This window comes from Orbicella faveolata, unplaced genomic scaffold (assembly GCF_042242905.1).
Source record: "Orbicella faveolata isolate gen_17 unplaced genomic scaffold, um_ofav_v1 contig_25, whole genome shotgun sequence".
Lineage (NCBI taxonomy): Eukaryota > Metazoa > Cnidaria > Anthozoa > Scleractinia > Merulinidae > Orbicella > Orbicella faveolata.
In genome coordinates, this window is record NW_028301553.1 from 29,885,023 (window position 1) to 29,945,970 (window position 60,948).

The following is a 60,948-nucleotide window of genomic DNA, read 5'->3' on the forward strand; positions in this document are numbered from 1 at the left end:
CTCGTGAAAAAAAATTTTGTGAGGAGGCACAACGACTTCAGCAGCTGCATGGTGTGTGCTGATTGGCTTGAGGTACATCCTCTTAGGAGAGTCGGGGCCATCTTCTCTCGGATAAATTTGGAAAACAAGAAGCACTGCAACACTATTGGACGCATTTTGGAACACTTTTGAAATACGATTTGTTGTCATTTTCAGTCCGTTTTTCAACACGATTATTGCATTGAGGTGCAAAGAACATTAAGCTACTCGCGATCACGTGCGCCATCTTATGCCCAAGCGTTAGACTACGTCTGTTTAAACAACTGTACTGAATGAGAGTAACTGAGTAACATACAAGACAATGTCTCTTTCAAGCGAGAGTACATCATCTCACCAGAGATCCTGGGATTGCAAAGGGACATGACCATAGTAGCCGTTCTGTGACACTCTTCCATACTGTTAAGATAAACAGTTAGCTAACTATTCAAGGTAGATCCGACTCTGAAAGGTGTCCGACGTAGTTTTCCCTTCCCTTTATCTCCCCCCAACTCCTACGGCTCTGCCACGTTTCGTCCTTTGGAGAGCACGTTATACCCAAGGATAATTCCCTGATAAAAGGTAATAAACATACAACCCCACTTCGTTGCTTTTAATTTTGTCGTTTTTGTCATATTTTTATGCCACAATGTTTTTTGTTTTTTTTCACGTTGCCTTAAAATTGGTATTAGGAATATAAGAATGTTTGTTAGTCTTAGCTTGGCATTTTTTCTGGCTGGTCTCACGTTCCTTAAAATTTCCTCAGTGGTTGTCTTCGAATGTCAATTCCTAACGGTTTGTCGAGCGATAATTTCAAAGCATTAATTTGAAATCAATTTGTTTCAGGTAATTATCATGTTCGCCTGAAATGTCATTGTAATTTCACAATATTTCTGAACGTTTTACGTTTTGTCGTTTTTGAAAGTCATGTTTCGTCCTTTTGGAACTCAAGTTTGATTTGGTGGCTATTTCTGAAGACCAATTTCTTAACGCTTTCCGATTTATTTCAGAAAAACAAGCCGTCAGCTCGTGAGAAAGTTGTTAAATCACGTGACAGTTATGATACCTTATTGCCACATACAAGTAATGTGTAATGGCTTAAAACAATGAACGATTATTAAGCAAATTGAGCTCTTAGTTTCGATACCGCCAATTTGAACGTATGCATTAACGTGTTTGCTTGAAATTCATTATAATGTGACAATAGCTTTTTCGTTGTTTGTGAAGTTGCTGTTAATTGTCAGTTTTGCTCTTTTGGAGCTCAAGTTCAGTAATCAACAACATTCCTGAGCTGAAAAGGTAATTCCCCTGGTGGCAGATGACAAACTTGCTAGGTCCATGCGACTTTGTCGCCTTTGGTCGCCTTTTGTTTACAACTGTAATCTCTGATAGAAATTTTCGTGCACAACTTTAATCTGAAACATGACATTAGAAATGCAAGAATGGTTGTTTGTCTCGACTCTCTTTCTGGATGGTCTTGCTTCTCTTAGGGTCTCTATAAAAAGGATAAATTACTAGAATATTTCGCTAGACGCTAGACGCTAGAAAATTTTTCGTTAAGCAAATATTAGGAACGCTACTTTAGACAAATGTAGCTGGGTACGCGCAGTTTTTTCAGGTTCTACAACTTCCCGCAAGTCTTGGCAGATGTAACTTGAGCTTCAATAATGTGACTCTTCAAGATAAGAGCTGTCAATATCGCATGCAATTGTTTTAGAGTTAGGTCTTCTTTAGAAAAGAGACAAAGCAAAACACAAAATTCAGTTTTTCACAGGCAACGACCCTGTTGAGAAGGATTAGTCTACCTCTGAAGAGAATTTGAAGGGAAGACATCCAATTGAGAGGACTCTAGCGCAGTAAGTTTTCTTGTTAGCAGATTTTGCCTTGTTATCAGCTGAGTGTTATCATCATATTTGCCCTTGCGTCCATCCACCAGCTGCTCTAGGCAAACAAAACAATTTTTTTTTCCTGAAACTCACTCCTTTTAGTTCGCTGAGTACAACATGTTCGCATGAAATATTTTAAACTGAGGGCCCATTCAGAATCAAATGTTTACTGCTGATCTCAGTATCTAAAACTTTAAAGAAGCTAAACTTTTGTGTTATTATTTTCTAGAAAGAAAAAGCATTTTAATGTTATTAGGATTCCTTTCTACTTTTCGTTTCTCACGTTGAAAACTAGACTTTCTTTCATTTCACAGAAAAAGGAACTGATCAAGAAAATGACTGTATATTGCTGTAAGTCATTTATGTAACTAGATTAAGCAGTTACATGATGTTAGTTGTAACGGGCAGCACTCGATTTTTTCCCTGAAAGCAATTTTCTATAGCACTGGTGAGAGAGGAGAAGAAAACATGTAAGTTTCTTTACTTCGTATGAGAAGGTTCCAGAAAGGCTGCACAATATATTTCACAACATATAATACACAGAATACCTGACTAAAGATCTCTTAGGAGCGGTTCTTCGGATATTGTCTGTACGCGATAAGATAAATTGGTTGATTTTAAGAACCTTTGTCTTTCGTTCGGTATATTCGTTCTTTGATTTAATTTGAAAAAGATCATTCTCGGTTTCGTTCGTTTCTTGATTTCATAGATCCTACTTCTATCGACAGTCTGATTGAACATTATAAGACCAAGGTGCGATCCCAATACCAGACTTGGATGGTGAACGGTCCGTTCACTTACACTCCGTCGGGGAAGAAGCGTGCGCCGAGCAAAGAACTGGTTTTGCAGTGGATCCAAAAGGCATGGCAAGAGATACCCGCTGATTTGATCGCGAACTCATTCATGTGCTGTGGAATATCAAATGCTCTGGACGGCACCGAGGACGAAGCTGTGTGGGACGAAGAAGAAGCTGGAGAGGAGGAAGCAGATGATGAACTGGAGAACGAGTTTGACACGGATAGCGAGGAGGAAGACTAGACATCACAAATTTCAAAACAACAACAACGGCTCTTTTCAGAGCCACCCGGTTCTTTTCAGAACCACCAAATCTTAAAAAAGTCAATGACCAATGTTTAGTGTCTTTTATTTGTCTAGTTTTACCTGTAAGTTCTGGTAAAATTGCTGTCGTTAGATTTTTTTGCACGAAAATATTCGGCTATAAGGCGCACCCCAATTTTGGCAAAAACTTCCCACGAAAAAACAGATTTTCCTCGAAAAAACCGTGCGCCTTATAACCGAGAAACTACGGTATGTTGGGTTTATTTCTGTTGTTGATACCAAAATCCTGTCATCGAGAGAGGGTTGCTGTGAGAAGAGGCGGCAATGACCCAGACCTTTTTTATCGGTACTTAACGTAAATGGAAAGTTTACAAAGCACAATGTTCCTGAAAGAAATATTCTATTCTAGGGTTGCTGCGTTGTTCTAATACAGCCAATCCAGGCAGTGAAAATCAGCTATGATGTAATCAAACTGAAGAGAGTGACGCTTCAAAATATTCACGAGTAATAACGGTCAACGTCCGAGTTCTATTCTAAGCACTTGTTTGTAACCTTTCTCCTGAGTCCTTCGAACTTTCAATGAAATGCCCTTGTAACGTTAACGAGCTTATTAATATTGGTACCCAGGGATTTTTCCTTAAAATTTGTTTCCTGTTCTTCTGTGGCTTAATGTGTCTTGTATTTTACCTCGACGAATTATAAAGTAAGCACAAATGTAATTCTAAGTGCAGTCTGATCTAAGCTTCCCGAAAACACAGTTTTTGACAACTCTGTGTTAAATAATGTAAAGTAACATGAAAACCTTACGAAGCCGTTTTGCTTATAGGACACATTGCTTCTCTATACAATGGCGAACAGGGTCTGCAAGTAAAAAAAAAAAGTATTTCATGTTCTGTTTCACAGAGCCGGAAAAAGAAACAAAAACAGAGAAGATGCGTGTTGCACTCGCCTTGATTTTGCTCATTTCCCTTGCAACGGCGTTTAAATTAGAGAAAGAGCGTCCTGTATTTGAAGATGACGTAGAAAAACAAGATGAAGCAAATGGGCGAGACGAGCAAACCGACGACGAAGGGGATAATGAGGTAATAGTTCGGTTTACAATCGGCTCCTGCGATATTTAACACGTGCGATACGCTTTAACCAATAAGAAAAAACCTGCTGTTTTTCCAACCAATCGGAAGCGTCACCACAACCAGTAGCAACTTGCTTTTCCCGCGCTTAACATCTGCTACATGTTTTTCCGTGTTTTTCGCCAGTTTTATTCTTACCCACGCTTGGTGCCGTTCGCAGAATAATTTTACTTGAAGTCCTCTCACTGGCTCATTTCATTGCTTTCCACATTAGTTGTGACTGGAAAGGTGTAATTTTCACGTAAGATTTGTTTTTACGATAACCTTCAAACATCAGCACAAATAATAGGAGCTAAAAGCTTGCTCATGTTACGTGTGTAGTAATGTGATTATCCATGAGTATAATATGAAAAAGCTTGAAGTGAAAAGGTCTACTTTGGTGAGTTTTATAATACAAAAATGTCTAAAGGTCGTAAATTTTGGCATAATCGTGCTACTTTTCTTTTTGTCCATTTCTTTAGCTCGAAAGCATCGAGGCAAGAATTTTTGAACGTCGAGATTTTTGCTGCACCCATATTTTACGCCCCCAGATTGCTACGGGATCGGGAAGTAAATTATCCTGGGTAAGAAGACCAATGTATTTATTAATGTGGACCAATGTGATGTTTATTGTCATGTTTTTCATTCAATAACGTCCTAGTATGAACTCTCTTTGCTTGTACTTTCACAAGTCAGTTTCCTGGAGCCTCTTTGCTGGTGCTTAGAAAAAAGGAACGTCACTAGCTGACTTCAGGGACTTGAGGAACGAATGCTCATGATATATCTGCAAGTTGGTCATTTGACTTAGTTAGCACACTGACGAACCAGTCTCTGTAAAACATGAACAACGTACAAACCAGCCCCCGTGTCTCCCCCTCCCTGGTAAATTGTTGTCACAAGGGTGTCCCTATTAAAAGGCAAGATCGATGGAATTTGATTACTGATTATATTTTATTTCTTTGTCATTTTACAGACATGAAAGCAATATTCATCAGGTTTGCCAAAGCATCTACCGAAGCGTAACTTGGGGCAAGCATAAATTAATTATCATCACTTGGTATTCTAGTTAGTTTATGAGACGGGTAACACATCGATGAAAAGACTGTAAACTAAATTTAAAATAAGGTGCCTGGTGTAATAAAACATCTTGAGTCCTATTATTTGGTCGTTTGTTTTCTTCACTATCGTCGGAAAATCTGAATTAGACACGTAAATGGCCAACTATGAAAGTTGTTTTCATATGTTCGGCAGGGGCGAGGTTCACCAATTAAAATCAAATACTGTTTTTGTACGTGCGCATTAAAATGACTCCAATTGATGATTCGTTTTACAAGTAAAGGTAATCGTATGAACGCGAGTGCAATAAAGTATTTACACTACGAGTGATATTTGAAAATTCGCTCAAAATTGCACGAGGCTTTAGGCTAGTGTAATATAGAAGAATTTTCAAATACCACGGGTAGTGTGAATACTTAATTGCTTAAGCTTTCATACGATTACTCATTTATCATATCACTGAGAAAATTGCGAACGCGTGCGCGGTAATTTGCACCGCAGTGTAGACTTTCTAGAAGTCCTTTCCAATAATAGTTTCGCCGTTGGAAAGGACTTTTCCCACTTGCAGCGCGCCAAATTTTACCGGTGGATTTTTCCACCGGTGACGTAAATACACATCAACAAATGATCAAACAAGTACTGACTATAAGTCATGACTTTGCGCGCGATCAACGACAAAAAATCTTTTTCATTTAGCTTTTGTTATCGGATATACTTAAGAATATGGATTTTATGGTAGCAATTGAATATGGTTTGTGCAACTTAATTTTAAGTCTTTGAAAGAAGGACAGGGAAAAGCAGTGGAAGGCTACATATCCGGCCAATACGTGTTTGTTTAATTACGGCCGCGGTCTGAGCTCCTGGATGATGTGGATCATTTCCGAGAATTAAGTTTGGACCTTTCAAAGAGGAACAGAACCGTTCCTGCAGTTTGTGTAATTGTTGCACTTTTAGTTGATTTAAATGAATGACCAAGTAACTTCTCTACAAAGAAGGGGAATCTCAGCAAATTTGCATCGGCCGTTTTATCGACTTTACCGTGTTGAAAGCAGTGGTCGATCGATGAAGGACTTTTGGGAACAGCGATTTTATACTCTGCCGCTGGTTGCGACTTCGATTCTCAACGTTATTTAATCAAGAGAGCTTTACAGAATTAACTGAAGTTTTCCCAGACTAATTCCGTCATCTTTAGTTAATTCGGATTCTTGTCGGTACAAGCTAGATCTACATAAGTTTATAGCGTTTGTCAGGCACCTCTCTGGTCGATCACTGGTTATTCTCTAATCTAGACGACCAATCTAGACTAAAACAAACAATTCCCGATCGGTTTAAACACAGTTTTGACTTTTCAGGAGGCGTTACTCAATGGAACAGCTTCTAACGTTTGTCTATATTGCTGACTACATACTGCACTGTATATATTTACACAAATAAATTCATTTGAGTTAGGGAACAGTACTCGTAAACGTTTTGATGGAAATCATTTTCTGCTTTCGCGACGATCGCGCGTGGAGCACATGAAAAGTGAGAAATGTCAATCGCGTTTTTCGCGCCAAAAATTTACACATTAATTCACATTCCTGCAGGTGAAACAAATAGACCTCTCGCGAACTAAGTCGCTCGCGCTCGCCCTCGATCCTGACTTAATCGCGAAGATTACCCTCTCTCTTCGCTCGAGGGAGATAAGTAAGTCAAGGATTAAGAAAAGGTCGACTTGTGGCAAGTCTAGTTGAAAACGCTCCGGCAGTGTTGGTTGTCTTTGAGACGTTTTCTTAGGGAAAGAGTTTCGTACTAAAGAAGGGAAATCATTTTTACATTATATTTTTAAACTTGATTAAAACCTACGAGGTTATTCTGTGTGAATCACATTGAGAAATACACGAGAAATACCGAGAGTATATCCGTGAATATTCCATCGGCCTTTTCAAGTGGTTGCGAAAAATTTTAGCATAAGTCTAAGACGCCCTGCCAGGTCATTGATGTGCCATCACACTCTACTTCGTCGTCTTTTTCCCTATTTTGTTTCTAACTTTAGCCTTCACATTGACTTTCGGAATTAGTCGTTGTTAGTCCGTAGTCAATAAGCGTTCTTTTCTTAGATTGGAACTCTTCTGGCTGGTCTTCCGTTCTTAAAATTTCCTCGCGGGCACAGATTTTCAGTTGTTCTCGATCGAAGAATTTTGGTCGATCGGTAAATGTTACGAATCCTACGCTAGACAAATGTAGCTGGGCATGCGCTGTTTTCAAGTCCAATGCTTTCAAAGTCTTGGCAATTGTAGACTGAGCTTCAGTAAAATGTTTTCAATTAACTGCTGTCAACAGTTAAACATTTATTTAGAACGGCTCTTAAAACACGCAAGGTATAAGATCAATTTCAGATCTTCTAAAGTTTAAACTTGATGAATCATTAATGAGTTTGAGAAATATAATTGGAAATAAACACGTACCACACATGTCGTTTTTATCCCACCTGTATTTGTTGATGTAAATTCCATTCTAATAACACATACAATAATACTCTCATGTCTACTAAATGTACTGGTTATTATGTCTTCTATACTGGCCTGTGTCATTTGGCGGAGGACAGGCGAAATGTTTCTGTGTGACACAGTGCGGTAACTGACCACAAAATTAAACTGTACTATAATTGCTCAAAAAATTGTGATTATTGTCTTGTCACAGTTACATTTCCTAATTTTAACCACAGTTGTACATGATACGGGAAAATGCCCCTTCCCTTTCCAAGATTTGGAAAAAAATCTAATAAATTATCAAAATGTGGGCTTACCAATTTTCCCAGTGCTAGGAAACAACGTCCCATACTCATAAATTTGAGAAAAAGCGGAACTTGTTTAAGAATTCCCAACGTTTTTCCCAAAACAATAACTCCCAAATTTCCTTCCCTAAACCCATAATTTTCCAAATTAGGTTACCAATAATTTCCCAGTGTCAGAAAATCATTTCCCAATCACAAATAAATTTGTGAAGATTGGAATAAAGTTTAAACATTTCCCAATATTTTCCCAAAGTAACAATTTTGAATTGTTTGAAGGACAAAATTAAACGGTCTTGCTTTTTGCCCAACATTTTCACAGAACGGGAAAATAATTTCCCATTTCTTCCCAGATTTGAGTAAAATCCAAATTAATTTAAAATCCAAAGTGATTTATCCAAAGTCTAGCCGCGAAAATATATATATTTTTCCCAAAGAAATCCCTTTTTGGGATCTGAACAATGGTATACGTTTCCAATGATTTTCGGAATCGCCTGTGAGTAAACGCCATTCTGTTAAGGAGCTAAATTAACCAAAGCTTTTTTAATTGAATTTTAGGGTTGAAAATTATCCATAAGGAAGAGTTATTTTGAACTTTCAGGGTATTTGCTTTATTTTTGTCCAGTTTGGGAGTTCTGTAAGAGTTAAAATAACTCCAAAGGCGCGCCAATTTAAACCTAAAATGTTTGAAGTTAAAAACCTCCGTGGATATTACTTTGTAGTATTTTGATAAGAATGAGTATGTAGTATGTATTGCAATGCCTTTTAATCGAGAACACTACAGCAAATGTCCATACACAAGGTTATAGACTCAACGACCAAGTGACAATGAACTTAATGACCAAAAATTACAGATCGTTTTAACCATTCTTATCAAAATACTATACTTACTGAGTAACTGGAATAACTAGGTGTAGTCTAAAATGCTTAATCTAAATCGAATAGAAACCTACTGCTTCGTTAGTATGTTTAGGATTGTGGTTTTACCGTTTAGAGCGGTTTTCACTTGCGTGTCGAAAATAATTCCCATTTGTCTTAGTTTTGCATTACTACGTTTAGCGATTGGTGCCAAAAACCTCGCACCACTTTGCCATCCAAGCAAAAGTAGAACCAAAACGAATTGTGACCCTCTAGCACGGCTACATGAATTTGGTTAGAGGTTTGATTTGCTCACTGGACTGTACAATCACCATATAGAAATCCCTAACCCATAATCTAATTGTTAAATAAAAGTACCGGACAGCTTTCTCACGGGATGTTTTCTAGTTAATAGTTTTGCTGGATTCCAAAAGCTGCTAAAAATAGTAATACCTTCTCTTTTTTAGTTAATACTTCACCCTCGAGGTGTACGAGCGAAATCTTTTGAGACTTATCTCAAAGTCTCCACACTTGTTCATCCCTATGGGTGGTCGAAGCGGCTTATCAGAAATCTCATTGACAATCATTGCCATTCCCTGGAGCTGATGTATTTCAATGTGGCAGTGGAGCAACCACCAACCAGGATTATCAGATATTAAATTGATGACCACGTACCCACCAGCAGGAACCATAACTGTGTCCTTTCTGACCGTTTTCTCATCAATATAAAATTCCATTGGTTCTGCCCAACTTGGTCTGGTACATCTCCCTGGAACGCAGCCTTCTGTAGTACAGTCGACATCATCGCAGTAGATATCACTGTTGTGGTTTCCAACAAAACCAGTCGTGTTGTCATATTCTGGATATCCAACATGAACAACATGGAATGTGTGGCCATGGAGATGAATTGGATGGGCGCTGCCGACTAGACCAATTGATGAAAACACCATTTGAACAGTTTCGTCATGTGGAATGTCTATGACATGAACACATGTGCACGCGGTTGTATATGGATTACAGTCAGCCGTAAGGTCACACTTTGTGTCCTTTCTTTCAAACTCATAATATTGGGTTTGGGGAGGAAAGGAAGGAAAGATGAAATTGCGCCCGTTCAGTGAACTAGTTGAAGATTCACCCTCAAAATTGAAGTTGATGAAATGTCTGCAACCTGGACACTCCTCAGGGTCTTTAGGGTTTGCATTTGGAAGCTCATCAGGTGGAGTTGGCTCAAGTAAGCGTAGGTCCTGGACATTAACACAGGTGATGCTATATGATGAATGAAAGTCCAGAAACGGGCAGTTCACTGCTTTGCATGGGTTGGCTTCGGTGCACTCTATGGGAGGAGAGTTTTCTTTGATCTCTTCATATTTTGATGACGGTACATTAACATCCGGATCATCCGAGTCTTCCGGCTGCTTGTAGTGCAAAACAGCCTCTGCCACATTTCCTAATGACTGGTAGGGTGGTCGAGACCCACGTGTATTAACCTCCAGAGTCTCGGCACGCATCCAGTAGTCACTCAATCCATCTGTATTGGTTGCACTAAGTAGAAAGTCATACCTTTCTCCTGTATGAATGATGATGTAATCGACGTCTTTTACAGGCTCAAGCCAATAGCCGTCAGTACCCACAACGGTAAGTTTATGGCCATCAATGGAGAATCTGTAAGCAAAATCTCCTTGGGCTCCAACCAGCCGAAAGCGATATGTCTTTCCCTCTTCAACAGTAAATATACTCAGTCTTGTTTTGATATATGGAACATCAGCATGCCTGCCTTTCCCATTTATAATTCCAGAAAAGTACGGGAATGGCCCAACCCCTGCTCCTTCAAAACCACGTGTGATAGTATACGCATCATCTTCAGCAGTAGGCACCTCACCAAGCGGTTTGTCTGGATAAAAGCCCAAGCCAGCGTGGATCTGTGAGAACAGGTCCAAAGATGCCTCCTGTTGCCAGTCTAGAAACGATAACGTGTGCTGATCTGGAAGGTCTTCAAATTCATCATCGACACCATGCGCTTCGAGTTCAATTTGGATTTTATCCATTCTTTCAGGTGTTTCTTTAACTATTAGTGCACCATAGAAGCCATCTGTTCTTTGTGCGCCACTGTGAGAATGGTACCAAAACGTTCCTGAAGGACTAGCAATATACCTGTATGAAAAGCTCGATTGAGGTCCTATCGGACATTGAGTGACGTGCCCTACACCATCCATCCAAGGTGTTCCTTTCTGGTGCATCCCATGCCAGTGTATTGAAATACCCTCGGAGGTAAGATTGTTGTGAACATGAATTTCAACCTCTTGCCCTTCGTGAACTATCAAGGTAGGTCCCGGAATCTGTCCATTGACAGCTATCGCCAAACGGTACGTTTTGCCATCTACAAACTGGGGATTGGTGCAGTTAACGTTGGACAGACTCGAACATTCCCTATTAGTCTGCAGTGGAGTAGGTGTCCCATCTTCACCGAAATAGTAGATGACTCCCAGGGCTCCTCGCATAGCAATTCCTGTAGGTTCATCCAGCGATAACTTTTGATAGCTGGTGAAGGTTCGAATTTCGTCAATTTCAAGGTTAAATCTGCAAACATCTGCATCTGCAGCGCATTCACAACTTGGTTTACCGTATTCACAGTTGAGGGTTTCTTCCAGCAGGTCTATGGAAAAAAAGATATGAAATTGACAAAAATGAATTTATTCCATAGGAATCGAGTTCCCAGCTCCCAGTTCCTACTATGATACGCGCCTACAGTGAATTCTGGCTGGTGCATTGATCAAAAAGAATTTTCAGGGAAAAATGATTAATACAACTACCATGAGTCCCAGCCAATTTACGAACTCTATCAAAAATTCTCTTTTGGCTGAAAGGTTAGTGACCCTATTTTTATTTAGCAACCAAATTCCTAATTCATTCAGGTAGGGGAAAAGGGGGCTCCGAAGCGGATATTACTTTTATTATCTCATTGATAGAGAAACTGGTTTTATAGTTTTCGACCCGTCTTGCAACTTCCTTATAGCAAAATCAAAACAAAGGTAAATCACTTATATTGAGTCATACGAAAAACCGCATACAAAAAAGTCGAAGCCAACGGGCGTCCATTGGGCTTCTCAAAATAAAAAGATGGAAAAAGTTTTTGTTTGCGAATTTATAATCTGCTGTTGCCTTTCTCTGAACCTGGGTCTCCTTTTATTACAGTGATATTAAAAACAATATATCAAAGAAGGCGCTAGCTTTTCCATGTTCTTAATATTCCAGGGTCTTACTGAAAAAAAAGACTTAATTCGATTAAAGACAGTCGAGAATTTAAGTAGTTTAGGGAGAGTTGAAGAAATCGCAGCGAAACTTAAAGAGAGAAAGATAAGATAACATTCGTTTTCTAATAAATCTATTGCTTAATAATCTACTCACTTTCCTCAAGAAACTGGAAACTCTTTATGGCAAAGTCCCCTGAACTTTCAAAATCTTCTTTGGGTATGTCCAAGCCGGGGAGGAGAAAAGATAAATTTTGATTAACAATTTTTTTGATGATCATGACTTTATTTAGTCATTTGACTCCACACAAAAAATGTAATTAACAAATACAAACAGCAGGGACGCTACAATTGCAACAACATAGCCGATAGCATATAAGCCAACCCTAGTATAAAGAGGCTAAAACTAAGCTACCATAGAAAAGTTACTTTTTGACTTGGCAGCCGCACGCGCGTTCCCCCAGCAACGTTTAAACTAATAGCAGTTAGACCGGTTGACCCTGGTTCAACTCCTCTGCTTACATACATATATAGATATATAAACCTTATTTTTTCTAGCCAGCTCCTCTGCCTCCCGCCAGTTATATCTGTTTCTTTCAGTTTAAGTTGCAGCCTGTAAATTAGCCAGGTGTGCTAAGCGCATGAAATACTACAAACAACAAAATTCAGCTGCATGTTTTTTATTATTATTATTTTTAATTTGCAAAAGAGCGACGGGCGAGATCGTCGCCTGTTCATCTATGGGATATGGTCTCTTGGTTTGAGCAACAATCTTGTTTTTAGCTTTGCACCTCAAACCATCCCACAGATCCGTGCGCGCCCGCTCTCGTCCCAAGTTATCAATCTTTTCCATGGTAAGTTATTACAAAAACTCCAGTTGAATGGTGATAAGGAACAAAGTGTTAGCTACAATCTTGGACAGAATAAAAAGGAACAATTAACCCCCTTCCCCCCCCCCCAAAGCAATGATGAAGGCGCGAAGGAGCAAAAATGCGCCATTTTGGCATCATTGAAATGGGGGGGGGAGGGGTGGTCCAGGTGTTCCATTTATTTTGTCCAAGATTGTAGTTCTCCTTTTGAAATCTAGACCCTCCACTCATGGCCATACTGTCCTAGTCAAAAAATAAATGATCTACACGGCAAGCTGAGTTGAGAGTAATGTTAGACTTCTGACAGAACTCAGACTTGCATTAACTGGATGATGTTAACAATTTACTTTTTTTTTAGCAAATTCGAAGTGCAAATGCCGTCCTCTGAAGCGTGAAGAAATATAGCCTTGGTATGTTTGTTTGTGTGCTCTTAGGTGGTTTCTGAAAATATGTTTCCACAAGCGCAAGGCCTCCTATCGATCTGAGGGTTAGAGGCACTAAATTTCTTGCCTGCAAAATTAGTGCTCGAATATGCAAACGTTGAAAGCGGAACAGAAACGCCCTTAAATTGCATGGTTAATCGCTTTTAAAAAAGACAAAATGTTATAAAGCCAAAAATACTCGGTTTGGATTCTTGCAGGATTATAGTTTCGTGCCAAAGCGCTTGGCTTTTTACTAATTTGCATTCGGGGTGTGTTTAGTTTGAAATGCTGGCCACTCGGGACGACCAATTTTTTCATAATCTCCACCCGTGTTTTTGCCCAAATTATAAGCATTGAAATGTTTATGAGTCTAAATAAAGATAAATTTGTTAAATTCATCGTTGCTTTTTTTTAAACCGCGATGCAAAACGAAATGCGATTTTGCGACAGCATTATATTACTGCATTATATTGGCGGTGTTAAGAGAAAATATATTCTCGTGCTGGGCTCCGTCGCAACGCGACTCCACCCAATACAAGAATAATGATATTTTCTCCCAACTAGCCGCCAATACAATGCAGTAATGCCGTCTGAAAATTGCATTTAATTTATATAATTGCGGTTCTCAGTTTCTCCAAAGTCTAGTCTTGGGAACTGACGACATGTTAGAGTTCATCTCTTTTGGTAGAGTAGTTTTGAACTTTACCTTTACATCGATGGGAATGAATTCAGGGCGTATAATTTGATCAAGATTTTTCCTATCCGAGTCTGAAATTTATTACGCTTATAAATTTCGGTAACAATATTGTAGCAATTTACAAGATTAAAAATAAAAAAAAAATGAAACAACGATTAATTAATTGACTTACCAGGGTCTTTTTCTTGGTTTCCTTCCTGTGAAAGAAGTAAATTTTAACATCACTGGACACTTAAAACGATTTCAAAAAAAAAAAATAGTTTGTCCTTAAAAATCTAACAAAGTACGGAGGAATGGAGGTCACATGCTTACCTGAGCTTCATTGTGACGAGGGACTGATGCCGCCAACGCCCAAGTTATCATGAAGAAAACAAAACGCCTCATTGTCTTTGATAAAAGAATATAAAACTGACTAAGTTATATGAAGTTACGTTACGTTAAGTTGATCATGAGTAATAAAATGTCATATGAATGCGTTTCAAGGCTAATTTAAATTCCCGCGCCGCTCTGAAGCGCTTTGGCAAAGCTACTTCACATGCTAGGTAAAAAAAAAAAAAAGAAAAAAATGGTTATGTTACTACTAATAATTATATTAATACCACTTGCTTTGTTTGAGGAATTGAAATTTATGGCCCCCACTTATGTTGACAATTTATCAGGTGACCCTATTTAAAGCGGGGGCTTTATTAAATTCCCCCCTCCACTCCGAAGCGTCAAGAATATTTCAGCAAATCATGATAATTAAAAATTAGATTATGACCTCGAGATTTCTATGAGGCGATAGTTGATGAGGACGAAGGCTGATTCAACTACCGCCTCATGGAAATCGAGCGAATAACCGAATTGTTTTGGGAGAATTCTGCAATAAATACTCTATTTTAAGGGATGAATTTTAAAGAAAAATAGAGCATATCGTTCAGACTTTTAAACAGTTATCTTCAATACAAGCCATCGTCAAACTTACGACTCATACACGTCATTATATTAGTATTCAATTAGCAAAATCATTTCATCTTCCTTTGATCTACGCCATATCCTATTTTCAAATCAAACCGATGTAACTTGAGTGCTATATCATAACCTTATTAATCTTCACGATAATCATTACTGTTTTAGTTTTAGTTTACAAAAGCATTTGCAACACTCTGTGTATTTATGGTCATGCAAATAAAGCTAGTTGTTGCTGTCGGGCGAGCAATTACTAGTGCGTCGAATATTTTTTTCACACTTATTTTTGAGACAAAAATGACTAAGAACTGTACTTTTATACCAATTTTGTCATAGCTCCTATCTGCGAACAGAAGTCTCTATCCTAAGATATGCATTGGGGATTCTCGAAATCAAACGCTGAACTCTCACTCCTAACTGAAAAAAGCTGCAAAAATGAAGCGAAAAAAAAATTATGTAGATAACTCTATTAAAGACTGGTGAAGGCTAGAGTCAGAAAACGGGAGAGAAATGGTAAAGTTAAAAGCCAGAAAAAACTACAGATGGATTGGTTGGTGGGTACTCTCAAAATTGTGATGGTAAACTAATGGTGTCATGGTTCTTAAATCCTTCCCTCTTTTTCTTCAACTCCTACAACTAGTTTTCTGGTGGGAGTCCTTGTCCCATCCAATCCCACATGCGTCACGGACAACGAAACGAACTCAAAATTCCAAAAGAAGAGCAAACCAACTGAAGGTGAAATGGCATATCCATGACGTGGCATGGCATCCTAGACTTGTGCTATACTTTCTCACAACCACTCTAAGGTTTGCTGGATCATTCTCCGATATAAAATAGGAATTTCTCAATTTTATTCACACAGAATGGCCTCGTATAGGTTTCAATTAAATTTACAAAAATAAATTGTAAAAATTGTTGTTCCACCTTAGAAACCATTTTAGAAACAAAAACACTGCCGGAGTATTAAACAACACCTTGATAAACCAAAGAGTAAGAAAGGAATCTTTAGAACATAAAAATACTATCATTTTTTAAGTTACTTCTAGATATTGACGCTAGCAGTAAGCAATTTGAATCTGGTCGGGCTCTCAGTTTAAAATACTTCATGCGAACTTGTTGTATTCAGCGGAGGTTAAAGGAGGGAGTTTACTGAAAGAAAATAAATTGGTTCGTTTGCCTAGAGCCGCTGGTGAATTGAATTGAAAGAAGATATCATGATAGCTCCTAGCTGCTAACAACGTAAAATCTGGTGACAAGAAAACTTACTGTTTAGGGTCTTCTAACTGAATGTCTTCTCGTCAAATTCTCTTCTGAGGTAGACCAAAACCTTCTCAACAGGGTCGTTCCCGGTGGAAACTGAATTTTGTCTTTTGCTTTGTCTCTTTTTAAAGAAGACCTAACACTAAAACAATTGCATGCCATATTGACAGCTGTTAGTTTGAAGAAAAGGCACATTATTGAAGCTCCAGCTACATCTGCCATGACTTCCTGACACTTGAAGAACCTAAAAAACTGCGCATGTCCAGCTACACTTGTCTAGGGTAGCCTTCCTAATATTTGCTTGACGAAAAATTTTCGTCCAGCGAATTTATCCTTGTTTTAGAGACCTTGAGAAAAGCAAGACCATTCAGAAAGAGAGTAAAGAAAAACAACCATTCTTGCATTCCAAATGCCATGTTTCAGGCTAATGTGCGCGAAAATTACGTTCAAACATTACAGTTGCGAACAAAAGACGAAGTCGGGTTGACCTGGCAAGTTTGTCATCTGCTACTAGGGGAATTACCTTTGCAGTTCAGAAATGTTCTTGATTAAACCTGAGCTCCAAAAGAACAAAATGTGACAATTAAATACAACTTAACAAATAACAAAAACAGCTTTTGTCACGTTATAGGGAATTTCAAGCAAACACGTTAATGGATAGGTACAAATTGGTGGTATCGAAACTAAGAGCTTAAGAGTGAGTCCATGAGCAAACCAGGTAGAACCAGGCAATAGGTAATTTAGCTCAAATCACCAATTTTGATCAAATTTGACACAAATGTTGGGTTTGGCGAGTGAGTAATTACGGCAAAAAAGTAGGTCAAATATCTTACTCCCTTCAGGTTATAAGGACCCACTGCAAAAATGGTCATTTGACACTAATTTATGCATATGTTTAACAGGTAACTGCAAATACACATTCTTCTAGCATAGATAGTGAGAGCAATCACTAGAGTTCTCAAAAAAGTCATAAAATGTTAGGGGACTTCGATATTTGTTCTGCGCTGGCGTACTGTTTACATAGTACTTTACGATTTATCACTATTTCATGAACATCCACTGAAACGCCAAAGCCATTTTTCTGTCTTCACCCAACTCTAAATCACTAAGAAATAACCAGTTGAAAATTTTCCTATCGATTAAAAGTAAAAATTCGGTAAAAAGAACCTCTTTACGCACTTCTTTCAAATATTTTCGGAGCTATATATTTTGTGGCATTATCACGATATCGAGATATAAATTGGGCAGCAGGAAATTCAACTCAGAAGCTCCCTCAACTTACGCTTTCAGGTTTAAAATTCAATGGAAGGAAAAATAAATACTACATACATGTCACTTAGACGCGATTCTGTGCCACAAAATATAACTCCAAAAAGATTTGAAAGCAATTTTTACTCGTAATCGATAGAAAATGCTAAGGTAGTTATTTCTTGGTGATTTAGAGTTGGGTTAAGACCGAAAAATGGCCAGAACAAAAAAATTTAGATGTCTCCAATCATTTTATGGCTTTGGTAGAATAATGGTTCGGCTTGGTAGAATATCTATTTGCTGTTGGCCGTTGCAGATATTTGCCATCAATTAAAGGCTAATGGCCATTTTTGCAGGGGTCCCCATAACTCGAAGGGAATAAAATATTTTGACCTACTGTTTTGCCACAATCACTCCCTCACCGAACGCAACATTTGGCCTAAGTTTGAGCGAAATCAGTGATTTGAGCTGTATTACCTACTGCCTTGATTTCTCAATAAAATTGGACACACTCGTTCATTGTTTTAAGCGATTACACATTTACTCATATGAAGCAAATAAGGTCTCGCAACTGGTCACCTTTAATAACCACTTAACGGCTTTTTTATGAAATAAATTGGAAACTTTCAAGAAATTGGTCTTCGGAAATAACCACCAAATCAAATTCGAGTCCCAAAAGGACGACACGTGACTTTCAAAAACGACAAAAAATAAAACGTTCAAGGATGTTGCCAAATTACAGTGCCATTTCAGGAAAACAGGATAATTTCTTTACACAATTTCGTGTCGAAATAAATACATTTTGTAATGTTTTGCTAATTACACTGAAGTATGGTCATAATGTATGATTCGTGTTAACTGTAGAAGTATTTTAGATTTGCTAGCAGCTACAAATCCCTAGGGGACTAGCATGCTGTTTAAGATTTTGTAAGTTATGCAAGAGCCACAAGAAGGCAACTCTTTCAACTTTGGTTTTTAATTTTCCTGTTTATTCACTGATGTATTTTCTTAATGATGCTGATGAGGCTCGCTGTATCCTGCATCAATAAACGAGATGCTCGCTCCTGATGCTGTGTTTGTGTTTATTAAGATTAGTTACAAACACCTTATCATCGTTTCAGGGTGATTAGAATATAATGCTTTAAAAATATCACTCGGTAAACTGTTAAGAAATCGATCTTCGAAGATAATCACCAAGGCAATGAGTTGCTTGAAAAAACTTGATCAGGAATAACAACGAATCGTCTAGCAAGGAATGTAATATGTTTTATTTGCAGAAGTTTAAAAGACCCAAAATTGATCTGAAACCTTGTGTGTTCTAAGAGCCGCTAAACTTTTGTAATTATTGAACATGAAAATGACAGCTGTCAATTGAAAAAAAGTGTTATTGGAGCAGCTTAGTTCACGATGGACCTTTTCGGAAACACAGCAGCCCTAATTTACATTCTATTGTTTTAAATAGCTATTATGAGATGCTCTGGGGAGGGTGGGGGGCAAATCAGGATGTATTTGCCCCCTAAACATTCTGAAACATTTTGTACATCTGGACGGTGATTAAACATGTTTGTTATCGTTATGCTACTCAGTACAACAGCAACATGTTTGGTCACGAAACAATATTGGATCGTGTTTGGTCGCCAAGCGTTTCTCGTTTGGACAGGACTTTGGAGCGTATCTTTCCAAAATTTCTCACACACCAGGCAGCTGTTCTAGTCTTTGTGCCCCCTCACAAAACTTGTCCTCCCGAACATTAAAAGAAAACGGTTACTGTCACATTGTAGTAAAATTTTAGGCAAACGAGTGAAGGTTTCTGTATACCTGTAGAGGTGTCTCGCGTCCAAGCGATGTAGCGCGTCCGGTTTTAACTGCAGATACCTAAACCCCTGTCTTAAATCAAAGTTTCTTCAGCTGGCTATCACACCATACCAAGAAGTTTGAATTAAAAGGATTGTAGAAGTTTTTACGACCTGTTAATGCATGCGTCTGAATCACCTTTTGAAAGAAACAAGTCAAAGCGAATTTTTTTTTTTTTGCTTATTTAAGATGATTTACGTAGAATATTCGAGCAGTTAATTTAATATTTTTAATACACTTAAGAAGAACTTATCTCAAGCTGACCCCATGAGAGAAAATTGAACTTGAATCTCCATATTTCACTTAAAACAAACGTTTCGCGTTAGTTAAAAACACAATAACACACGCTTTAAGGATTCTTACGAGGTCGGACATTAACTTTCTCGAGAATGCTGGACAATTTCATCGCGGGGTCACTTATAGAAATGAACTAAAGTGAGTTGTTTTCAATCCAAACGTTACCGCGCTATGAGTAGATTTTTAGTAAATAATTTTTGCACTCTTTGCTCGAACTTTGAGCTGAATCCGTCTTAATTTGTTCCTCAGATTTCGGACCCAAAGACCTAAATAAAACGTGTCCCCGGTTTGCCATATTCAGTAACCTAAAAATGACATCAAATTGTAACTCTTAAGGGTTCGAAAATGCGTCAAACGGCATTAGAACGTGTCTCTTCAATGTTTAAAAAATTTTGTTTACTTCCACACTTACAGACAAAACTACTTACAATGCAAACTAGTTACAAACAAGATAGTTACAAGATTACACCGCTTACATTACAGTACTTTTTTTCCATCCCCCTCCCACTTTTGAATATAACATTACTTAGACGAGATTAACTCTTTTTATAATGATTACAGTGACGGCTCTCTATTTCTAGTTTACTTTGAAAATGCTTTTAATGTTACACATTGCTTATATTTCTTCTAAACGATAATATCATTCACAATTTTTTTTCTACTAGTCACCACACGGTATTGCATATTACTGGTGTCTTTTCAAAATTTAGCGCCCATCCCTTGCAGCTGTCCTAGTCGTTGTGCCCTCTCGCAAAATTTGTTCTCCCTGGCCTTTCACGAAAACGCTTATTGTCACATTAATTATGATGAAACGTCAGGCAGATATGCACAAAAGTGCTTTTATATTATTTATTGTTTTTAGCCATTACATTTTACTTAACGGTGTAGCAGTAAGGTATCACTACGTACTAACTACATGAAATAACTATTTTCGAACTAACGTTTGGAAACTGTCAACTAATTGGCCTTCGGAGAAAACCAGATAAGTTGTCTGAAAAAACCGTGTCAGCTGTGATAACAACGACTCCAAGGCGTATAACATGTTTTATTTGCAGAAGTTTAGAAGACCTAAAATTGATCTGATGCCTTGTGTTTTCTGAGGGCTGCCCTAATGTTTAAACTGCTGACAGCAGTTAGTTAAAAAAAAAGAAAAGTTTTATTACAGGTCGGTTGCCAAGACTTACTTGCACGCATTAGACATAAAAACAGTGCATCTCTGTAGCGACTAGAACTTTCTTCACTTTTGGGTGTTACGTTTCTCCGTGACCCCAGGGAATTATGCAACCCATTCTTCATTATGCGTATTTTTTTCTTTTTTTTCTTTTTTTTTTTTTTTTTTTTCATTTTCGCCAGTGCTTGTTAGCACTGAAAGTTCGATCAGCTGTTTTCTACCGCGTTTTCCTTAGCTCCCAAACTGTTGTGTGCCCTGAAGTACAAATTCTAGAATTCGAGTCGCCACAGTTTTTTGAATGAATGTAGGTCTCGTAAGCGCCACACACACACACACCCACGATCACTTTTGTTTCTCTCGTGCTTACGCCCAGCATGATTGAACTTGTGCATTCAAACTGTGACCTCTGTAGCGCTTACTAGACCTATCCACCTACATTTGTCCAGGCTTCGTATTGTTTACTGAGTGAGAAATATTTTTCGATCGAGAACACCTGCCAAAACTTGTGTTACTGTGAAAAGCACAACGTTCCTCGAGGGATTCCTGCACTCGTCATGAGAATCAAGCGAACCGTTTCTAGCGTATGTTAGTTTTATACTAAAGCAAGAGAAGATCAAGGTAAGAGAGCGAATTCCCCGAGGCCTTTCCTCCAAGGTAATCTCTCTTAAGTTATTTTTAGACATGGTACCCAGTTCTTCCGCGATTGTTGCTCGTGCGATGCGTGAATGTTTTCGTGGATGATTTGTTCATGTTTCGTTTCGTTTAAAAGCGAAAGAAAATCTCCAACGCTGTGAGGATCTGATTGCGTGCTCTAATAGCGGCCCTATTATGTTCTAAGAGCTAAACGGCTTTTGCTATGTTTTAATACGTGTCGAAACTTTAATAGAAGATGAAATAAAAGGGAAATGTCCCCTGCAAAGACATTAAAACTAAATGAACGTCAGAGAAATGAGCAGCCAATTGTTTTCAGAATAAACGAACGCCTGAACACAACGCAACCGAACAAACAGATGGTTGAAAGTGCAGACAGACACTCGCCGCCCAAACAACAAAAGGGAGTTTAAGGAACAACTACCACTACGCCGAAGACAACGCCGATTAAAGAACGAATTTATATCCAACCTACGAATCTCGCAAGAATTTAGATTCATTCAGTCTGTCTATCACTGGCAGAGAAACCCAAAACAGAATATGTAAAACAGCGTAAAATTTCCAAAAGAAATAGTTCACGTTCTCTTGAACTAATACCCAGATCAAATGGGGCCTTTCACGTTGTTCTTTTGTGAGGAGCTAAGGAACAGCAAAGAAATGAACAAGGAATTATAACATACGCGGACACAGTCATTGTACTTGTTGCCGTTGCTTATGTGGTTTACTTATTATATTTGACTTCCTAACACCGAATGAACGACAAAAGAATAAACAGCCACACAAGCACAAAGCAAACGAAAGCCAATGAAAGCCCGGCCGAACAAAAAGACAGCTGAGAGTGCCGAAAACATACATGTGTTATGAAAGGTCTTTTGAAAATCAAAACGTTCAGATTAAAAGACTTTTCACCCTATTTCCTGCCATTTCGTTTCAGGTAGTTGCGAGAATGTCCACGCATCGCTCGAGTATCATCCTCGAAAGAAATATAAGGCCTCTATGGGGGATTCACTCTCTCACCTTGATCTTCCCCTGACTTAGGCCAGTTATTTTCCAAACCTTAAGTTCGGGTGATTTGTTTCAAAACCAATCAGAGAAAGTCATGTTATGTTGAAAACTCGAGAAAAAGTTTATTTAATTTAGCATACTTGCTTGACATAAATAATCATTTGGTCATGTGTTGCATGGCAAACAGGGATCAGCTTTGTGAATTATTTTTGCTAGAAAAAATAATAATAATTTTTGGATAGAACGTTAGTTGGGTGCTTTTCTTTTAGAAAGGGCGCCCAAATGCAAACAGGCCCCGCGGATTTACCGTCGATTAAACACCGCGGATTTAACCCCGCGGATTGAACTCTAAGATTGGGCATTTTCGTGATTTGTCATGTTTTCTCTACCATTTCAAGCGGAATTTCGCGGAAGTTAATGGAAAGATTGCTAGACGCGTTCCATCATGAAAACTTGTGGCTCGCATTTGTTATTTTTATATTCTAATTCTGTAATGTTCAGTCAACTGCTATGATCAATCTGTGCGCCAAGAAATCGATAACGATAACGATTTTTTAAAAAGTTTTTTAAATCGCGAGTAACATTAAGCGGTTTTTTCAATTGATGAAGGCTTAAGAGTTAGCCGAAACGTCTTGTTCTAAAATATACAAGTCAGTGACAAAAAAACGGCACTTTCATCGGCTAAATCGATAACGAATCTGTATGAACTGCAGAAGAGCAAGTTTTCTTAATGAAGCTTCGTAACCAGTTTTCAGTGAGATGATCATGAAAAAGCGATAAATTAAAGCTGGAAAATACCAACCGGATTGCGCATATGATAACCACTACAGAATACTACGACGAACGTTAGCTGCGAATAATAATCGTAAGAAAATAAATTAGCTCGATTATATTATCTCCAATTCTACTTGAAATTTAATTTTTTTTTTTTTTAAATATTTTAATCATTTAATCTTTGATCTTCTTTATTTTACTACCAATATACAAACATTGGTTTAAATACATTGATTAAAACTACTTTCGTCACAATGTATTACTTAACCTTCGACTACAAGGCATTCTTGGCTGAAAGGAGACTGAATTCAATCTTAAGTAGTGACATAACCGAATAACCCTTACTCAGGCTTCGCGCGGTTTTCCAAACGTCACTCTCTTCACCCTTTCTTTACGTTAGGACAAGTCAGTGTTAAGTGGTATTTTATCTTCATGCCTGTCGTACTCTTCTGCGCGTGTACGGCGATTTGATATTTGGACTGACGTTAAACCAATTTTCAAAGTTGGCTTCCGTAAAGAAAATCCTTTTCCAACAACCTTGTGGGAAATGTAAAATTCATCGTAACAATGTGCAAGGAATTATATGTCATATAAGAGAGTTTTCACAGCATTCTTTTGTATTTTTCGTTTGAAGAAGGTATGCAAAGCGGTTTGTTTTAAAGGGTCAAAGGTGGGACGATGAGGTTTTCAAAGACAACCTGTTTTTGTTTTTAATTCGCTCGACAAAATCACAAATTATCCTAGCCGACCCGAGGCATTTACTGTCCTGTGATTAGTCGAGTTGTATTTTCTACTGTCAGTTTAAGTCATACATTCCCATTAACACGTGACACAGGCCCTTGAATCTTGTCTGCTGCTGTTTAGCCTAACGACTTCACTGGTTGGAAATTACTCGCGATCGATAAATTTTATCTTTATTGGTCTGTCGGGCATCAGATGAAATTTGACCGTCTCCTTGACTGGTTGCTCGTGGTATTCCAGAACAAACCGCTGGACCAACTGCAATCATCAATCAAATAACGTTTAGAACAGAGTGATGAAAAACTTTACAAGATCTGAAGAGGCCTTTCCTAAAACTACCATAGTGATCTTTCATGTGCAGGTTCAGCCTCGTGACGTCAGAGTAATCATTTCTTTCTCCTTATGTTCGAGTGGTACAGCTGAATTTAAAGTAGATGAAGCCAGCTTAGGTTTTAATGCCGCATAACCTGAAATCTTAGTTCTGAGTCTGATGGCAACTGCACTGTAGGTTACAGATTAACTACAAACAAAGGAAAAACCAATGTGTACTAGTTCTTTCTCCTGAATGTAGTCTAATTTTTCAAATTATAGTTTTAAGTGTTGTTTGCATGGTACATGCAGGTGATGCCAAGAAATAAGGGTGTGGCAAATGCATACACTTTAATAGTAGGCTGTGTTGTTTTTAACAACTACGAAACAGCCAATCTGGTCTTCCTAAAAATAACGATTTGCTTCGCTAAATGACTTAAATTACCTTTGCCGTTAACAGGTAAATCTCTGCTTCAGCTATACGGCGACCTGAAGAAAATAAGGCACAAGTTCAGTATCAAAGAGAATTTGTGCAAAAATTATTAAACTCTCCAGAGCTCTTACGCAACTTGTTTTAGTGTTCTCTGATTTAGTGGATGTACATGTTGCGCTTGTAGTTTCTGGCTAGAGAGCAGTGAAATATCTATTTATAAATATTTTATCTTTTAACTCCTTTTGTCTAATAGTTGCCCTTTTAACGAGCCACCTCCAAGTATATATGAATCAAGCCCTTTGCACTAATTAAGACGTTCTGGATAGAGGTTCCTGGAATCTCAGGGCGCTCTTCATATGATGCAAATTCTAAATTTTGGCAAATAAATACAAATTTTAAATTTTTCGGAAGTTCGAGTGATGAATGGAGCAGCACTTTCCAGAATTTCTGGAAAAGGGGGCAACCTGGAATTTTCAGAAAATTCCATTCCATTTGACTCTCTTTTTGAATTTCCGGAATTTCCGGTTTAATGGTTCGCTTTTCAGAAATTCAACAACTTTCAGATTTACTGGAAAATTTCCCACGAAATGTTTATTCTATTAGTCCCCGCCTTAGCTACAATTGTGCTCCAACCCCCCCCCCCCCCCCCCCCCGCAACCCGCTCCCCACCACGCCTAAAAAAACCAACAGAAACAAAACGTAATAAAAGATAAGAATTTCCCCATATCAATCTGTCAACCACTTTCAGATTTCAACAGGGGAACAGCTCGCTCACCGATGCACATGCGTGTTCCGACTCCGAATGGAATACTGGCAAATGGATGGATCTTTCCCAAGTCATCATTAAGCCAACGTTCAGGTCTAAACTCCAAAGGGAATTTAAATAACTTCTCTGAGCGTCCTGACAGGTAATTGGAATACATTACAATCGTCTGCAGTAAAAGATAATTGAGATCATGATGAGTTGTTGACTGATTGAAAGATTAATTGATTGAAGTCGATAGATGCTAGTAAGTTATTCAATGGTTTGTGGAAGCATTCCATGTAACATCCCGCGAGCAACTATGATTTTCTTTTTTATCAGCGGGGAATCTCTGCTTACAACATTTGTTTCATTAACATGAACGCATACAGTTGGTGATGGGGCTCCAAAAATATCAACCCTGAACACATTGCAAGGCATGGTACGATTAGCAAGCCATGAAACTCCTCTGGGCTCTGGAAGCTGCAAGTCCTTTTCAGTTGTCATATGAAAGAAACCTTCCAAACGCTTAGCAGATTTGCGTATGCATTGAATGGAATAGCCGACGTACTTGGCAAGGTGTGTCAAAGCTTACCAAGGCTTCATATTGATTAAGGGCACATGTTTTAGCGTTAAATTTGAAGGACCCGAGCAATGCTCACAAGCAAGCTATTGACTCACTGAGGCAGTTATCAATGGAATGGTTTCTTAACAGGCAAAATTATCACCAAAAATGGCAGATCTGTCAAAGTAACTGTTTACCATATTTTGCTGTGACAATTTCCCTAATCGGGGGCCAAGCTAATCGGAGTTCGCATAATCTTGTTCCTGGAGTTGGACGAATTCGTCCAGTTTGTCTACGATAATTTTTAGGCGAATCATGCCCAATTGAGCAAACCATCGGCTGGAGCACTCACCCCTGACGGAACCTTGTAACCGGACAGCACGACATCTTGGGTCAGGCGGCGTTCCCAATGGATTGCTGGATGCAACCTGGTTGGAGAAAACAAACACGTGATTACCACGTAGCATCCGTAAGCTACTGATTGTGTAAGCAGTGGGATTTACTAGCACTCAAATGCAGAAGGTCGAGTACAGTAAACTCATCATTACACCAACGGCTCAATTGATAATTTCACTTATTACCTCATACTTTCCTTGACACAAGCCTTTAGATAATCCAATTTTGCAAAGGTGTCCGGGGTGAAGTCTCCATGGGGCCCAATCAGGGAGGTAACTTCTTCATACACTTTCTCTTGCACCGCAGGATAACGCGCCAAATCGTAAAGAAGAAATAGCAAACTTGTGGATGTCTTTGAAAGCAAAAATCATTACAAACGTTGTTAAAACAAAGAAAGTTTGGGCACAAAGAACGTTGCAGGTTACAGGTCGTTATTTTGATTGTTTATTAGTATGCCTATCGTTCGAGCTAAATAAGTAATGAAAAACGAAATTCGGAAAATTAAAAATTAGCCGTCGTTGTCCACGTTCTCCAAACTACGTAGAACTCTGTAATTTCACGTTGTTGTTTTGTAGAGGACGTCTAAAAAAGGTACCAAGATTTATAACAGCATGTGCACAGCCATTGCTCTGCTCATTTAAAAGATCTTTATTTTTTGGCGACGTGCATAGTCATTATTCTACTTATTTAAAAACACTTTGGGTAGGCGACGTTCTCGTTGCCGTGTCCGTGTCCGTTTGCGACGTTAAGTGTGTAATGACTGGGATGGGATAACCACCAGGATAGGATAAGGGCAAAGGAAGTCTATCCTCCTTGTAGGCAATTTTCCCAGAGTTATCACAGCTCAAGTTTCTTTAAGATATGTTACCGAGTTCTTTCACGGGTAATGTTACCACGCGCGTAACGCGTGGATGTTCTCGTGGAGGGTGAAAATGCGTGTAAAGCCGCTTAGATTCTGCATGTGAGCAAAATCCGCGTCAGAGAAATGGCTTGTTTCCAGACCCTTCTGGGATTTCCGACACTTGACAGGGATTACCTTGACAGTGAAGTACAAGTTATGAACGAACAAGTACAAATATTTTGACGGTATTTACCGTTTCCACTCCTGCTCTAAACATAAAAATGGAATTGACGTTAATCTCCTGTGGTGTGAGTTCTCCTTTTAGGATGAGGTACGTCAACAGAGGTACAGCTGCAGTGCAAGAAGATATAAACGATCCTAAGATCAAAGCTAGGGAGATATTCGAGTACTCCGTAGTCTGAAATTCGTCTCCTAAACCTTTGCTTTATAATCAGTTCATGGGCAGGGTCAGGTTCCCTGCTTTCTTGCATTTTTGTTTCGTTCTCTTGGAACACCCCTTTCCATAAGATATCGCATTACTTATTATTATGTGAATTTTTGCATTTGAGTATTGTGTTGCATCGACCTCACTGATGATAAGACAAGATAGGGTTAGTTCGATCCCTTAAAGCATGAACAGTCAACTGGAATACATTTGGTGGATTAAATTAAAGAAAGCGATTTCCGTTAACATTGGAGAAGCGGATCAGGGCTGGGTTGTTCAAAAGCCGGTTAATGCTAACCCAGGATTAAAAGTTAACCAAAGTATAACTTTTTCTTGTAGAAAAATGTTTTTTTCTGCTTATGTTTTGTGTAGTCTGAGATTGTTAAACTCAAAACTGAAGGACAAACAGCATAAACAGAAAACCTCACCGCAAAGTTACAAAAGTCAAATCAAAATTCTCGCTAATCCTGGGTTACCTTAATCGTCCTTTGAACAACCCGGCTATGAGTTATTTAATCCTTTAACATTCTTGTCATTCTGATCTGTTGCGCTTTATTTCGTCCTTGTTCACACTAACGCATCTCCACTCTAACGTGCCATGATTTTGATACGATGAGACCTGCCATCCTCACGCTCGCTACAATGAATACAAAAGCTATTTTTCTGTTTTAGTGTGGACGGCAAACACGATGCTGACGTCAAGATGATCACGTGATCTTAGACCAGTCACTCACAGCCATTGATCAAGTAGAACACTGCGCATCGTTTTCCTCGTTTTAGCGTAGAAAACATGAAAAACGGTACTGAGGATGGAAAACGTTTGAGGCGTCTTTGATTCGAAGAATCTGATTTCGAATATAAATGGCGGATTGATATGGTCAAGTCTTTAGCAACTATATGCATACATTAGATAAAATAGATAAACTCAACTAAAATGTCAAGAGAAAAGGGTATACCTATACTACTTTACAACAAACATAATTACATTTAAAGACTTTCCAAAAATAATATGCAAGGGATTAAAAGCAAAAAATATTATTGTAAGACACTTCTCTTGATAATTTACCTTGATTCTCAACAAATTCGTCACCCTCTTCTGTGAATTTTTTCAAATCAGCAACCTTCTTGTCCACAATCTTTTGACCAATGCTAAACAAGGTGTCTTGCGTTTTACAGAATTTTCTGTAGGACGGCGTTGTCACGAATCTGTAAAGTTGGCTTTCCCATCCTCTATTCAAATATCCAAGGTATTTGAAACCGTCAAAAGTAGCTTGAATGACCTTGATTATATCCTGGTTGGGTGGATCCTCATACAATCCAACCCTTAGATCAAACGCCATTGTTCCCACAGCTAAGACACGAAAAAATAAGAATTGACAAAAGTAGTAAGGAATCAGACAATTAAGACTCGTCACCTTTCTTTCCCAACGCAGCAAATAGCTTGGAGTATTAGCTCAGTGCATGGGTCGATCAGTCAATGATCTATTTAATTTAGAAATTCAACTTCGTGGTTTAAAAAAATACTCTTAACTTATATTCGACCACTGAGTTACACATGACCTTCGGAAACCAGGGCGCGCGGTTTATTGACGCTGGGACAATGGTGGGGTCATTAACCGAAGAAAAGAGTTTGATTATAATTTGAGACCAGCTTGAAATGAAACGAAAGGAAGGCTGACGGGTGTGCTGTTAGCCTTCTGGTCCGTAGGCTTGGGCCTACAAATCTGATCACTACACCCGTATTTTCACAATATGCAATTGAAAAACAATTTGTTGAAGCACAGTGTTCAAGTCCGTCAGATGAATCAGGTCGCAATTTTGAACGTGTCCCGGGATTGACCTGGCAATTACAACTACCCTGTCGTGGTGATAATATCAAGGCTCCTCCAGTGAGGTAAAAACTCTGGGTGCGAGTGCGTCTAGATAAAGAAATGATCGGAACATTGATTGGCCCATCCTGTGTTAATGACAATTTGGATGCTTGCTAAACAAAATACACTTAGAGTTACCAAAAGGTTTAGGACAGAAAAAGAAGCATTTTCGAGGGTGTTTATCCGAAAAAATTCAACAAGAGTATATGCCAAGCCTCTCCGCCCGGATACAGGTGCGCAATTGAATTTAATTACTCCTGCTTACATTCGGTAGCATACTTCGCTAGTTCTCCTTCAAGATTTGGAATGACGTCATCCTCTCCTCGGATTGCCACCATGCGCTCTATAGCATCTCTTGCAACGCTATTAAAGTTGTCCAGATTCTCGCGTATGTCCTTAGGTCGTAGCATCTTGGACGCTAAAGCCTTTCGTAATCGGCTCCACTTCTCGCCACCCGTTCTGCATGACAACAATAAAGAACAAAATCCGAGCTAGTGCTGCCAACTCAACAGCGTTCCTTAAGGAGACATTTGTGACGTCCCTCCCTCAGTGCAGTAGCCGAAGTGAGAATGCGTCAAGACTAAAAGTCTCTCGCAAACTAATCACAAAAAATGTTCAAAACGGATTGAACATTTATAATCAGACTATCCTCGATGCAGATGAATAGCGAATTGAATAGCGATTTCGAAAAGAAAAAGTTGTTCCAAAATTTTGTTCTCCAAAAAAAAAACATTTTTTTTCCGAAACATGAAAATTCAACATTTCTGACCATTTGCAAAACGGATTTTGAAACAATTTTGCTCTAATTACTCCTTGATTTACGTTTAAATCATGAAGAAATATGCACATTGGTAGCTATATTTTAACATAGCAACGCCTATAGGAACAGCTGCTTACAGTCCAAAAGTACTTACAAAATGGATTCAATTCAGTATATTTTAATTACACTTTGCAGGAAAGCCATAGAGATATGAACTTATAAGAATTTTGCATCATGGTCCTGAACTTTTTTTCCTGTACCACCTTACACGCCCCTTATACTTGATTAACATATCTATGACCGGTGCCTATTCGGTTATTCAATGGAACATTTATGTCAAAGAAACCTTTCTAGGTATCCCTCTCCCTTCACAAAGCTGCTTTTTTTTTTTTTCTAAAAAAAATAGTTTTGACTCGAGTATAAGACCACCTTAAAAAGACCAATTTTGATATATTAAAATTCCACAAACTCTGTAGTCATTCACCAGAGCCTCGTACTGAGGTCTATTGTTTTAGGCTGGATTTTAATATATCGAAATTGGTCTATTGCCTTAGCTTGCAAAGTTTTCGGAAAATTTGAAACTTGTTCCATAGCTATCGCGAGCGAACCCGTCAACTAAGAATTCCCGAAGTTCTGCGAGGGAAATATGTGGGAACAGAAATGTTCGGTAAAAAATTTTCCAAAATGTGGAAAAACCTAACGAGAACCACGAGGTTGTCTTCTTCCCCGGATATTCCGGAATAAAAGATGTTCCGATCCACTCCTCACTGGACAAATTTCCGGACATTCAAACAGTTAATTTATTCGTCGTGAAGAGTCATGAAATGTTGGCGGACGCTTTGCCAAGCGACGAATGGCCTTACAAAGACATTTTACAGTATATCTTTGATTAATATAAATAAAGCAAAGCGAACCCAACTAACTACATGTTGGGAAGTTTCTTTTTTATTCTAATTTACTTACAAGCTCGCCAAACCCTCCGGTAGTTTCCTGCTGTTCATGTATTCCCTCTGGGGTTTAAAAAGATCATCAGATCGTACGGGAAATCTTCCATCTCCCTTGAAGACGGCCTCTACATCGCTTGGGTTCCCAAAGAAGACTATCGTTCTTCCCATAACTGTCTTCTTGAATATTGGCCCGTATTTCGCAAAAGCGTCTCGAAGAGCGGCCATTTGCTCATCGAATTTGACTGTTTTCGCAAAGCTGAATGCATCATCGCCAAAATATGGTAAACCCCATGGTCCGGGAATCTCGTCGAAGGAACGAACACCTTCCGGAAGGTCTGTATTGCTTTTTATGAGATACCTGAGAAAGTTCTGCAGTTTTTCAAAAGGATTCAGCAACCAAATCACGACTGAAATGAACAGGGCCGAGCAGACCATATACAGCTGAGTTACATCAGGGGCACCCAACGACCGTTTTCTCTCGAATGCTGTTAGACGCTGTTTTAGGCTATCTGGAGTACTTTTAAAGCTCTGTAGGTTAATTTTAGGTTGCACTAAAAAAATTTTATCTGTTCGGATATTCTAGGGGAAATTGAGTATCCTCGAATTTATTAGGGCTTTTTTGTCCATTTCCCGAAAACCTTAGGTCTTATCGCCTTTCCGAAAATGATAGCTGGCCTTTTTTCGGTACCCAAAACGACATTTTCAACAGTCCGAAAACAACAGACATTAAATTTCTCATATGACGAAAGTTCGAGGTGCCAATTCTCTCAAGAAAATCAGAGGGGATTAAAGGCCTTCCGAACAGATAATTTACCGAAACGATCCGTTGGGTGCCCCTGTTACATCCATATGGTGTCTGTGATTTTAAAATTGTCTCGTAAGTTTGCGTTACCTGAATAGCATTATAATAACAATGCAAATCATCCTTAGACCGGAAACGATTCTCAAAATGGCTGTCAAAACAAATTCAACAGTGATGAGTAATATCAGGAATGGACTGGAGTTTTTGCACGTAACAGCCGGAAGGCGTTCGCGGATTCGTTAATACGCTGAGATCCTTAAAGCCAAAAGTTTTGTTGTTCAGGGCCGGTTTGTTCGAAAGCATTAAACGTTAACCGAAGTATTATTTTTTCTTGTTTAAAAATGTTTTTCACTTTTCACGTTTGGTGTAGTTTGAGATTACTACAGTTCAAAACCGAAGGGCAAACAATATAAACTGAAGACCTCACCAAAAAGTTACAAAACGGAAATCAAAATTCTCGCTAACCCCGGGTTAGCTTAATCGGGCTTTGTACAACCCGGCCCTGGCGCCATTTTCGCATTACCGAACACCTGGATAAGGCTAATCTCGTCTTAAATTAGAATCGTTCTACTGTCTACTAGAGATTGTTGTGTAAAGCAAGAATATGGTTTCAAAGGCATTTTTCTTGAATGTTATTTTAGACAGACATGTACAATATCTACGCATATCGATTGTAGAGCGGCTAGCCACGCAATATCTCACAATGAGGACAATCAATTACCGTACCCAGTAATATGCACCATATATATTACAATAGCTTCAAAAATTCTCGAACCGCTCATTGGCTAATTTTCATTGTCGACAAGCGGACAGACATATGAATTTATTATTATAAACAACAACAACAGCACCAACAAATTGACGTCAGTTTTTCATGCTTCTGGCCTGTTATTGACAATGGATTTCGTCATAACAATGTCAATCCACTCGTGGATCCACAGCTACCTGGACAGTTTTTATGACGAAATTCACGATCAAAAACAACAATAATAATTTCTTAGCAAAAATTGTGTGCGCAATTTTAAGATCAGAGCAAAACAGAACTCGACGTATGTCTTGTCGCAATATTCCTTCATGTATGGAACGTCTCGCCTTATAGAGTAGCCTATTGGCGTCGCCCGCGCTAACGGTGTATTGCTTGTTTGCCTGCGAACAGGCTCCCGGAGAGGGCGAAAAAAACATTCATTGTGTGCCAACTAAGGGTCCGGACGCACTGGACTGACAAAATTTGTTTGGCCCTTCCAAAAATCTCGACAAAATTTGTCTCTGCCAAATTTTTAATTTGTCAAGTGTGGGCGAACTGAATCACAGCAAAATATTTGTAAACCACAAGAGTTAATCACATGGAAATTAACACCATCGCTTGCGCGCTTTCAATTTGATTACATGTAGTCGTGAAACTTGCTCTTGTACTTGTACGCGGCTGACTCGGGCGGACCTGGAGATGCAGCTGGAACGTTAACGTAGACTTGGGAACCGTAACAGTTGTACTGTGCGAACGGATCGTCATGGAGCATACCGAAGTACGAATCTTCCATGTTTATTGTTGATTGCCGCACAAATATAAATTTAATTTTGGCGGACTTCGGACTGAAATACTCCGACTAAAAGTAGAGATCAAATTTTCTTGATTGACATTTTCCTTCAAATCATGGCCTGTAAATTGACAAATCTGTCAGATTTCACGCCTGACAAAAATTTGTCCTGCTCCGAGGTAGGACGACGGTGTCTCTGAAGTTTGGTAAGCCTTGGCAAAATTTGGTAGGTCTAAAAATCACCGGACGCACTTGTCTCAGGGAATTGATGACAGATTTTTTCGTAAAATAAACAAAAATTTGCCCAGTGCGTCCGGGCCCTAAGATATAGCTATATGAGGCCTCCCGGTCGAGACGGTTTTGTTTTGTCTGGTAGCTTCAGTTCCGTTCATCACGCAATCGTTGCTGCATGCCAAACGAAGCTATATAGCGTCACTAATCATTTTAGCATCCAGCCTCAAAACGTTTTTACAGGGTCGCAATTTCAAAAAAGATGGTATCTTCAAATTGATGAGACGTTAGCTGACAAAATATGGCAAAATATACTGAAAACTGTCATGTTACTAAAACAATGTTGACACTTGATGCCGTGCACTAGTTGATTTGCCCTTCAGTGTCAATCTCAGTGGTCACTCGAGCCGTTCGCACCTGGATTCATTGAAGGGAATTTGACGGAATTCTTTCTCTTCCCACAAAATGAACGACGCGCTAACCCTGGTCTGTTCAGCGCTACTGATCTCAATCGTAGTTTGGTTGTTAAATCCTCTTGCAAAACTACACACCTTACTGAGCTATCTCTTGCGTGGAGACACAGGCTCGCATATTGCAAATCATTCGGAAGAAGTTCGCTCGTTCGAGGAGATGCCTGGTCCGAAGGGATTGCCATTTTTCGGCGACTTGATTAACTACGTAAGGAAAACCAAGTTTAAACCACAGATGGCAATGCTCCAAACGTCCTTCGAGAAATACGGGTCGATATTCAAGACGACAATTATGGGAACAACGATTGTTTCTATTCAAGATCCCAGGAATGTAGAAATCGTCTTTAAGGCCGACGGCAAGTATCCCGTGCGACCTGGGGAAGTCGTCAAAATAGGCGAATGGTGGAGGAAAAGCAGAAACCTTCCGAAAAATGTGGCGGCACTGTAAGTACAAACAAAATGAGCTGGCGTTGTATTTTCATCGAGGTATAGATGACATCAAGAAAGTTTAAGAATTGTTTAGGATGATCTTAAACTGTACCGAGCTCAGGAAAAGGATGAGAAATCACGCACTAGTTAATGAAGGATTAACAGGGAAAACGATGTCTTTTTGTCGTTCTTTTCCTCACTTAACTTAATTTTAACACTTTCATTTAATTATATAAAACGTCACAAACCCCTCTCTGAAGGCAAGAACAAGAAGTCGACGTAGCAACGTAGGAATTCATGGCTTAATATCTGTTTTGAACGAGGCCTGTCAGATCTCTGTTACAGGCAATTAAAACGAAAGAAAGTGTTACAACGGAGAGAAGAAAATGAACAAGACATTTTTGCAAATGTTACCTCTATTACATCTACATAAACTTTATGTCAAGAGAATATTTCTGAATATATTGAGGTGTATGTGCCCATTTGGGTTGTCACGCGATTCTTATCCTTGATAGTTGCGTGAGGAATGGATTAAGAAGAAGTCGCAGGTTAATATTTACAACTTTTTCTCTTAGAAGAGAAAAGTTCAGAACTCTATTGCCACATTTGGGCTATCGACTGGTCATGAGATTAGGCGTAAGACAACTCTCTGATTTCTGACATCATTCGTTAAGTTTGTAGTCTCCTCCGCAGCCGTTATTAGGGTCGTCACGCAACGCTTCTCCCCCACCAATGAGATGCACTTTGTTTCGCTTCACTTTGCTTCACTTTACTTCACGTAATAGGCACAGTTCTCGAACTGTAATTTATCAAATGTATTTCAATATAAAGGGTCTCCAACAAGATCTCCATACAACTGTACAATAATATAATACGGATGGACATTAATATCGCGGAATTGCTTAATCTTGTTTACTTGGTGGGGGAGAAGCGTTGCGTGCGTTGCGTGGCGACCCTAATAACGGTTGCGGAGAAGACTATTAAGCTTGGGATGACTACAATCCTCGTCAAACACTCTGTTTACTTTATTGTATTTTATTTCATCTCATTTCATTTCACTTCATTTCACTTCATTTCACTTCATTTCGCTTCATTTCGCTTCATTTCGCTTCATTTCACTTCATTTCATTTTATTTTATTTCATTTTATGACAGACAGGGGGAAGACTGGAGCCGAGTACGCCGAGCCTTGGCGTCCAAGATGCTTCGACCCAAAGAAATCCGTGAAAACCTCGACAACTTTAATGGGGTCACCAGGGATACTATAGAGCATTTGCTGGCAATAAGGGGAGACGATGGTGTGATTCCAGATCTCGAGAATGAACTTGCAAAGTATGCTTTCGAATGTAAGTTTGATAGCAAGGGTGATTTTGTGACTTTCTTTTACTTCTTGATCTAGCTTCTTTAATTACATCCTTTTTTATAATAAGAATATTGTTTTGCGGCCCAGACTAAATATTCTTACTTTTCCTGCCGATTTTAGGCTGAGGATACTCTTGTGAATATTCCTAGATTATAGAGTATGACATTTCCATGTTGTTGACTTTGATGACGTTGAAGCAATTTTGGAGCCAGACTACAGACAATAAAGCATGATGTGAGAAGTATCACTTTTTTGCAGAAATGTTATTAGGATCGAACGTACGGCTAGTGCTCTTTTTGTTGTCTTCTGGCTTGTTTTGCTCTTCGAATTTATAGTATGATTTAGTTAAAAACATATAATTGTATTGTATTTACAAATCTCAACACTCAAAATTACATTCATTTCAAAATCTCAGCCTCATGTTTATTCTTAAAATAATCTTAAAATTCCGCAATTTTCAGCCTCGATATTCTTTTACGATATACTCTTGCAAAAGAAAAGAGTTTATTAGATACACTTCGTTTCACTTCACTTTACTTCACGTAATAGGCACAGTTCTCGAACTGTAATTTATCAAATGCATTTCAATATAAAGGGTCTCCAACAAGATCTCCATACAGCTGTAAAATAATATAATACGGGTGGACATTAATATCGCGAAATTGCTTGATCTTGTTTACTTGATTGTTGATTGTGATTCCGGGGGGACGGGGTGCTTCTTATAATGGCCTATAGGGGGAGGTTCCGTCCGAAAGGGTATCGTTTTCAGGCTCCAGTTATATAAAAGGGCAAGGATTTCACAAGTAGAGGTACAGAGGTAAGGACATCTGTAGCGATAGACTATCTGTCATTCGATTATTTTAAAGGGCCTTTAATTAAGATATTTCGAACAGACGTACCTTATGGCTGTATCATTTCATTTATTATGCATTACATGAAAATGACAAAAAGACTGAAATTTATGGCGACCAATTCATACAATGTAGTACGGGCCAGTTATGAAAGTATGTGAGAGAGGTACCTTTTGCGAATTTAAGTTACATACGAAAGGGGGGAACCTTTTCTGCCAAAATGATATACAAAACGGTAAGGGGTTGGAACTCGGGATGAAGCATCCCCCAAAAAACCTTCTAGAGTACTCACCCCTCCCGCCCCCCGTGCGATTCTGAAGTTTCCTTTCTTGTTTCTTTTTCAGCTGTTGGCACCATGGCGTTTGATGTGAGAATTGGTCTTTACGATGACCCACCAAACAAGGAAACAGTCAAAATGATTGAGGCAACTAAAGAATCTTTTCGACTTTTGGGAGTGTTGTGCAGAGGTTTGGAAAACCTGTTGTTTGCGTTCGTGACAACTCCTAACTACAGAAAATATTGTAAAAACCAGGACATTGCAATAGAGATTGGCCAAAGGATCGTGGATGACAAGGTTTCAGAATTGAAGAAAATGGCAGAGGAAGGTGAAGAATTTACTAAGGATGGAGGTAAGGATTGTACAACTCATTGTGAGTTGAATTTGACGGAACGTTTCCACTAACACGCCTTAGTGTACTTTTATTAGCAACGTCTGGCGCATTTTCTTCACCTCTTACAAAGGGGCGATGATATTTTTGTTTTCGGTTGGCATGATGATGCAGACGATTGCCTGCAGGTCAGGCGGTTTGGAAAAAGAAGACTGAAGGACAAAGGGAAAGAAAGAACCCCCTTCCGTGATTTTCGAGAGCGCCCTTATGTATTTGCACTGAACTTTGTTGTTTATTAGTGTGCCAAGATGAGGAATTTACATTCGACAGAGGGAGATAAAAAGAAGAGACATGCAAACACTAGGGAACCATGGTTGTCCAGTCTCGCGCTACCTTTTAAGCCTTGTTGGCTAGCAGCTAGGAGCATGACACATTAAAATTAAAATTATATATATTTATCAGAATGTAAATATCATTACGATTCCGAATCGGGACTAAATCAACTCTTTCCCTATATTTGGCGGATGCACGAAAATTTTCTTTTTGACATAGCTTGAACGTTTTGACTAAATAGCATATTCATGTGTTGTAGCTGTACCTCTACTGACGTACCTCATCATGAAAGGCGAACTTACACCACAGGAGATTAACATGAATTCTATTTCGATGTTTAGAGCAGGAGTAGACACGGTGAGGAGTCTGTGAATGAAGAAAGATTTAGAACAGTGTTCGATACTGTCTTGTTCATGATGATAAATGCGAATGCAGCCATAACACTACTGGAAAAAAGACCTGGAAAGAATTTTCAGGCTTTGAACGGGATTAGAACCCACGACCTTTGCGATACCGGTGCAATGCTCTCCCAAATGAGCTATCAAAGCTACATGAGAGCGGTCGTGTGTGGGTTGGCCCTTTATTCCAGCGGTGTTATGGCTGCATTCGCATCTATCATTATATCTACAGTTAATTGCTACTGTTGGACATCTATTACTATGGAATTTACATACTTGAGCCGAGTATTACGTCCACTGAACATAAAGGGCCAAAATTAACCCACACACGACCGCTCTCATGTGGCTTTGATAGCTCAGTTGGAAGAGCGTTGCACCGGTATCGCAAAGCTCGTGGGTTCGACTGAATCCCGTTCAAAGCCCGAAAATATTTTCAGGTCTTTTTTTCCAATAGTTTTATGGTTGCATTTGCATCTATCACCATGTCTACATTTAACTGCTACTGTTGGACATCTATTACTTTCTTGTTCGTAAAACGCAAATGGTACAAGACAAAGAAACCAGGCCTCCGGTATTCCAAAAAGGGTTTTATCTTGCGTTAAAATTTCATCATGTTTTAGAGGAAGTTTGTGAAATTTGAGACTTAAAATGGTGAAATTGCTGTTTTTCATCGAAGAGCGGAGGCAAAATTCCCCCTTTCAAGATTTGGGAATTTGGTTATTAGCGGTTACTACACCAACGTATAGCTACGGGCTTGATATAGATTTGAAGGAGGTTACTGTTCCGCAATTTTAGCGTCTGCATTTTTTAGTTCTTATGATTCCATATACTACTGGATGGGATGCTATAGAACACCTACCCGTGCGTCTTCTTCACTTTATCGGTCAATATGGCGATTTCTGAGGCGCTTAACTTGAGCTATCCACGTTAGCAGAATCTACACCCTCCTGGAATTTGCGAAGCCAGGAGTGATCTAGGATTCCTTGACAGGCATTACCTCGGGAGCAATGGCTAACTGAATAAAAATCTACCTTATCTTTCATTCTCTCTTGACCACACTCAATATTAAAACTTACGCAGTAAACATGACAACTATGACATACGAACCTATTTGTTCGACGTGACATTTGAATACTCGGTGTACTTAGGTTACAAGGCAAGCAATTTCTTCATGGCAAGCTTTGTCACAGTGGTCATCTTGGAGGGACCAATATCTGTTTGATCTAACAACTTTCTTAACGTCGGACTTTTATTCCCACAGACATCCGGCGGACTGCTTTGGCTACTTTACGATTTGGCGTGTAATGCAAAGGCGCAGGAGAAGTTGTATGATGAAGTGGTCTCCCTCATTGGGCCTCATGGAGATTTTACCCCAGAGAGCTTTGCAAAGTTGACTTACGGGAAGGCTTGTCTCAAAGAGAGCATGCGGTAACGAAAGAATTCCATTGTTTCTTCTTATATTAGCAGATTCAAGCCTGACTTGCCCACCTCATTTACCAATCATCCACCAATTCATCTCGTGACCCTGGGTTTTGGGAGGGTCATTGACTAAGCTACCTCAGACAATTGAGCTTCCAAATCAACGGCCTTTTCTCCAATTGGCCATTTCAGAGTTGCCAGCTGCGAAACCATTCATATGAAAATGTGTGCCACCTACAGGTTCATTTTCAGGCAAATCATACTCATCTTCAGATGAAAGGTTTGGCATGATGACTCGTTTTGAAACAGAGGCGCAAGGTAACTCAGAAATGGCCTATTCAAATCTCCTGGACTTTATTCTGCATAAATTCTGTGAGAAGTTGGTCTAGTAATAACAGGTTTCACATCTTTAAAATTTGGGTGGGAGAAAAAAGTATACACCTTGACCTTTGTTTATGGAGGTTATAGCTTTCATTCTAGTGAGTATCATTATTGTCAATTGAAAGGAAAATCATCATTATCGCTATCATCAGACATCATTGCTTTCGTTGTCGTTAATGTTATTTGTATTTTTAACTCTCAGATTGCATCCTGGTGCCTTTGCTTGGGGACGCGTTCTGACGCAAGAAGTGGTTCTATCCGGTTACAAAGTTCCTCCCGGAGTGAGTAAAACTGAGGCACAATCGCATTCAGTTGAAGGTCTACGAGCTTGTCTACTTTTAGTTTCCTTCACACTTTTTTTTCATCTTTACTGCCTTCTTTTTGGCCCGTCTGTCTTTCTGTCTGTCTGTCTGTCTGTCTGTGTGTTTGTTTGACAGTACTGCGCCTTTCGTCTGTTTAATGCTGTCTGTGTCTCTGATTCTGTGTCTACCTGTCTGTCTGCCATGTCTGTCTGTTTTCCATCAATTCTCTACTGATGCTTATACATGGCTTTTATTTTGGCAAGTAGAGTGATGGTCTGTGTTATAAAACGGGGCAATACTTCAAGGGCAAACCTCAACCGTTTCATTTATTTAAATAACAAATGATAAAGAGGGATGAAAAGACAAGGATGAACTTCTCGACCATCCTATGTAAAGAGCCACAACAGATTTAATAATTAGCTGATGTTTCTCTTGTTTAGCTAAGGCCAGGTTTAGCATGGAGGAAGTACCCGGGGGCCTATATGTCCACTTACAAAAAAGAATGAGGAGTAAAAGAGACTCCCATATAGGTTTTATTCCAAGGGTTATCCTAGCCTATTCCAGGCTCTCGGTCAGTGGCGACGATTGAAAAAGCGGGCGGACAATCAGACCCCGCTCGTCCCCACTGACCGAGAGCCTGAAACAGGGTACGGTAATCCCTGCAGAGGTGTTTTTAGAGTCTAGAGATGGTATCAGTTTTTCCGCTGATACTGTTACCACGCTGGATATTTTCGTGTACGATGAAAATGCGTGTAAAGCAGATTGGATTGTTCACAGGGCTCTCCTCCTGGGAATTTCAAAATCGACAAGGATTTAAAATAGCTGCAGACGGACAACCTTGGGAATATGGCCTGTCTTACCCTTTATCTCCTCTTTCCACTTGTATTATACAGTCTTCTTGATTTACTTCATTCGTTCGCTAAATTTAAATAAATTCTGAAATTAGACTTGTCCAACATCTTTATTTTCAGACCATCGTTAGGTATTCCAATTACCTTGCGGGACGTTCAGAGAAGTTGTTTAAGTTCCCCTTGGAGTTCAAACCTGAACGTTGGTTGAATGATGACTTGGGAAAAATCCATCCATTTGCCATTTTACCATTTGGAGTCGGCGCTCGCATGTGCATCGGTACGTTATATTTTTTCACCAAAATGCATCGATATTCGATTTAGATCAAGAAAAAACTCCATCCTGCTTTGGATTTCAGTAAGTATACATGCTCCGTCTCACGAGATCACCCTTGGAAACATTCGATATACGCTCTGTAAATCAAGTCCCACTCTCGACCATAACTTTCTACATGCACTTTTGGGTTGAGATTTGCTTTTCTGTGTAACTTAAGCTTTTTTTAGGGGCTTCATTTTAGAGGACATTGAGGGTTTCTGAACACCGCAGTACCGTACAAAAATTCAGCAAATCGCCAAATACCGCAACACTTCAATACCAAGTCGAAACTTAGATGTCACACCGAAACCACTACTCTGTATGTCAAGTTTAGAACAAATAACACAGAAAAAACAAGTAGGAATTTGTTTATAAACGTTAAGTCAGGTAATTTTTGATTTAGACAAAACAAACAAACATCCATTGGCGTGTTGGCTAATAATTAACAAAATATAACTTACCCTTTCCCGATTGGAAACTTGATAAGGCTCGGAAAACGTAGGAGGACTTAGAGGATAATTTTTAATATCGTCAATAATGCTAAAAAAACGCATCCCGCAGGTTCGGATAAATACTGCAATTTTGCAATTCGAGATTGAAATTACCGAAATACCGCAAGAAAAATTGTCCAATACCGCAAACTCCAATGTCATTTTACAATCTACATCACAAGAGCCCGTCATAAAGTTTTTAGATGGCGATTGCTTGTGTTCCGCTGGTTTTGATTTTGTTGTTTTTCTTGTACACTGTTTCACAGGGCGTCGCATTGCCGAAACCGAAATCTACCTTCTGGCTACAAAGGTAAGGTAGTTCTCTGCATGGCTCCCTTAAAGTTGTAGGAGCGTCGTGATAGAAACCAAACTTACGACAACATAAGGCTATTGCAACTTAAAAAAGCTTGAAAAAATATTTTTATTTTTGCTGTGGATCTGGTGATCCTTTCCGTGAAAGGTCAGTTTTGTGTGATCATTCCAAGCGTAGAGCAAACCCAACACACCGTACTAAATAAATTTCGCGAGAACCTCTTGACACTGTGAGTGATTCTACTTTATAAACAATGCAAATGAATATGTGAAGGACCAAATCTGATCATTCATGTCTTTCCTTTATGAACCATATTATTACGGTATTAGCTGTTATGTGATAAGGGTGATAATCTCAACCTTAATCTGTGTCGTGCTTTTCAGTTGGTGCAGCGTTTCCGTTTGGAATACCACGAGGACCCTGTAGAGATGGAGTTCAGATTACTCGCTGTTCCTGACAGGCCGCTGAAAATAAAATTGATTGATCGCGAGTAATTATGATTACCTAAGTTAGCGAGGACAGCTGGCCTCTCGATGACAAAGGAACGTCTTTTTAGGGAAGTGGTCAAAACTATTATACATATAAGGGACCCACTAAAATAACTTGAGACTACCGTCTCTTTCTATAGCCCCCTACCCTTATCCAGATACCAAGGATTTCTTTTATAGCCCCTCCCCCCCCCTTATCCCTTAACCTATGGTCTCTTGCTTAACCCCGCCCCCCCCCCCCCCCCCCCACCCCTACTACACACACAAAAAGAAACGCACAGAGAGAAACTGTGTGCCGGGTTGCGTACACTATGGTCACATTATTGTTCCTTTAATCGACCTTACAATATACAATCATCTCTGGTTTGCATACCTTTAAAAATTAGAAATAAACCTTGTGGATATTTGAAAACAAGTTCAACAATCATGTTAAAGATTTTTTAATGACGAAACACAAAAAATCACCACATTGTTTTGCGCTCAAGTACATGGCGTCCCTTTAATGAATGCCTGCTTACGCGAAGCACATTAACTCTGAACATAAACATAAACTGTGGACTACCGTAATAGTAATTAACCAGCTTTCATATTGCTAAAAACTATCGACGCACAAACCACAGAATTGAGTGGCACTCTCTTCAATGCGTAACCTAGAGTAGCTAGGAAACTTTCTGTAACCGTTTTGTCTGTAGAGCTAAGACGCTAGCCTACTAACTTTTAAAAACACTTCTGAACAAGTTTACGAGCTTTATGACGCTAAAATCTCAAAAAAAGGTGAAAAATTATTCCCGCAAAAGTCGGTGGTTCACAAATCAGGCACAGGTAAATGCATATTTCACGGATCATGAAAAAAATCAAAAACCAGTTTCCCGAGGACGGAAAAGTGTAGATAAGATATTTTCACGAATCACGGAAAAAATAAATCCTAATTCACGTTTCACGCAAAGCAAAAATGCCCATTCACGCGTCACGAAAAAAGTATAGGGGACCCTCTGTCGACAATTACCGATAATTACAATTTATTCGCCACGTAAAAGTAAGTTTACGCGCAAGTCTATTGACTGTTTTGCGTGTTGTATTTACTACTAGTGTTCGGTTTGACTCAGGCAAGACCATGGTTTTGATCCTCCATGTGGATCTCATCAGTTGCTGGTATTTCTCTGTACGTCTGAAGTTCAAGCCTTACACGACTTCTACGGTTCGTGACATTTGTACATTTGCCATTCTCTGTTCGGTCCCTCGCCCTTTTTGTTGCTTCACTTGTATCTATGAAGGGATCTTCATGATGTGTTATAAGGAGGAATTTTAAGTATAGTTGAGCCGTGACTTTTTAGAGGTCATAGGTCTGCATGATTTCTGATGTTATCTGCATAGTTTGACGCCTCTGTAATTTGTCATGTGTTTGTGCATTTTTTGGGCTCATTTCTATTGCAAGATATGTTTTTATGTCTTATGTTGAACTAAGCCGAACAATGACATACAACACGCAAAACAGTCAATACCCGGGTCCCTGAGGTTTTTCTTGATTATTCTCTCTTCTTGATTTTCTCCACATGAGAGAGCCGAAAGAAAGCCTGAGAGAGCCACGAAGTAGCCTGCGAGCAGGCTCAGTTGGAGCACAAGTGCGCGCGGCGTAGCCGCGAGCGCGAAATCGAGCGGTGAAGCCGGGAGACCAGTAGCCTGCGAATTGCTGGTTTTCAGTGTCACGCAATTCAAAATAGATCAAAATAAAAATCAAAGCAGGTCAATAGATAAAGTCCAGAATTTGGGAAATGAAAGAAGGTAAATATACAAAGACTCTCGCCAAAATTCTGGTCACAGTAATTTTTCTTATGCGAGATACGTGGAGAAATTTTTTACCCAAATTTATAGAGATTTGTAAGGAGACGCCATGCTGGTGCCCATCCGTATGGGCACCAACATGGCGGCCGGAAACCAACAGAAACATCTGTCACTGAGTTTTGCTACAAAAGCGTGAATTTATCCCTCGAGGAACTCAAAAACATTAAAATAATACTTTTCCTAAGACATGAACTGTTCAGATAGCCAAGTTCCCCGAAATAAGTCACTTTTTTAACCATCATGACAGCTCCCTAGGCCGTCATGTAAATGCCGCGTCACGCAAAAGCTTAGAAATTCAAGTGTAGTGTATCACAAAACCAAGAACCCATTCGAAGCGAAAATTTGTATGAATATTAGTCCTCAGCTGCTCTTAAACATCATTAAAAGAAAATCTCAGGAAGATCAATAGTTTTATAGTTCGAATTTTAGTGACGTCATGTGAAAACCAGCTATAGCGGCTCCCGGTGAGCCCGAACGAAACGAGGGAGTCTGCTCCTGGTATCATGATATGACTGGTTAAATCGCTGATTGTTGACATCTTTGAGATGAATATTTGACAGATCTTTGTAAAATTATACGACTCCAACGGTTCGTTACAATAGTGCATTTGCCGTTGTCTTTTAAATTTCGGTCTCTCGACCTCTCGTTATTTTACAAGTGATTCTGAAGGGTACTTTGTGCTCTGTTACGAGGAGGAATTTTAAGTAGAAGCTAGTGGAGTGGAGCCGTTTGGCTGTGTTATAGCAATTTATTTAGAGGTCAAAGGCATGGTTTCCGGACTTTCCGCTGTTATCTCCTTGTCGCTTCGCAGTTTGACACCTCTATCATGGGCTTATTATTTCCTTAGGCTCATTTCAGTATTGCAAAATATGTTTTAAGCTCTCTAAGTATTGGCTCTGGAGGGACAAAGTGTTTGAAATATTCCGTGAACATGTTGCTTACTTACACTCTATATTATGACGCCCGGCCTGGCTATTTGATTAACTCGATTAGAACTGTTTGCAAGTACCGAGAATGTAGCTTCTTGACGGGTCTAATTACCTCATTGACTGATTTGTTACAGGCTTATCACCAAGGGTGGATAGGCACATCAAAAACAAAGCCTACAGGCTCCCCTGTCCCCGCCCCGATTTGGTCTCAGAATTCTTCTGTTTCGCGCTCGCCGAAATCTTTTTCCGTCCTCGCCGGGAGCCTGTTCGAAGGCTATGAGACGAGAAAGTGAGCCTGCTCTGATCTCTGCAATTTTTTTTTATTATTTCCAGCCCGGAAACCGCAGAAAAGAATAAAGTCAATTGATTTTCACCGGAAGTATGAGCTTTGGCAGCTCAGATTTCTCGGGAAAATTGTAAATCTTTTTCATAACAACATGTAGGCGCGATATCCGTTGTTGATAAAGTTTTGCCGAAGAAAAAGTGTCAAAGTTTATGTCTATTAAGGACACACACTTTGATTCCAAGTGATCTTGCTTTGGCAATCTGGTCTTTGGCGATGCTGGTAAACGGGCAAACGCCTTTATGTTGTTTCGTTGCCCGCTTACAATCACATACGTTTGTAATATTTAACTCTTCCCATATGCAGTCGGCAACACGACAAGTACGTCTTGATTCATTAACATACTTTCAACTGCTATTTCCTGCTCCCTCTTTAGTTTGAAATTTAACCAGAAATAGACTGGACCTTTGTTAAAACATCAATAATATGCGTACTCAACTCTTCCTCTGACTCCAAATGTGGACGACTTGTTTTTTATTGTGCGGTAAATTACCGACTCCATGGGGATTTAATCGCTCCTCATCAAACATGGTAGATTGACAGTTTTCTCGCCTTTCCCGCTTTTCGACCAATGGTATTTCACTTCGCTTTGCTCTCCGAATTCTTCTGTTTCGCGCTCGCCGGAATTTTTTTCCGTCCTCGCCGGGAGCCTGTTCGCAGGCTACTTCACTAGACTCCTTCCCGCCGGATCACTTTGCTTATCGACGCTCGCGCTTGTGACTTAAAGGTGAGCCTGCTCGCAAGCTAGCTGTGAAACTTCGCGGCTCTTTTGCAGCTCTCTCATGTGGAGAAACATCAAGAAAAACCTCTGGGACCAGGGTAAACCGTCAACAGACTTCATCGTAAACAGCTACATTTGAATCATGTGGTGCCAGAACGACCAAAAGGGGGAATAAACCTATACATCGAGCTCGAGAAACATAAGCTCGATCAGATAGCTGTAAGAAACCAAAGAATGTCTTTTGAGAAACGTATAGCTTTCTCGAAGTAAAGGTACGGTGTCTCCGAGGAAAAACGTACGCAAATCGGATATCCGTGATAAGAATCAATTGCAACATACTACTTGCAAAGTGTTCTAATCAAACAGTCAGGCCTGGCATCACAATATAGAATGCAAGTAAGCAACATGTTCACGGTAAATTTCATATTTTGTCCCTGGAAAGCAAATACTTGTATCTTGCAATAGAAACGAGCCAAAACAATGGTATGCATAAACACATGGCAAATTACAGAGGTGTCAAACTCGACGAAGTCACATGCAGATAACAAAGGAAATCATGCAGACCTATGAATTCTAAAAAATTGCCATAGCACGGTCTAACGGCTCAACTCGACTTAAAATTCCTCCTTTTAACACAACATGAAATGCCCTTCATAAACACGAGTGAAGCGAAAAAAAAAAGGTCGAGTGACCGAACAGAGAACGGCAAATGTACAAATGTCACGAACCGTAGAAGTCGTGTAGGCTAGCCATTTTACAAGTTTGTACAAGCCGCAGAATGTCTTACATCCTCACATACGTACGAGTTCCGTTTTGTCCAGCGAAGGGAAAAACTTGGAGACTAAAAAGCATATCTTGCAATAGAAATGAGCCTAAAAGATGCATAAATACATGGCAAATTATTACAAAGGTGTCATCGACGAAACGACATGCAGATAACAGCGGAAATCACGCACACCTATGACCTCTAAAAATTTTGCCATAGCACGGTCTTACGGCTTTACTCTAATAAAATTCCTCCTTATAACACAACATGAAGTACCCTTCATGAACACCAGTGAAGCAACAAAGGTCGAGTGACCGAACAGAGAATGGCAAATGTACAAATATATCACGAACAGTAGAAGTCGTGTAGACTAGTCAACCCATTTTACACTGAAATACTGCAAATTATACATTTAATATGTATACAGCTAAATATTTCAGTTAACGTTGCCAGATGAAATTTTTAGATAAAAAAAAAACCTATGCGAGAAGAACACTAATGATAGGCTATGTATTTATTAAGTTTGGCTTATCACGTGAAAAAAAAATCTACTAGTTTGTATTTTTGTGTGTGAAGTAGAAGCCTACACAATAAGACCACTAATGGTAGGCTTTGTATTCATTAAATTTGGCTTATCATTTAAGAAAAAAATGATTATACATCTCACAGCTTGTTTTTTTTTTTGTGAATTAAGTAGAAGTTCTGCGCGTTTATGAGATGTATTTAATTAATAATAAAATAAAATTTTTAAACGTAAAATGAAAGCCTTCCTCTTAAATCAATTTTTAATGTGATAAATTTTATATGTAAATAGTTTTACAAAAACTGTTTATCAATAATCTTTGAGTATTTTTTTAATTATCTTTATCATTATTATTGTCTCTGAAAAGCTCCCATGGGGAGTTGACAATGAAATTTGTATTGTATTGCAAAATAATTAATAATAACATAATTAATAATAAAAGTAATATTCACTCAGGATAATAATATTCAGTCACTCATTCTGACAAAGAAAGTTTTCGTCTAACATGTAGAACCTACTGCTCCAATGAAACCCTGTTCCTTCTAAATGCCCATAGAAGACAGTTAGGATAAATTTTAGGGTTAGGGTAAGTTTTTAGCATGACTGAATTGAATGAATTGATGAAGGCGAATGAATATCAATCGCAATAGAGCTTGCAATATACAATAGGATAGAGTCCAGACTCCCTCCCCCCCCCCCCCCCCGCCACCTCTGTCAGGAGACACGTGGCTTCTTACCTAGCCTCCACCTCCGTTAGGAGATCCATGGCCTCTTAAGTAGCCCCCCACCTCCCTCAGGAGACCCATAGCCTCTTAAGTAGCCCCCCACCCCTTCATTAGACCCATGGCCTCTTATATAGCCCTCCCTCCAAAAAGTGGGTCCCTAGCATGTAACATAGTTTTGACCACTTCCCTTAGGTTGAAGAGACTGGGAAGTGCCAAAACTGTTGTTGTTGCTGCTGTTGTTGTTATTATGATTGAGCATTTTTATCACAGATTTGTATTAGAAATTTGTACTTGGGGTTTTTGTTTTACCTTTTTTATCGTAATCGAATTGTTTTTATGCGCATAGAAACATTCCTGTTTTTCAATTTTTTTTATACAAATTGTATTATTGTTATCACAGGAAGGACTGGTAAAACAATATATGTGATTTCACTGTCACGCCAAGAAAATTATAGTTAATGGAGGATAATGTTTTTTCCGAACGAGCGAACGAACGAGGTACATAATGCCTCCGAACGAGGTACATTTTGACGTAAATTAGCGCATGAGTCCATTTTACCGTCACCTTTTTTCTCGCCATTCTTCTCTCATACATCAGGTGATACTGTTTAGTGAAGGGTGAGACGGTTTGTCAATCCATATGGTTTGCTTGGTGATTTTAATGAAGGAAAATATCAACCGAGGGATACTGCCACGACAAGCAAGGAAAATATACATGTACACTTCGTTCTTTAAGCACGAGTGACAATATGACGCGCTTAAAGCGAAAGAAAATATCAATCGAGGGCTACTCCCATAACAAACAACGAAAGATGAATACACCTAGTTCTTCAAGCGTGCGTGCCTTTGACGTATTGTTGACGTACTTTGACCATCACTTCCGAAAAACGCCAGCTCTAAAGTCAATAATTATTTACAGTCATTTACTGTAAATATTTATACTAGATCCTTCACTTCACACACGTCACTTTTGTTCAAGCACAGAACAGTATTTTTTTATCTGTTGTTCTCTCTTTCCCAGTGAATTTGCCTCCACAAATGTTCTTTGAAAAGAAAATTAATGAACGACCCTGTTCGGCCAGCAAGTGTGACATGTTTCTGTAGCTCTCTCATAATGCCTTGTACATATCGTGATGTTTTCCCGTATATCAGGAAATAACACATTGTTTGCCGTTGACATTTCATGACATTATGTTTAATCCTGTCTGGAAGAGAGAAAAAGTCAGGAGCCCCATTTCAATGTGCATCCGGTCTAATTAAACATTTATTTGTATAATTGAGATAATTCTTTCAGTGGTGTATCTTTTTATGTAAATACTAAAATGATTTGTCTTCTGAGGTTATCACTCAGTAGAAAGCATTGTAACAATTATTATAAATTGATGATAATTACGGAAAAACTGACGATTGAATTGAAAAATCATGAAATGGGAGGCGGGCAGTACTGACAGTTTAAACTGTTGATATCTCTACCGTGAATGTCATCTTAAACACTTCGATAAGATGATAAAATGTATCAGTAGTGCGAGCCCTTTCATTATAAATCGAATGTGAATCGCGATCGACATTCCACAATGGAGTCACAGCAAAAGATAGATTTGGAAGAAAAGCTGGCCAACCGAGATGAAGTATCTGTGGCGATGGAATTGACGGTGGCTTTCGTAAATATTTTCACAGCGATCAGTGGGAATTTGTTGTTGTGCTGGACGATATACAGATACCCTCGCCTGCGCTCGGCCTCAAATCTATTCATCGCCTGGTTAGCTGGTTCTGATGTTCTTATCTCCGTGTTAGGCTTTCCTTTCATGATCGCTGTGCTTCTGACGGGAAGTTGGCCATTTGACAAGGCGGTCTGTGATTTTCAAGGCTTTACGCTCACTATGTTTGGTGCTTTTTCACTTCTTACGATGACGTTGACTGCCATTGCACGTTACTTGAAAGTGACTCGGCCATCGCTGCATCGTAACATTTACTCGAAAAGAAATATCTGCGTATCGGTAGCAGCAGCGTTTGTAATCTCTTCTTTGTTCCCTGTTATTGTGATATCAAAGAATGCTTTTTCGTTTCATCCTGGAAGGTTTATTTGCATTTTTGATTGTGATAAAGTGGGGGTTCCAATGTGTCTTTCAGCACAAGTGATTTTAATCATCACCTGCTTTGGTCCAATAGTATTTTGTCACTTTGGAATTTTTCGCTCAGTTCGTCAACACAATGCGCGGTTAGCGACTTCCAGGGAAGATAACAGGAAAACAGCAAACATACAAGTGGAGAACATGAAGGTAACGAAGCTGTTGTTTGCAATAGTCATTGCTTTCGCTTTCTGTTGGTCGCCTCTCATTGTTATAGATGGCGTGAGCTTGTGGAAAGGACACTACTGGATGTCTCGTGAGGTGTACATGACGTCCACCTACCTCGCTTGTTACAGCAGCTCTGTTAATCCCGTGATATACGGAATTTTTAACAAGCAACTCAGGCGCGAATTCTGGAAAATATTCCGGTGTAATCGACAAAGAATGGATCGCGTTCAACCTACCTCATACTAAATAAAAAAAAAAAAAGATTGCTACGCTGGTTTCAATGTACTGCAGAAAGTTATTGTTTTATATTGTTACTTCTAAAGTTATGATACCTCTCGGCAAAGCTTGTTTAGAAATTACGTTTGGATCTGAGCTCTGATATTCTGCTTGTTTCTCAACTTTTCGAATGAACACCATTCTTTGTAAATAAAAAAGAAATTAAATTCCTCATGACCAGATGCTGTCGAAAATGATGTTGGCACTGGAACGTACATCACCAATATCAACTGACGACTGTTAAATATAAAGCAATTGCAATCTATATATTCTATATGTTTAAGTACACTCAAGTACAATTTATACACAGCTCTTTCGACCGAAAGACTGTCCCACAAAAGCGTAAAATCGTACACGATAATGCCAATTGGTATCATAGATAGTAATAGTTGGCGTTGCTTGATTGAGGTTCACGGTGGTTCAGCAAGAAGAAAGGAGAAAGCATGAATACACGTGTTTTTCTTGTTTCTTTCTCAAACTCATTAATAATTCATCAAGTTAAAACAAAGAAGATGACAACCGTGAGGGAGGTTTGGATAACCCGGTCTTAATTAGCACAGATTGTGACGATTTTACTTACTTGTCTCGAGACAGTGTTTCATCGGCTATCCAAACACCTTGAATTTCGTCAAAAATACTCCGCTGTGCATCGTGTTTTCAACTCTCCTCTCGGTGTTGGGATATCTCGATGAAATACTTTCTCTCGTGTTTGACATATTGTCGCTGACGCATTTACACTTTTACACAGCGTTTCTAAAAACAGCCCATTATTACATCTTACGCTCTCATTCGTGGAATTGTTAGAGTGCGCTTCAGAGTATCTCGTTCAGAGGCGACAGTGCAAATTAAATCAAAAGAAATCTCAATAACTAGTAGTTTTTATGGTTGATATATAGACAACGATTAAAAAAAGGAAAATTCGGAATCAATGCAAAAAGGAAAATGGTTACAGAGCAGAAAAGAAAATAGTAGTTTACCTGTGGAATGTTTTGACAACAGAGAAACCCCTTACTTGTGGCATAGCTAACATTAAATTGAACAATTTTATTCACGTTTTCAGATTCGTATAAAGATATATTGTGGAGGTTGAGACTGATTACAAAAGACTACTTTGAAAAATTCTTTATTTGTACTCTCTCTCTCTCTCGTCTACTAATTGCAGAAAATATAGATGATAAAATCTAGATAGTAAAAAAAATAGAAAAATAGAAATAGAATAAAATAAAAATGGAAAATATTAATAATTAAATATAGATAACAAAACAGGAAAAATAGAGATAAAAATAGACAAAATAGAATAAGAAATAGAAAATATAAATAATAAAACGCATCTTTAGGAATCGAGACTCTTGACTAAGTTTTGTTTGTTTGTTTGTTTTTTTGTTATTATTGTTGTTGTTGTTGCTGTTGTTGTTGTTTTTGTTTTTTTGTTTTTTGTTTTTTGTTTTTGTCGTTTTAATTGCTGGTTAAATGGTGACAAATTTGTTATAACACGAAGTAACTTGAACGCACTAAAAATAGATTTCCATAGACCGGCCCAAAAGCTATATACAGATGGTTTCTTTCTTAGTGTAAGTGGAAAGGTATTCCATGTCTGACAAGTTTGGAACGCAAAACTTCTTCCTCCCTCGGTTTTACTTTTAAATACAGGACAAAGTAAATTGTGGTTAGAATACTTAGATTTTAGATATATGTTTAATAGTGTGCAATAACTCATTTGTGATTTATAACTTCTGTCTTTTTTACAGTGTACCTAATTATGCATTTTGATCAAAAGTATTTAATAATTATTTTATTTGACTCATGTAGGGTGCCCTGTTACCTATTTTCTGTGAAATACATCAGATAAAAATTCTTGACATGAGATACATATAATCTGTTGTTGTTGTTGTTGCTGTTGTTGTTGTCACAGTTGTTGATGTTGGTGATGTTATATCATAAAAATGTGGATAATCTAATTTTGATATTAATGTAAAGGCACTCAACAAACACAGTACAAAAGTCAAAGGATGTAGATTCATTTTCAATTTCATTTACCTTCACCGTGGTACTACCATTAGGGGGGACGGACGTGCTCGCCTTGTAAAGCTTTCTTCCGGGAATCCAATACTCGCTGCTCCTAGGATTGTAACTGATCAGGTATGGTCCAGCCTCAGCCTTGTTGCATGCGGAATTTTTACGCGGCCGGAAGTCCAAGTTGTCGGCATCCATTACCATCGTCCGCACATCACCTTCCATGTTGTCTTTCCATTTTCCTGCTGAAGGATCACTCGCCGCGTCAGCTGCGTTGCGCAGTATCTTTATTTTGCCGTTAATTGGTGTCCGGTTTGAACGAACTTTCCTCAAAACGCACAAAGTGCAGCCTCTGCCCTGATTATCGCCACTTTTGTCATTTCTTTTATCAAAGGCGAGATTGTTTTCAACTTTGTGGAAATTTCCTTTTACCATGATCCCGTTAGTTTTCCACACCACGTTTCTCATTATAGTGCCCTTTACGCCGATTTTTGGGGGCTGCCCATCAAAGCGGATACCGTACTTGGGGCTGGAAGGAACCCAGTTTAACAATACTTTTGCGTTCGCCTGAGCACCAATTTGGAACTGGACACTGCCTCCGTCGTGCTGTAAAATTCCCGCGCATTGGCGATGAATGTGGTTGCCGCTTGACAAGGGGATTTTCCTTTGAAGGACGATATCCATTGCTTGCCCCATTAAAGCGCATAGTGTTCCGAAAAAACTTGTCGTTTCTACCGCTCGATATGACAGTCCCTAATCCACCAGTCTTCTCCTTCATATTAGCAACGGACCAATCATTGTACATTAACAGATTGTTCTTCAGGAGCACTCCGTCGCCTCTATATTGAAGAGCGAGGCCATCTGAGCCATAGAAGGTGCTGTTTATTAATTGGAAACTGTTCCGCTTACCTGGTTCGATGACTGTCCAGGCCGGTGGTGAGGGATCACCGAGCATGCGCTTGGAATAAGATGGGAAGTTAAAATTGATGGTATCAAAAGACAAGCCAGTTATCACCTCACGTTTTTGTCTTGGCTGCACTGTTATGAGCCGAGCTGACCGGCTCCGACTTTAACGGTGGGTCGATTCGTGGTGCTGGTAGCTTGTTAAAAATTAAGTACAGTTGGACCCTACTGATTTGAACTTGGTTATTTTAGAAATCTATGTTAATTTGAACTCAAAACCATTTCCCTTGGATTTGCCTTTCATTAATTTACCACTGGCTATTTTGAATGATTTTTCGTTCCCCATGAGAGTTCGAAATAACGGGGTTGAACTGTACTTGTTTCGCCCTCTTGCTATAGTTCAGTAGTTACAGTTCTTGTAGTTCAGTGATCACAGACTATAATTTGCGAAAGCAAAATGACTGATCGACCTGATATCCGAATTTTACGGGACATTACAACGGATTTAAGCAGAAAATGTTGAATTTAATACTAATGATAATACAAATTGTACTGCGCAAAAATTTCATAAGAAAGTTCAAATGAGCATAACGACTGGATAACGACACAAGAGGCAAAAGAAAGAACTAAATTTAAATTGCTGATACAAAGCCGTGTTAAATATGCTAAACAATAATAATAAAAGCAACAACAGTGCTTGACTTTCCTTTGCTTTGCTATTCCCACTGTGCAACTTGCGTCCCAGCATGGCTCGTTTGGTATCATGCGACCCAGTCGTGAAAAGAGCCTTTATTATTACGAAGCTAGCGGTAAAAATGCTAAAGAAAAAGGATGCGATTTTAACGTGAACTTTAAAATCAGAATAATTTAGTCGTAATAAATTATACTTGCAGTTCATAGACAGTGGGACTGTAGAGTGCACGGGAGCCGGACACAAACGGAATTTGCTTAGAAAGGTCACCCCTATTACCGCTTTTACGCGCCTGACCGCGATCTTTACGAGGGAAAATTTTCTCGCAAGGTTCTTCGCATCGCTTACCATTGTTTCATAAACCAGGGCATCGAAAAAGCTGGCGTTTTAGCTCGCCCATGCGCCTAACTGTGCGGGCCGATATTACATGTTGTATTCCGAGGTTTGTCCGTCTTCGTATCTTAACAAACCCTAGAAAGGGTTCTCCGATTTTTCTCCCCTCAGAAAGCCCAACATTTTGTCCAAATTCAAATTCAATCCGAAAAAGTGGACGAAACCCCACTCTGTGGATGTGCCACTGATAATCTCTATTTTTTTGTTGTTGTTGTTGTTCACCTTACATCCCTATCAACATCCTTATATCACAATCCCATGGATAACTCAGTCTGCACAGTAGTTTACGATTTAATTTAATTGTTAAATCACCCTACCTATCCTCAACTTACAACTCAAACCAAGCTGACAGTTTTTGTCCCCATTTATTTTATTATTTATTAGGTTACCAGGGAGATTCCTTGCTATGAAAACAGTTAATCATGAAATCAATTAATGAATAAGTGTCGAAGGTGTTTCTTCCTCTACTGATCTTTTCCACGTTTTGAGCATCGCCTTCGTTTCTTATTCTGATTGAAATGACCACACGTCTCCTTTGTAAGTCGTTTTCTCGTCTATTTCAGCATCCACTCGCCAGTAGTAAGTGGAACCTCCTCTGAGACCCTCCGGAAGATAATGCACATTCCCTTCATCGGTGATCTTCGCCTGGTACTCGTCAGACGTCGTTGTTGCATCGGCAACCTTCGCCTCGTCTGTTCCAAAGTACACGTGATGAGTCGAGGCACCGAAGGCGTTCAACCAAATGACAGCATCTCTATCAGACTTTTAAGAAAGCGAATAACAAAGTGACTCGATAAGTAATTTTGTGATTTCGTGCTTACTGCGTTTAAGAAAGTGTATTCGTATTCTTAGTTACAGGCTTTAAATCGTTGGTGCTGCTATCCTCTATATCCTGAAGAGGCAAAAGGACAACTCAACACTTTGAATAGGGTTCTAGTGTCTGCTATCACTAACACATGTCAAGAGAACACCCCCTCCCCCACCCCTCTTCCCATACATGGGCCTCTTCCAACAAAAGACTAGTCTCTTGTAGAGGTATTTTGGTCCTTAAGGTGGGTTAGCGTGTGGCTGACTGTCACCTAGGGTTCTAAACAGGCCAGTAGTTAGAATCGTATTGAAAAACTGGTAAATTTAATTTTACGTCTTACTCAGGTATACAGGTCTCTTCCAAAAACGAGGTTATGACCGACGCAAGAAAACGATTGCTCCTCAGGTAAAGTGGAAAAACTACTATTAACTATCTTGATCCAAAATTCTCCGCAGGCTCTTTAAAAGGAGCATTATTAGATGTGTGAAAAATATATAAACAGTAGCCTCCATCTGGCTCGAAAATATGCTCGGATATTTGTCCGCGGACATTATCTGTTCCGAGAAGCGAACAGTTTTCAGAGAGCGTAGCTCGAGGAAAACTGTGAGCTTCGTACGTTCCCAGCTTTAGTTGGGGAATATTCAGACACGTGTCGTGTTTAGACCAATCCCGCCCGAACGAAAATATTTGATGGATTATAAAAAATAATACTGACATTACACCACCATTATTCCCGAAAACAATCGACCAAGCCATACCTTGACTGTGGTACTACCATCAGGGGGGACAGGAGTGCTGGCCTTGTAAAGTTGCCTGCCAGGAATCCAATAGTATTTGCTTTTGGGATCGTAACTGTATGGTCCAACCTTATCCTTGTTATATTTGGAGTCTTTACTTGGTCGGAAGTCCAAATTGTCCGCGTCTACAACTTCCGGTCGCACATGACCCACCATGTTAAATTGCACGAGTTTTCCCGCCAGGGGGTAGGTGCCTCGTGGTTTTTTCCTCTTGCCGCCGTTCGCTACGTCAGCCGCGTTACGCAGTACCACTGTCTGTTTGTTGATTTCAACCGGGTTGGAACGAACGAACTTCAGGACGCACAAAGAGCAGCCATCACCTTGTTTATCGCCATTTTTGTCATTTCTTTTCTCGAAGGCGAGATTGTTGAGCACTGCGTGCGATTCACCCTTAACCATGATCCCGCCACATTTCCACACCACGTTCTCCTTCATGGTACCGCTGCGCCCCACTCGTGGGGGTTACCCGTCAAAACGGAGGCCATACTTGGGACTCGAGTGAACCCAGTTGTTTTGGCAAAGAGCGTTGGTCTGGGCACCGATTTGAAACTGGACTCCTGCTCCATCATGTTGTAAAACTCCCCAGCACTGATGGTGAATGTGGTTTAACTTCACAACAGGATTGCGTCCTGAAGGACGAAAGCCGGCACTAGCGCCGTTAAAGCGCAAAGTGTTTCGAATAAACTGATCGTTAATGCCGTTAGATATCACCGTTCCTAATCCGCCACTCTTTGATCTCGTGTTTGTCACGGACCAATCATTGTACTCAAACAGATTGTTCTGTACAAGAGCTCCATCTCCGCTGTATTGAAGGGCGAGGCCGTCGGATCCATAAAATGTGCTGTTTACTAACTGGAAACTGTGCCCGCGACTTGGGTCGATCAATGTCCAGCGTGGGGGAGCGGTATCACCGAGCATGCGTTTGGAATAAGAGGGAAATTTAAAGTTGATTGAATGAAAAAAGAGGCCTTCTATAACGTCATGCCTGTGTGTTGGTCGTGCTTTAAGAGTGGTGCCAAAGAATGTCAGCTGTTTGAAATGCAGATGTCGACAGTTGGAAATGGTAAACGCATATGTCTGAACCTAAAAGAGTGAAAAGAAAAGATTCAGCACCGCATGCAACAAATGAAATACAATTCCCAGCAATAAATGAGATAAAACTAAAAGGTCGTTTAGATGGAAGTACTGAAATGCGTCAGGAAGCATTGACACCACTATTTTTTTTAATTTACACGACATGTAAATTTACAAAGGTGGCATGTGTTTCCTAAGTCTTTCACTCACTGGATGAAATTGATGAACTTCATTACTTATGTTTATCTCTAATCCCTTCCCTACCAGGGGTTTACTCATCGAAAACAGGCAATTCAAAAATTCAACCCAGCAACAAATGACATAAACTGATTTGACGGTCGTTCAGATGGAAGTATTGAAATGCATCCGCTGACATTTGACACTTTTTTTCTAATTTGCACGACATGGAAATCTACAAAGCTGACATCTGACTCTTAAGTCTTTCACTTGAGGAAATTGATAAACTTCATTACTTATGGTTAACTTTAAGGTTACAGTTAACTTACATTACATGCAAAAAAATTCGGACGATTTTTTTTTTTTTTTTTTTTTTTTGGACTAAAAAACTGTCCGAAAACAAAACCGTCCTAAATTTTAAAGCGTCCAAAATTTCTAAGCGTCCAAAATATTTGTAGCACGGTATAAGACTTTTAAGAAGTTCCAAAACTCTCAATTTCCTTTATGGAGCGAACTATAGATGAGACACTGATTGAGATAAATAACAGTTTGGTAGAATTTGTGTTTTTTTTTTTCCCGTCGGCATATCTTTAAAACCTTGAGGGTGCAGAAAAACTACCATTTTCACAAATGCTTCTCAGTCTAAAACGTGGTTTGCAGGCGTAAATTTAAATTTGGTATGTGTAAACAGTATGCGAAATTTTTTTGTCCGAAATTTCTCCGAATTGAGATTGAAAAAGTGTCCGAAATTTATAATACGTCCAAAATAAAACGTCCGGAATTCTTAGCGAGGACTCTAAGTCAAAATAGCAAGAACTTTAAACAGCGCCAAAGTGTCTATTCCTCTACCTTCCCATGTATCCTTCCTTCAGGACTTTTTCCATCCAGCGTCTTCACATAAACAGTTTTTGTGTTCTTGTCGTAGAACCATTCGCCAGCTTGGTCCAAGAACTCCAGTTTATCCTCCAGAAAGTACTGATTGTGGCTCGCCTTGAATTTGATGTCACCGAACGTGTCAGGGTAGGTGAAGAAGTTCCGGCCGGGAGCGTGGTTTTTAACAATGGCGGTAAAAGTATTGAAGCTACCGATATTTAGAACAGCCATGGCCCCTGTTGCGTTTAAACCGCTCCCAGCCAAGTTCTTTGCGCCACTGTCGACCATTTTTCCGCGCGTAGAACTTTTGGCAGACTTTGCCCAATGCTTGTTCAAGAAGGCAGTCCTGTCCGACCACAGAGCGTTTGGCCATCGGGCATTGGTCATCATTTCACCATCGATGAAAAGTTGCCAGATGTCCTGCTCTATTTTGGCTGTGTATATGCCATCCTTTGTGCGTTTCCAGGCAGAGTTTCCTATGGGTTTTAGGGAAATTGTTCCATCGATAACGGGCATCTCGTCCTGATAGCTTCGTATGATGATAGGTTGCGACGGGCTGCCTCGCTTACCAGAGATCTGGAATTCTGATTGATGATAGCGTCCTTTTCGAATGTGGCACTCGTCACCAGGGTTCTTCAGGGCGTCGATGCAAGTCTTGATGGTTGCAAATGCAGAAGACACGCTTCCTCCATTGTTTGAGTCATCGCCTTTTTCCCCATCGACATAGTAAACGGTGCATCTTACGTAGAATGGTAAGACCATAAGAACGACCATCAGTATGGTAACGTTCCTCATGTTTATGGACACCTACAGACAGGGGAAAATCTGCAAACTTAAAGACATATCCACAGCCTGATTTAGAACCTCGCATAATTCACCTTTTGTTTTCAAATACAGACAAGGAGGATTTTAATTTGGATGGAGTGAATCTCAAGGATAATTAAAGAAATTACCTAAATAAACCGTCAAATATCTCTTCAAATTTCATGAATATCTGTAAGCAACAAATTTATAGTGTCAAGTTTTCCAAATTAGTTTTGTTAGCAGGGTAAGAGCAGTGTTTTCATTTTCTCGAAGCAACGTTTACGACAATCGCGAATTACTGATCGTTTCCCATTATTTTCAACAGCAACGCATGACTGTCTTTCAGATCGAAAACGGGAAATTCTCGAACTAAACCCCGCTCACTGGCTGAAAAGCAGTTTAAATAAACATTTTGCGAAAGAAAATGGACCAAACTGGATCTTAATTTATAGTACATACCCGCTCTTTCCTCTTTTGATGTGATAACTACTGATTCACCAAAGTGCGAATGTGGCCCCCACACAAAATGAAGACAAAATGTCGCAAGCTACTATTTTTTCGTTTTCCGTTAGCCAATCAGAATCACGTTTGTTTTCGTTTTGCAGCTGTACTAATTTGTTTGGTCTTCTTTTAATAAACTCATTTTCAACTCGTTTGAAACTTTAGTATTTTGTGAAAATAAAAACAATAAAAAATGGCTTTTCTTTCAACTCTGTGGTATTAAAATGAATTAAAATAACAAAGTAAAAGTCAAACTGGATTGTTTATGTGTACATCTGCAAAATTCTAAACAAAGGAAAGCAGTTTCATTCTTTGTACAGAAGTGTCTTCTTGTTACGAAAGGAGTCTGGTTTTCGAATTTTGTATGCTCAGATGTTTAGAATTTGGTTTTCTTCAAAACGGTTTCAAGGTAACTGTAAAATTATATAGAACTGCTCTAAAAACATCATAAATTCAAACTGAAGTAGTAAACTGCATTGTCTGACATGAAATAAAAACGGTCCTAAAAGCTGCTTGCTAGTTTTTACAAAAGTGTTTTCATTAGTTAAAACTTCATTTAGTTTCACTGTAAGTAAACAACCATTGAGACAAGACGGGTACATCTTCGTTAAGCGAGAGGGCATTTGAAAAGGGCTTCGAATTTCCTGAAGTTAATGGAAGAGTTA

The 60,948-nt window shown here is 39.2% G+C and overlaps 5 protein-coding genes and 1 pseudogene across 10 annotated transcripts; 2 read left to right on the top strand and 4 right to left on the bottom strand.

Moving 5' to 3' along the window:
* Positions 1-7,580: 7,580 nt before the first annotated feature.
* LOC110059291 (uncharacterized) lies at positions 7,581-16,293 on the bottom strand. 3 transcript variants are annotated; one of them, XM_020765992.2, is made up of 5 exons: positions 16,207-16,293; positions 14,305-14,379; positions 14,165-14,189; positions 12,162-12,218; positions 7,581-11,409 (listed from the first exon to the last, which is right to left on the bottom strand). In XM_020765992.2, the coding sequence occupies exons 2-5, from the start codon at positions 14,374-14,376 to the stop codon at positions 9,224-9,226; spliced, it is 2,340 nt and encodes a 779-aa protein (XP_020621651.1). In that variant the 5' UTR covers positions 14,377-14,379; positions 16,207-16,293; the 3' UTR covers positions 7,581-9,223. The 3 variants fall into 3 exon arrangements, with proteins under 3 accessions (XP_020621651.1, XP_089150247.1, XP_020621652.1); XM_089294121.1 differs by lacking the exon at positions 16,207-16,293 and having other exon boundaries at positions 12,162-12,215; positions 14,305-14,615; XM_020765993.2 differs by lacking the exon at positions 16,207-16,293 and having other exon boundaries at positions 14,305-14,615.
* Positions 16,294-23,340: 7,047 nt separating this feature from the next.
* Positions 23,341-33,243, bottom strand: LOC110059170 (cytochrome P450 27C1-like). 2 transcript variants are annotated; one of them, XM_089293459.1, is made up of 9 exons: positions 31,267-33,243; positions 29,809-30,002; positions 28,739-29,023; positions 27,481-27,578; positions 26,572-26,738; positions 26,343-26,418; positions 25,459-25,615; positions 24,696-24,739; positions 23,341-24,199 (listed from the first exon to the last, which is right to left on the bottom strand). In XM_089293459.1, exons 1-9 carry the CDS (start codon positions 31,683-31,685, stop codon positions 24,089-24,091), a joined length of 1,551 nt encoding a protein of 516 aa, XP_089149585.1. In that variant the 5' UTR covers positions 31,686-33,243; the 3' UTR covers positions 23,341-24,088. The 2 variants fall into 2 exon arrangements, with proteins under 2 accessions (XP_089149585.1, XP_089149586.1); XM_089293460.1 differs by lacking the exon at positions 28,739-29,023.
* Positions 33,244-34,013: 770 nt separating this feature from the next.
* On the top strand, positions 34,014-43,048 carry LOC110059328 (cytochrome P450 10-like). 2 transcript variants are annotated; one of them, XM_020766024.2, is made up of 9 exons: positions 34,016-34,732; positions 35,872-36,062; positions 37,275-37,559; positions 38,131-38,228; positions 39,531-39,697; positions 40,272-40,350; positions 41,343-41,499; positions 42,293-42,336; positions 42,723-43,048. In XM_020766024.2, exons 1-9 carry the CDS (start codon positions 34,284-34,286, stop codon positions 42,831-42,833), a joined length of 1,581 nt encoding a protein of 526 aa, XP_020621683.1. In that variant the 5' UTR covers positions 34,016-34,283; the 3' UTR covers positions 42,834-43,048. The 2 variants fall into 2 exon arrangements, with proteins under 2 accessions (XP_089149584.1, XP_020621683.1); XM_089293458.1 differs by lacking the exons at positions 42,293-42,336; positions 42,723-43,048 and having other exon boundaries at positions 34,014-34,732; positions 40,272-40,387; positions 41,343-41,382.
* A 4,431-nt stretch (positions 43,049-47,479) lies between these two features.
* Positions 47,480-52,595, top strand: LOC110059157 (melatonin receptor type 1A-like). Its single transcript, XM_020765846.2, has one exon. The coding sequence runs from the start codon at positions 50,251-50,253 to the stop codon at positions 51,217-51,219; it is 969 nt and encodes a 322-aa protein (XP_020621505.2). The 5' UTR covers positions 47,480-50,250; the 3' UTR covers positions 51,220-52,595.
* Positions 52,596-53,184: 589 nt separating this feature from the next.
* LOC110059316 (uncharacterized) lies at positions 53,185-53,958 on the bottom strand. Its single transcript, XM_089294513.1, has one exon. It carries the CDS (start codon positions 53,956-53,958, stop codon positions 53,185-53,187), a length of 774 nt encoding a protein of 257 aa, XP_089150639.1.
* A 1,514-nt stretch (positions 53,959-55,472) lies between these two features.
* On the bottom strand, positions 55,473-60,478 carry LOC110059184 (uncharacterized; annotated as a pseudogene). The gene is made up of 3 exons (XR_016208827.1): positions 58,955-60,478; positions 56,816-57,937; positions 55,473-56,011 (listed from the first exon to the last, which is right to left on the bottom strand). The product of XR_016208827.1 is annotated as an uncharacterized LOC110059184 (transcript).
* Between the last annotated feature and the right edge of the window lie 470 nt (positions 60,479-60,948).

What these genes read in the sequence shown, in the direction of transcription:
- LOC110059291 (XM_020765992.2), bottom strand. Translation starts at nt 14,376, where the DNA reads ATGAGGCGTTTTGTTTTCTTCATGATAACTTGGGCGTTGGCGGCATCA. An exon ending in CTCGTCACAATGAAGCTCAG is followed by an intron (nt 14,190 to 14,304) that starts GTAAGCATGTGA and finishes CTTCTTTCACAG; the next exon opens with GAAGGAAACCAAGAAAAAGA. An exon ending in TTTCCAGTTTCTTGAGGAAA is followed by an intron (nt 11,410 to 12,161) that starts GTGAGTAGATTA and finishes TTTTTTCCATAG; the next exon opens with ACCTGCTGGAAGAAACCCTC.
- LOC110059170 (XM_089293459.1), bottom strand. Translation starts at nt 31,685, where the DNA reads ATGGTCTGCTCGGCCCTGTTCATTTCAGTCGTGATTTGGTTGCTGAAT. An exon ending in TGTGTCAAGGAAAGTATGAG is followed by an intron (nt 26,419 to 26,571) that starts GTAATAAGTGAA and finishes TTCTCCAACCAG; the next exon opens with GTTGCATCCAGCAATCCATT. An exon ending in GTTACAAGGTTCCGTCAGGG is followed by an intron (nt 25,616 to 26,342) that starts GTGAGTGCTCCA and finishes CTTTTACTGCAG; the next exon opens with ACGATTGTAATGTATTCCAA.
- LOC110059328 (XM_020766024.2), top strand. Translation starts at nt 34,284, where the DNA reads ATGAACGACGCGCTAACCCTGGTCTGTTCAGCGCTACTGATCTCAATC. An exon ending in AGAATTTACTAAGGATGGAG is followed by an intron (nt 37,560 to 38,130) that starts GTAAGGATTGTA and finishes CATGTGTTGTAG; the next exon opens with CTGTACCTCTACTGACGTAC. An exon ending in TGTCTCAAAGAGAGCATGCG is followed by an intron (nt 39,698 to 40,271) that starts GTAACGAAAGAA and finishes TTTAACTCTCAG; the next exon opens with ATTGCATCCTGGTGCCTTTG.
- LOC110059157 (XM_020765846.2), top strand. Translation starts at nt 50,251, where the DNA reads ATGGAGTCACAGCAAAAGATAGATTTGGAAGAAAAGCTGGCCAACCGA.
- LOC110059316 (XM_089294513.1), bottom strand. Translation starts at nt 53,958, where the DNA reads ATGGGGCAAGCAATGGATATCGTCCTTCAAAGGAAAATCCCCTTGTCA.